Below are 72,089 nucleotides of genomic sequence, written 5' to 3'. Positions count from 1 at the left end.
TACAAAAAAGGATTTTGGTTGCAATAGAAATAACAAGGATAACATGGGTACTGCAGGGGCCACGAACGAGGTGGCGACCCTGAAGGAGGCCGTATCTGTGGCCGAACGCAATGCGGCCGCGGAACGAGCGGAGCGAGAGAAGCAGGAGGCGGGGGTGGCGGAGGTGCGTCAAGAGCTCCAGGCTCTCATGGAAAAGCATGAGAGTTTGGAGCGCGACTCGAAGACTCGAGAGTCCGAGCTTGCCTCGGCTCTTGAAAGTGCCGAAGCCGCTAAGGCCGAGGCCCGTAAGGCCCTCCAGGAGGTAGAGGATTTGAAGAAAATAGCGGCGGGTAAGGCATTTTTCATGCAAAGCAAGCATGTGAATGTAAATTACCTGTTACTTACCCGAATTCGGAGCTCTCCAGGGGCGTTTGCAGATCTTCCTCGCAGTGTGTCTGATGCCGCCGCATTCTACCGTGGCGAGGAGGGGAGCTCAACTGAGAAGGTCTTCTGGTCTCATACTCTGAGGCCGGACATTCGGTGCCCCCTAGCGACCAGCTGAAGCAGCTGGTCGAGCTCCACAAGGTAGCCGAGCAGGCCATGAAGGGCCTCATAGTCCGGCTGTGGCCTGGAGAGGCCATGCCTGGGAGCTACTTCGGCCTCGTGCAGCGGCTGGTGGATGCGTGCCCCTGGGTGGAGGTCATCAAGCGCTCCGCCTGCATTGAAGGTGCCCGTCGGGCCCTTGCCCGCGCAAAGGTGCATTTGGGCAGGCTGGATGCGGAGAGGCTTATCACTGACGCGCCGCCAGCGGGCGAGGAGTATCGTACGCCCGAGATGTACTACAAGACTGTCCTGAAGGGTGCCCGCAAGATTGCGGATGAGTGCCCCAGAGATGTAATTATTGAGTAAACTCGCAATGTGTTATCCTGTGCACTGAAAACTTTGTTCATATGCGCTAAGCAACGCTTATTGATTTAAAATATTACCTTCTGTGCAGCCGTTTATTAAATCTGAGAGATGGCAAGTCGTCGGCTTCAGCCCCCATGCCACAAGTGTTGGGGTGTTCATGATAAACTTGAGCACTCTTGTTCCCATCTTTGGGTCCATCTAGGGAGGCGCTCAACACAACGAACAAGGCAACCGGACTTATAATGCTTGAACACTCTCACTTAGCCATAGAATTCTATAATTTTAAATTTCAGCGAAGCCCCTAGTATTCGGAAGACCGAGTTCGGGGCGCTATCCACGCCTGGGCCGGACACATCCGGTTCCTCGCTCAAAGCGGCATAAGTCTTTAGGGACTCGAAAAGACCTCTCGAACAGCGACCAGTCTCTCGCCTTATCATGACAGTTAGTTTTAGCTTTCTCCACTGAGGCGCTCGCCCAGCTCAATCGGGGCGCAATCGCAGTGGTTCTCCCAGTGCTACCTTAGCCGACAGAACAGAACGTAAGGTACCAAAACATGGGAGCCGGGCAAACCCAACTATTGACCCAAGACATGATTCGGAGCCGATGCATATAATGCTATAAGTTCGGGGTGCCGCACTTGTGAAAGTGTTCGGACTTATCACACCATAATGCGGGGAACACAAGCCCCTGGTGTATTCGGCCGTACCAAAATGTACGGGTGCAAGATGTCATTAATTAACATATATATATATATAAAGGTAATGCAATTATAGGCAAAAGGTGCTGCATTGTTTATTCAAGAAATTCTGCTATGAGTGCAGAACGATACAAATAGTGCGGTAAGCAAGGGATTGGACTAATTAAACATGTCCCCCTCCAGGGGTAGGCTACGAACAGGTGTATTTAACAAATTTAATGCTCATAATGGAGACCACCTGAGTGTTCGTCGTAGCCTTTGTCCCTTCCTGGCTGTTGCATCGTGAGTTCGGCAGATCTACTGCCGGACAGGGCCTCTGGTGAGCGGAGTCCCGTGGAAAAAATAAAAAAGAAAAAAAAAGAGTGACACACTTTTGAGCCCCTGGTGTGGTTAAGCTGCACTCTGGGCCTGTCGTGGTCGTGCCCCTCCCCCTATGCCCATGGTATCTCTAGGGCGTAATGATGTACGCGAAGAGCTGGTCTTGCAATCATGCAAGGGCTGGGGTTGGGGCCGCATTGCTACGCGTGCTCGGAACGTGCCAGGTGGTCCCGATTGATGTTACTTCGGGCGCGTTTGGCTATGTCCGGTCGTTTAGCGGCCGGACTCGAAAATTGCCTTAAAAGGCTACTCTGTACTTCTGCCGTGAGAGCCGCTGTATGTTCCTCCGTTCGGAGGGAGCGTTCAGTATTTCCGTTGACCGTGATGACTCCACGAGGGCCTGGAATCTTGAGCTTGAGGAATGCATAATGCGGTACCGCGTTGAATTTTGCAAACGCGGTTCGTCCGAGCAGAGCGTGATAGCCGCTGCGGAACGGGACTATGTCGAAGATTAACTCCTCGCTTCGGAAATTATCTGGGGATCCGAAGACCACTTCCAGTGTGACTGAGCCTGTACAATTGGCCTCAACACCTGGTATGACGCCTTTAAAGGTCGTTTTTGTAGGTTTAATCCTTGAGGGGTCTATGCCCATCTTGCACACTGTATCCTGGTAAAGCAGGTTCAGGCTGCTGCCGCCGTCCATCAGGACTCTAGTGAGGTGAAATCCATCGACGATTGGGTCTAAAACCAATGCGGCGAATCCACCATGCCGGATACTGGTAGGGTGGTCCCTTCGATCGAAAGTGATCGGGCAAGAGGACCATGGGTTGAACTTTGGGGCGACTGGCTCCATCGCATATACGTCCCTAAGTGCACGCTTCCGCTCTCTTTTGGGTATATGGGTTGCGTATATCATGTTTACCGTCCGCACTTGTGGGGGAAAACCCTTCTGTCCTCTACTGTTCGGCGGCCGAGTCTCTTCCTCGTCGTCGCTGTGCAGCCCCTTGTCATTGTTTTCGGCAATTAACTTGCCTGCCTGCTTGAATACCCAACAATCTCTGTTGGTGTGATTAGCTGGTTTTTCGGGGGTGCCATGTATCTGGCAAGAGCGGTCGAGTATTTGGTCCAAATTGGACGGACCCGGGGTAGTTCTTTTGAATGGCTTCTTCCGCTGACCGGGTTTAGAGCCTCTGAATCCGGCGTTGACTGCCGTATCCTCATTGCTATCGCCGTTAACACGGTGTTTGTTTTTGTTTCGACGCAACCTGCCATTGTTGTCCTTAGTATCCGGACTGCCAGCGTTTTTGCTGAGGTTGTTGCTACGAGCTAGCCAGCTGTCCTCTCCCGCACAGAAGCGGGTCATGAGTGATGTGAGGGCTGCCATGGATTTCGGCTTCTCCTGTCCTAGGTGCCGGGCCAGCCACTCATCGCGGATGTTATGTTTGAAGGCTGCGAGGGTCTCTGCATCCGGACAGTCGACGATTTGGTTTTTCTTTGTTAAGAACCGTGTCCAGAACTGTCTGGCGATTCGTCTGGCTGTTGAATTATGTGGCTTAGGTCATCGGCGTCTGGTGGTTGCACATATGTGCCCTGGAAGTTGTCGAGGAATGCGGCTTCCAGGTCCTCCCAACACCCAATTGACTCTGCGGGCAAGCTGTTAAGCCAATGCCGAGCTGGTCCTTTAAGCTTGAGTGGGAGATACTAGATGGCGTGGAGATCGTCGCCGCGTGCCATATGGATGTGAAGGAGATAATCTTCGATCCAAACCGCGGGGTCTGTTGTGCCATCGTAGGATTCAATGTTCACGGGTTTAAACCCTTCAGGGATTTGATGATCCATTACTTCGTCAGTGAAGCATAGTGGGTGTGCGGCGCCTCTGTATTGAGCAATATCACGACGTAGCTCAAGGGAGCGTTGTCTACTGTGTTCGGCCCAGCCGGAGTTGCTGTATCCGGCGTGACGGTAGTCGTCGTGGGTCGTGGGGCGCCCACGTGATCCGTAGATAGATCTGGATTGTCTTGCCTTGTCCTCCAATATGTCCCGCAAGTCCGGCGCATTCCCTCGTGGCTTCGTACTTTTCAAGCGGTGCCGGGGTACAGTCCTGATGAAGGGCCTAGATGCCTCTCTGTCACGACCACGGGGTGGTCGGTCTGTCGTATTGTGCGCTGGTGATGAAGGTTTGTATGATTCCTCCTCTAGTCAGGGGAGCAACTTGCGTTTTGGGTAGCTCTTGGAGGGGCGTTCGAGTTCATACTCTTCGGCCGCGATAAGGAGCGGTGCCAGCAGGTCTTGATCAGCTTGAAGTTGTTGTTGCTTTTTCTTTAGGCTATTTGCCGTGGCGATAAGCCTGCATTTAAAACGCTCTTGTTCGACGGGATCCTCTGGCACGACGAATTCGTTGTCGTCAAGGCTTGCCTCGTCTCCGGAGGGAGGCATGTAGTCCTCATCCTCCTCGTCTGCCGCTCTCTCTCGAGGGCTGGCTTCCCCGTCCTCCTGTGCTGAATCTTGCTGGAGGGGGTTGTCTTCGGCACTCTCTGGGGTGTTATTATCTCCGGTGCCGGAATCTCCATTCTTACTGTGGCGGAATTTAGAGCGGCACCGCTGACATCGGCGCTTGGGCTGTTTCTTAGGAGAATCCGCCTCCACTGCTTCTTCGCCGTCCCCATCCTTTGGGGTATCCACCATGTATATGTCGTATGATGAGGTGGTCTTCCAGTGCCCTGTAGGCGCTGGTTCTTGATCGTCTCCAGCATCGTCGTCCATACCGTCGATGTCTTCGGAGTCATAGTCTAGCATGTCGGTTAGGTCGTCGACAGTGGCTACAAAGTGGGTGGTGGGTGGGCTTTGAATTTCTTCGTCGTCCGCATCCCAACCATCCTGACTGCAGTCCGGCCAGGGCTCTCCTGATAGCGAGAGATGCTTTAGCGAATTTAGGATGTCGCCAAAGGGTGAGTGCTGAAAGATGTCCGCGGCGGTGAACTCCATGATCGGCGCCCAATCGGATTCAATTAGCAGGGGCGCAGGAGGTTCGGAGTCCGGCAAGGAGTCCGGCGCCTTGGAGTCACGAGCTTTATAAGGGACAAGGTCGGTATGTGGCTCCATCGCCGTAGAAGTTGCAGCTACCAAGGCGGTGTCCAGCCACCTGTCCTCGATCTGCGCGGTCTGCTCCGAACTATGGGTTAGAGCGGACTCGTGTGCGGCCTCCAGGGCACTGTTCGGTGGCAGAGCTAAATCATGCCCATCATGGCAGCGCGGCACGCTCGGCTGTGGCTCGAATCTGTCAAAGATCAAGTCTCCGCGGATGTCGGCCGTGAAGTTTAGGCTCCCAAACCTGACCTGATGGCCAGGGGCGTAGCTTTCGATCTGCTCCAGATGGCCAAGTGAATTGGCCCGCAGCACAAAGCCGCCGAATACGAAGATCTGTCCGGGGAGAAAAGTCTCACCCTGGAAGGCATTGTTGTTGATTGAAGAAGCCATCAAGCCTATCGGTGACGACACAGAGGAACTCTCAATGAAAGCACCAATGTCGGTGTCAAAACCGGCGGATCTTGGGTAGGGGGTCCCGAACTGTGCATCTAGGCGGATGGTAACAGGAGACAAGGGACACGATGTTTTTACCTAGGTTCGGGCCCTTTCGATGGAGGTAAAACCCTACTCCTGCTTGATTGATATTGATGATATGGGTAGTACAAGAGTGGATCTACCACGAGATCAAGGAGGCTAAACCCTAGAAGCTAGCCTATGGTATGATTGTTGTAATGGTTGTGTTGTCCTACGGACTAAAACCCTCCGGTTTATATAGACACCGGAGAGGGATAGGGTTACACAGAGTCGGTTACAATGGTAGGAGATCTACATATCCGTATCGCCAAGCTTGCCTTCCACACCAAGGAAAGTCCCATCCGGACACGGGACGGAGTCTTCAATCTTGTATCTTCGTAGTCTTGGAGTCCGGCTGACGATGATAGTGCGGCTGTCCGGACACCCCCTAGTCCAGGACTCCCTCAGGGGAGAAACATCATAAGATCCAACTATAATAGCAAAGCTCGCGATACATCAAGATCGTATCACCTCAAGAACATGAGAGAGAGAGAGATCAAACACATAGCTACTTGTACATACCCTCATCCCCGAGGGTCAACTACTCCCTCGTCATGGAGAGCATAGGGATTATGAAGAGGGCCACCGGTAATGGATCCCCCCTCCGGCAGGGTGCAGGAACAGGGTACCGATTGGTTTTTGGTGGCTACAGAGGCTTGCGGCGGCGGAACTCCCGATCTATGGTGCTCCTCGATGTTTTTAGGGTATATGGATATATATATATAGGCGAAAGAAGTCGGTTAGGGGAGCCATGAGGGGCCCACGAGGGTGGGGGCACGCCCCCTTGCCTCGTGGCTTCCTCGTTGCTTCCCCGACGTCTACTCCAAGTATCCTGGATTGCTTCCGTTCCAAAAATAACTCTCCCGAAGGTTTCATTCTGTTTGGACTCCGTTTGATATTCCTTTTCTGCGAAACACTTAAATAGGCAAAAAACAACAATTTGGGCTAGGCCTCCGGTTAATAGGTTAGTCCCAAAAATAATATAAAAGTGTTTAGTAAAGCCCATAAACATCCAAAACAGGTAATATAATAGCATGGAACAATCAAAAATTATAGATACGTTGGAGACATATCATGACGTCGATGGCGCACTTCTCAAATACGCCACCACTCATACTGCTTCGCGCACGGCTGAGAGGTTGACAGTGGGCCCCATTGGTCAGGTCGGAGGGAGACGAGGAGATAAATAGAGGCGGGTGGCGCGTTGGCGGCGCGTTCTCCGGTGAGGAATGCCCAGCGGCTAGATCTGAAGGGATAGGAAGATAGAGGAGGTCGCGGCACACCTGCCCGTACCCGTAGCGTGGCTAGGGGTGGCCGGATGGGGTCAGAACGGAGCTCTCCAGCGGCGGCAGAAAACAGAGGTCGCCGGAGTTGAAGACGACGGTGTCGTGGGGCTTCACTAGGGGCTCCAACGTGGTCAGGAAGCACCAGTGAGCCACCAACAAGCCACCTGAGGAGTTGGTTGAGCTCGGGAGGCAGTGGAGTGAGATGGAGGGGCTTTGGGGGATCGCCGGCGAACTCGGGTCGAGGCGTCAGCTAGATGCCTGCCCGGCCAGGCTTCGGCTTTCCTATGAGCTCGTGGGGGTTGTGGAGGTGTGCGGCAATGCTTAAGGAGTCGGGAGGGGGCCGTATATATAGGCGAGCGAGAGGAGGGGATCGGGCTCCGCCATGAAGCTTCTGGACACGACGCTCGGCGACGAGCGGCGTTAGCGAGAGGGGGAGAAGGCGACGTTATACATCTCCAACGTATCTATAATTTTTGATTGTTCCATGCTATTATATTACATGTTTTTGATGTTTATGGGCTTTACTATACACTTCTATATCATTTTTGGGACTAACCTATTAACCGGAGGCCCAACCCAAATTGTTGTTTTTTTTCCTATTTCAGTGTTCCGCAGAAAAGGAATATCAAACGGAATGAAACCTTCGGGAGAGTTATTTTTGGAACAAACACAATCCAGGAGACTTGGAGTGGATGTCAAGAAGTAAACAAGGCGGCCATGAGGGTCCAGGGCGCGCCCTAGGGGGGTGGGCGTGCCCCCACCCTTGTGGGCCCCTTGTGGCTCCCCTGACCGACTTCCTTCGCTTATATATACTTATGTACCCTGAAAACATCCAGGAGCACCACGAAACCCTATTTCCACCGTTACAACCTTCTGTACCCGTGAGATCCCATCTTGGAGCCTTTTCCGGCGCTCCGCCAGAGGGGGAATCGATCACGGAGGGCTTCTACATCAACACCATAGCCTCTCCGATGAGTTGTGAGTAGTTTACCACAGACCTTCGGGTCCATAGTTATTAGCTAGATGGCTTCTTCTCTCTCTTTGAATCTCAATACAAAGTTCTGCTCGATCTTCTTGGAGATCTGTTTGATGTAACTCTTTTTGCGGTGTGTTTGTCGAGATCCGATGAATTGTGGGTTTATGATCAAGTTTATCTATGAGAAATATTTGAATCACATCTGAATTCTTTTATGTATGATTGGTTATCTTTGCAAGTCTCTTCGAATTATCAGTTTGGTTTGGCCTACTAGATTGATCTTTCTTGCAATGGGAGAAGCACTTAGCTTTGGGTTCAATATTGCAGTGTCCTTTCCCAGTGACATCAGGGGCAGCAAGGCACGTAATGTATTGTTGCCATCAAGGATAAAAAGATGGGGTTTATATCATATTGCTTGAGTTTATCCCTCTACATCATGTCATCTTGCCTAATGCGTTACTCTGTTCTTATGAACATAATACTCTAGATGCATGCTGGATAGCGGTCGATGTGTGGGGTAATAGTAGTAGATGCAGAATCGTTTCGATCTACTTGTCACGGACGTGATGCCTATATACATGATCATGCCTAGATATTCTCATAACTATGCACTTTTCTATCAATTGCTCGATAGTAATTTGTTCACCCACCGTAATACTTATGCTATCTTGATAGAAGCCACTAGTGAAACCTATGGCCCCTGGGTCTATTTTCCATCATATAAGTTTCCGATCTACTTTTTGCAATCTTTACTTTTCAATCTATATCATAAAAATACCAAAAATATTTATCTTATTATTATCTCTATTAGATCTCACTTTTGCAAGTGGCCGTGAAGGGATTGACAACCCCTTTATCGCGTTGGTTGCGAGGTTCTTATTTGTTTGTGTAGGTACGAGGGACTTGCGTGTAGCCTCCTACTGGATTGATACCTTGGTTCTCAAAAACTGAGGGAAATACTTATGCTACTTTGCTACATCACCCTGTCCTCTTCAAGGGAAAACCAACACAGTGCTCAAGAGGTAGCACGACACAGCTTACGCGAGCACTATGGGAGGGCGGAGATGAGTACAGGAGCCAGGAAGGCGACAAGAACAGTGGCAGGGGCGCACTATTAGCTTGGCCGTGTCGTGCCCGTGCTCGCTGCCGCGAGCTCTGGCATCGGCGAGCACCAGGGTGGAGTTAAGGGGGACGAGACGAGGATGGTGGCGAGGTTTGGCAAGGTGCGGTGGTCGGGGAAGCGAGCACACGCTGAACAGAAGCACGGGCGCATCATAAAGCACGTTGGCTGCATGCCAGCACCCCTGGACGAAGGCGGTCACCGCGTGAACTATGACATCAGGCCGTGCTAAGCTCAAACTTCATGTCTGGCCTGTAGTCCTTAGTGGTTTGAGTGGTTCCAACGATTTGAGTTGAACCCAGGAGCTGTGAGTGCGTGGTTTATTTCTTGGTAAGTTTCTGGACAGTAACTTGTGAGGTTAACTGAGAATGATTCGGTAAGAGTTAAGGGCTGGGCTTTGGGGTTTAGCATTCTCTTAGGAAGGTAATGAAGCTCAGAAAAGATCAGCCTCATTGGATCAAGGAAAAATATACTTGCCGCGTAAAGTGGCTATTCTGTCCAGAATAGAGATGATTTTCTATAGAAAAAATATTCCAAAAAGTTATGCAATATTTTTGCTCAGGGAGGTGCCCTAGGGTTCAAAGAATATTTCTGAATTTTCTCAGGATTTTAGGAGCAATAAAAATGAGGGTTGCTTTGGAACATACTTCTCTAAAATGATTTTCAGAGAAGAAAATGAATATTTTTCTTTTATGAAAAATATTCCTTGGGTCATTTTTGGAATTTTTCAGAGAAAGAAAGTTGAGTTAGGGGTGAATGGGTCACTTGGGTGAAAATCAAGGGTAGGCCCAAGTGCTCAAGTCCATTTGAATTGATTCAAAACTCCAAATCCAAAGCAAAGGCAAAAGAAAGTCAAGAAAAAGAGAGAAGGCAAATCCAGCCTATCACAAAGTCCCCCACTTAGGATGAATCTCGTCCTCGAGATTCGGTTGCTTGGGAAAATAATTCTGGATAGGTTGTCCTTAAAAATTCCTCTTTTTCCCAGGTTGCTTCTTCCTCGGTGTGATGCTCCCACTGAACCTTATAAAACTTGATTGCCTTACTGTGTGTGACCCTTTCTGCCTCATCCAAACTTGATTGCTTGGGAAAATATGGCTGTCTCCAGTTTGGGGCCAGTTTAATGGAGTGCAGCACTTACGACCGAACAAAGCTTCATACGGTGACATCTTCAGACTTGTTTGGAAACTGTTGTTGTAGGAGAATTCCGCATATGGCAGACAATCTTCCCACTTGGGTCCATGGGCTAAAGCACATGCTCGAAGCATGTCTTCAAGGATTTGATTTACCCGCTCAGTCTGACTGTCTGTCTGCAGGTGATAGGCTGTGCTATATTTGAGGGCGGTCCCCAAAGCTTGATGGAGTCGGGACCAGAAGGCGGATGTAAAGAGTGAACCGCGGTCTGAAGTGATTGTTCTTGGCACTCCATGCAGATTGACAATCCGGGACACATATAACTGTGCAAGTTGATCGGCTCGATATGTGGTGCGGATGGGAATAAAATGAGCCGCTTTAGTCAGCGTGTCCACTATGACCCGTACTGCATCATTGCCTCGGTGAGTCCGGGGTAGACCGGTGACAAAGTCCATGCGTACATCATCCCATTTCCATTGCGAGACGGGTAGAGGTTGGAGAAGTCCAGCGGGTTTCTGGTGTTCCACCTTTACTTTGTTGCAGATGTCACAACAAGCGACAAAATATGCGATGTCCTTTTTCATTCCATCCCACCAAAATATTTTTCGAAGGTCTTCGTACATTTTGGTACCTCCGAGGTGTATTGAATACGAGGATTCATGTGCTTCTGCAAAATCTTCTTTCTCAAGTCTTCTTGCTCAGGTACGCATATCCGTCCTTGAAACCCAAGTGTACCTTGTGCGTCCTTAGAGAAATCCCGAGTCTTGCCTTCTTGCAGACGCCTGAGATGAGCTTGTAGAATTTTGTCGTCGGCCTAGGCCATGCGAATCTCATCCTCAAGAGTAGGAGTTACTTCCAAAATATTTGCAAGGCCGACGTTTACAATTACTAAGTTAAGATAAGAAATCTCTTGTTGGAGTTCAGGAGGCAAGGACTCCATCATGTCATTTAAACTGGCAGGCTTGCGACTAAGGGCATCAGCAACCATGTTAGCTTTTCCCGGATGGTAATTTATTCCCAGATCATAGTCCTTGACCAACTCTAGCCATCTTCGCTGTCGAAGGTTTAAGGCTGGATGAGTAAATATATATTTGAGACTCTTGTGCTCGGTAAATATCTGTCATCTTTTTCCAATGAGGTAATGTCTCCAAATTTAGAGAGTGCACAACAGCGACCAACTCCAAATCATGCATAGGATAATTCCCTTCATGGGGTCGTAGCTGGCAAGATGCGTAGGCTACCACCTTGCCATCTTGCATGAGTACGCATCCAATACGTTTTCTGGAGGCGTCACAATACACATCAAAGCTGCGGTAAATGTCTGGGAGAGTCAGTACCGGTGCTGATGTTAATCTAGTTTTTAGCTCGTTAAAGCTCTCCTCATAGTCCTCAGTCCATTCAAACTTCTTATCTTTCTTGAGGAGCTCTGTCATTGGCTTGACAATCTTGGAAAATCCTTCGATGAACCGGCGGTAATATCCGGCTAATCCAAGAAAACTCCAAATTTAGGATACAATCGTGGGTGCTGCCCAATCAAGCACGTCTTTCACTTTGCTGGGATCCACAGCTATGCCTTCTGCTGACAGAACATGTCCCAAAAATCCGACTTGTTTGAGCCAAAACTCACACTTGTTGAATTTTGCGTATAACTGATGGTCACGGAGTCTCTGTAAGACTGCTCGGAGGTGTTCCTTGTGCTCTTCGTTTCTTTTGGAGTATATGAGGATGTCATCAATGAAAACCACCACAAACTTATCCAAGAAATCCATGAATACCTTATTCATCATATGCATGAAAAAGCCAGGGGCATTTGTGAGACCGAAAGACATCACAGTATATTCATAGAGACCGTATCGGGTAGTGAACGCGGTCTTAGGGATATCTTCCTTCTTGATCTTGAGCTGATGGTATCCGGTCCTCAAATCAATCTTGGAAAATACTTTTGCCCCACTAAGTTGATCAAACAAATCATCAATCCTTGGCAGAGCGGGTATTTGTTCTTGATGGTGACATCGTTCAATCGACGGTAGTCCACACACATTCTGAGACTGCCATCTTTCTTGTCCACAAATATTGCGGGTGATCCCCATGGTGACGAGCTTGGGCGGATATATCCTTTCTAAAGCATCTCATCAAGTTGTTTCATTAATTCTAAGAGTTCTGACAAAGGCATTCGATAATACTTTTTGTATAATGGTGTTGTCCCGGGCACAAGATCAATTGCAAACTCAAGCTCTTGGTTTGGCGGCATTCCTGGTAATTCCTCGGGGAATACATCGGGAAATTCACTAACCACATGAATTAAATTCAATTCTTCAGCTACAGCAGTGAAGAGCAGTTCTCTTTTGGGTATACTTCTGCAGGCATAGAATTGCCCTTCCTGACTTGTCATGGTGACTTCTCGGGTCGCACAGTTGAAGCACACTTGATATTGGGTCAACCAGTTCATTCCCAAAATAACATCCAACTTGGCAGACTCGATGACTATCAAAGCAGTTGGAAAACGAACTCCCTTGATATCAATTTCCACATTTTGGCAGACCAGATTGCTTTTGAGCACGGATCTTGGGGATTGGACCATCATACTTTTTCCCAAAATCGACCAAGGAAATTTGTTTCGGGCAACGAAACTCCAAGAAATAAAAGAGTGGGAAGCCTCAGAGTCAAATAAAATTATTGCGGGTATGTTATTAAAAGGGAACATACCTGTGACGACTTCGGGGTTTTCCTGGGCTTCGTCTGCGGAGAGGTGATGAACTTGCCCTTGGACGGTCTTCTAGGCAGGGTATGGCTCCATGTGGTTGACTTGCGGCCAGAATGGGGCATTTGACTTCTTGGGACACTGTCTGGCATAATGTATGGTCTGTCCACAATTAAAGCAGGAGTTGTTGTGCTGACACTCTTCACGCACTGGACTGGTCATGACATTTTTGGCTTGGGTAGTGGTCTTGTTCACATTCTGCTGCCAATTTGGTTTGTACCCCACTTGAGTCTGCTGCTAGGTACGGGCCTTCTACACGGGTTGTCCGTCCTTCTTAGGCTCGAATTTACGCTTGTGGTCATTATTTGCGGGTCGGTTGTCATGCACATGCTTGTACTCCCTTTCTGCGATGAGGGCCTTGTTTACCAAAGTCTGAAAATTTGGAAAGTCGAGCATGCAAAGAGTACACCTGAGGTGTTGATTTAATCCTCCAAGGAACCTGTTGATCTTCCTTTCTTCTGTGGCCACATCGTAAAGAGAATAACAGGCCAGATGGTTGAATTTGTGCAAATATTCATTTACTGATAGATTGCCTTGAGTGAGACCGAGGAATTCATGTTGCTTGACCTTCATGATACCAACGGGAATATGGTACTTGCAGAATTGGTCCTTGAAATTATTCCAAGTAATTTCTTCACCCGCAGGCCACATAGCTTTAACATTATCCCACCATATAGCAGCGGCTCCTTCAAGATAGTGGGTAGCGAATGGAACCTTGTCAGCTTCTTCAGTACGAGAAATTTCAAGCTTCTTCTCAATAGTTTGTAACCAATTATCTGCTTCCAAAGGGTCAACCACTTGATTGAAACTGGGAGGCTTAGTCCGTTGAAAATCTGACAGCTTTGAGTGATGACCATTTTGATTTCCATTCTGCCCAACCATAGCTTGCACACTTTTTAATAGCTCAATCAGATCGTTGTTCCTTCTTTCTTCAAACATGCACATAATTTGTTCAGTGGAGGGTAAATTTGGCCGTGGAGGTGGTGGTTGCAGATACGACTCGAGGGAGTCTCCTGCCTGTCTTGCTGAGCGACGAACAGGGACATCCTCACAAGCCTGCGTGCTGCTGCCTCCCCACGTCATCCTACTATTTATTTTTCCTAATAAAAGCAACCGCGATGAGCAACATCCGAAAATGGGAAGAAAAGCCAGCGACAAACCCGAAAGAGCAAAACTAAAAATCGAGAAACACAACAAACAACAAAAAGTTCCAACATAGTTATACATAGACTCGTACAAGAAAGGTAGACATCATGATGGGTGCGACTACTCGCATACATGCAACGATACGACATGGCTCATACAGCTACATCCATACATCACATGACCCGGGGGCTCCTGTCGGTGTACAGAAGTAGGGGCTCTACTTTGCACCCCTTTACCTGTGCACGGGCAGTCAGAGCCGCGCCCACAACAACACTTAGCAGGGCAGAGAAGGGAAGCCAAAGCCACGAGACAATCAAGCAACGCCAAGGCAGAAACGCAAAGAGCAATAGGGCGAGGTGGCTCCCCCGGCAAGACCCTTGCCGGGGCGGCCTCCGCAGCCCCGGCAAGAGCCTTGCCGAGGCAACCTGCCCGACACCAACAAAGCGCGCCACCCTTGAGCACGAAGTTTCCAGCACCATCAACCACATTGGAACCAAGGCTCGGGAGGCGCCTCCATGGTGGCATGCAGATCTTTGTGAAGATCATTAACACACAATATCAGGCAAGGACCAGAAGACAAGGCCTCCGACAACATCCTTGCCGGGGACGACCGCAATGCCACGGCAAGACCCTTGCCGGGGCCCCCAGCAAGACCCTTGCCGAGGACATCAGCGAGGCCACAGCCAGGCCCGCGCACGTCAAGACCCCACCGCCGTTCCCATGCAGTTGCCAGCCCAGCCAGCCAGGCGGGCACCTGCGTGGCGACGTGCGGTCCCGAGGCCAACTCAGCAAGCACCTGCGTGGTGGCATGTAGATCTTCGTGAAGACACTGCCACCGCGCCACCTCAGCAGCCTGCTAGCCTACATGGCGCTGCCCGCCTCGCTGGCCTGGACGCGCGTTGAAGTAGGGCGAGGCGGCGATAAAGCAGGAGGACACCTCAGGGGCGCATTTAATGCGTCTTGTCCCGTAATGACAAGAGATAAACATAGCTATTGTACCCTTTACACCTCCTGTGTGCCACTGTGGCGCCTCCTTCAACTATAAAAGGAGGCCCGAAGCGTACGGGGGGGGGGGGGGGTGATTTGAATCTTTGGTCAGGTCACGCTCGATAACTACTTCAAGAACACTGATATACACATCAAAGCAGGACTAGGGTATTACGCGATCTTCGCGGCCCGAACCTGGGTAAACAACCTTTGTGCTGGCTTTTAGACCTACTCTTCTCACAACCCCGTGCCCGCCGACCATAGTAGGGATTCCGTTGATCCCATAGGTGTCGTTCTCACCGACAAACGGCCACCGTCGTGGGAAAACAAAAATGGTCCCAAACGGGGACATGTGCACATAACCAAACTCGGGCTCACAAGGCTTATGTCCGCCTACCTGATCAGGGTAGCGCGCGCCCATAACCTTCCCTCGTTGGAGGCACCGGCGAGAGGCATGACAATAGACCTAGTTAGGACCTTCCCATAAAGGCAAATGTGGTTGCACTGGTCAGCTCGATTTAGTGGCACCATGACTCAGCTAACAGTTGTTCAAGTTCATTATTGTCCAGTTAAACTTGAATACAATAAGCTAAGCCATATTAAAATAACATGATGCAACTACGATGCATGAACATGATATCATCATAAGCATGGAGGTGCACCATAATCATCGAGCATAACCACAATGAAGCATAAATCCGAATGAGCATGGCATACTGACGAGCATGAATAACACAAGCATAACTCTACCATAAGCATAGCAATGACAACTAGCATCATGAATAAACATCATGCAAGAACATAACAAGAATACTACCAAGTGAGCATGTAACCCACTAGGTGCAACAGAATAGACATAGCAACGGTACTGGATAACAGACTAAGCATGCATCCGAAGAACACCACTGCTACCAGCATATACTACTACTTATCAAGCATAACATGTGACAATGTTACTTGCAAGTATCACAAGGTAACAAGATGCATCGGACATAGCATGAAAGTGGACAAGAATGTACGAGCATAACCGAACAACGGCAGTAGTAGCAAACAAGCAGGCAAATAACGGCAAACTTATATTAAATATTCAAGTTGAAAACCATGGTTACTGCATGACTATCATGCAAGTGGCTGTGGTGGCTTGCCTGAGGTGACGGAGACTCCGGGAAGAAGTGCAGTGAAGCCGCCGAACAAAACGTCGGACGGTTCTCTCTCGAAGGGGGCTGATTAGAGGCAGGGGCAAAATGGTCATTTTCACTATGGGACCTCCTAGTGAAAATGCCACCAACATAAAGATCTCGATGAGACGAAGAAGTGAGCGTTGGTTTCACCTCAATCGGAGTTACGGTTGAAAAGTTGTGAGGTGATGAAGATCAGGGACCGATCTGTGAATAAACTTCAGCAAACAAGCCCCTGGTGGAAAAACAGAAAGCGCCTTCGGGATGTTTACGTTTTCTGAAAAAGAAAACGCACTTTCAGCTGAAGTAGAGGCAAATGCGTTTTCCAACATAGAAAATGTATTCTGGCAAAAAGAGGAAAGGTAATACGCTTTAAGTGGCGGAAAACATACTTTTCAAAGTACACTTCCACTTATTGGAGTGGATAAGGCTGTTAGCCACTTACGGGTGGGGTCGGCTGGGAGGGGGGGCCCGCTGGCAGGGGCAAGGCTGGCACTCGGGCTTCTTCTTCCACGCGCCTCTATTCCCTCGTGGAACAGAGTGGAGGCAGGGGAGAAGGGCGCCGGGGCCCGGCCAGCTCAGGCCGTCCCTGGCCGAGCGACGACCACGGCGGGTGCGGGTGGCCGAGCCGCACCCGTTCCCGAGCAGATCTTCCACCGGGGAGGGGAGGGGAGGCGGCGACGCGAGGAGGCATGAGGAGGCAGAGGCCGTCTCTGGTGGTGGCTTCTAGTGCTAGGGGCCGTCTCCGGCGATGCTCAGGGCATAGACAGGTGCGGGGCGGCCTGCCGCACCCATTCAGAGGGTCGGTCGGTGCCGGGGAGGAGTAGGGAGGCGGGGAGGGGCGGCGCCAGAGGAGGGCAGGGAGCTTCAGGCGGCGGGGGTTCCCGGCGATACAGGGCATCTCCGGCGAGGGCGAGTAGGTGGGACGGCTCAGCGGGACGAGGGGGAGAGGGTGGAGGCCTCGGGAGGGGAGAGAGGGCTCGAGGTGGCCGGGACAGAGAAGACCGGCGATGGCCGAGGCGAACTCCAGCGAAATGAGGAGGGGGCCGAGGACTCCGGTGGGCTAGGGAGGCAAATGAGGAGTGGATGAGCCGCAGGAGGGCTCGGGGCATGCTTATATAGCCAAGGGGAGGGCTCTAGATCATCACAAGCGAGCTCAACTAGTGCACTAATGGTGGAGAGAGGCTGGGCATGGCAGGGGCATGGAGCTAGCGACTCATTTATGGTGAACCACGACGTGTTAGTGACACAGGGAGATGCAGTCGATCACGGGGAAGCTCCAGGACATGGTTGGAGGTCGAGGCGACGAGGGAGACGACGAGCACAGGGCCAAGAACAAGCCAGAGCACGCAATTAGGCATGACATCAGGGTGACCACCACGTGCACTAGAGCAAACTCCGGGTTTTGGCCAGGCCGACCATGTTTAGTAGATAGAACATCGTGCTCTTAGTCAAAATGAGGAAATAAATCGGTCCAGGGGCAAAGAAGTGATTCACACCTAGCTCCAAAACATTGCAACAACAAGGTGTTTGTAACTTGCTGTGGCTCACACGTGTGGAGTTAGACTCTGATCTTTGGCACAACGTGATCAAACACTAAGGTGATCCTGATTACCAAAAATCAGCTTAAGAGTAGGAGTCTAGAAGGGGGTTGCTGTAGAAAGTGACCCACTGGTCAGAAATGAAGATTTGGATGATGCACTCACATAGTTGCATTAAATGTGCTGAAAATGGTTATGGCCCAATGATTTGAAGATATGCAGATGACCAAAATGGTTTGAGTCCATTTGGATGAACCAAAGTGGCACTTGCTTCACAAAGCTTTGATCTGACCAGAAGTTTGGAAAAATTCCACAGGGCAAATGGCTAAATGGATTGAGCCACGCCTTGGTGGAGATAGTTTATATGGGTAAGAGAATGTCATGGTAAATTGGCAGCTTAAATAAAGCAATATAAAATATAGTTGCTTCACAAACTGAAAATCTGACCAGAAACCATGATTTGGAGCTGCTCTCACATAGAAAGGTTACATGAGCTCAAGTTGGGTGGAGAGTGATGATTTGATCATATGAAGGATGTGGAAAGGTTGCATCTCATTTCTACATGCCTAGAATAAACTTCCTTCACAAAGTTTCTTTCTGGGCAGAAACTTTGTAAAATCTTAGAAATATAATTGCTAAGCAAATGAGGTTGAATTTTGGCACAGGGAAATGATATGGATAGTAAAAGGTGTCCAAGAAGTTGGGAGTCAATTGGGAAAAGATAAATAGTACTTGCTTCACAAAGTGCCATTTAGGGCAGAATAGGAAAAGAATTATTGGAGGATTATTTTCGAACATGGCAATGAAAAGTTTTGCCATGTTTGAGCAAGATATGACCCAAGCAATTTATGATAATTATTTGGGAATTTTTGGAGTGACATAAAGATGGGTTGCTTCACAACCTAGGGCAAAAAGGATAATTCCTTTAATGAAATGGGAATATTCCCAATAAAAGAATATTGGGATTTGGGATAGGATGGAAATGACATGAGTTAGGGATGGTTTTGGGTATGGCAAGCCACTACAAAACCTAGGAAGACATGATCTTCCCAAGTTTTGGAACCACATAGCCACAGAAAAGCAAATCAAATCAATAAATCCAAGAAAATCAAAGGAAAAAGAAAAGGGCAAAATCCAGGGTGTCACAAACCTCCCCCCTTAAAGAAATATCATCCTCGAGATTTGGTTGCTCATGGATAAATAAATTTTCTGACTTGAAGAAACCGGTTCCAACTCGGGTTTCTTTTATTCATTCCCATATAATATTCCTACTGAATTGGATCTGACTAACTGCCTTGATCTGGGGTGGTTTGCTTCACCGTATCTGACATTCTGACAGGACTTACCTCACATTCTCCTGTTCATACTGACTCAAATTTTCTTTCATATCTGCTGGCTTAGCTGAGGTTCGAAAGATTATCATTACCGACATATGTGTCCTTCTCGATACTGATCCTTGCTGGAGATGTTATTCTTGTATCGAGTACCGAGAATATTCCATGGAGTGGGGATCACATTTTCCGGTGTAAAAATGAATATCTTCTATCCAGGCATCCGATTGCTCAAATATATGCTTACCTTCTGGGTTTAAAATAGTGATAGGAATCTGACGAATTCTGCTATCTCATAGGAGTTTTCTGACTTATCTTGACTGGCCTTACTGTCTTTCATATGCAACTTGTACCAAAGGTTTAACTGTCGCTTGACGTAGCTGATAGAAAAATGCATCATCTCCTGATGATCATATTTGCAGATTTGACTAACGGTGATTTTGGCAAAGAATTCCATTCCCGGCAGACTATTATTTAATTGCTTCCCATATGCGAGAGATAACAATCCTCAATGTATGTGATCTCACATTGATCCTTCATTTTGCCGGTATATCCATGGGAATAATGGGTCGTGCGATGCTTCAGCACAGTTACTGAGGTCGATATATTTAACTATCCTTGGGTCGGACCTGACAGACTTGGGTATTCAATGCTGACAGTTTTGATCATATGCTGTTAACTGAGCTGGTTGCCTTGATGTGAGGTCCTTACCGCAATGAAGTAGACCTCTCAGGCGTATCTTCACGGGGTTCCATATGAAATAACACTGTCTTGGGCATACATAACATATTTTTCACATAAAAACCGGCATACCTGTATTTTTGGTCTTGCTACTTCATTATTATTTTCTTTGTCTGGATCCTTAACTAAAAGAGCGGGGCCTTATATATCCTTGATTATTTTCGCGGCCCTGAGTACTATCATATGCAATTATCTTGCAACCGTACCTTGGTCTTGTTCATAGCTCAAGTGTCGGGATATTTATTCGGGTCACGTGTGCTTATATAGATCTCAATACTATTGTTGATTATGCCAGACAGTGACATGATTAATAGCATCACCTTGTCGGGTGTGCGGGGCTGATCTCGAGAATTACTACCAAGATTATTGCCTCAATGTTGTCTTCCTTCAAGACTTGTCAATTCTTGCATCACCCACTGGTTTTCCTTCACTTGCATATCCAGTGAGTTTGTCGGATGCGTACCGTGAATTTTTCCTTGTGCGAGAGACTTGCATTGACATCATACTTATTGTATGAAGAAATATCTGATTCTAGAGATATACCTTTGTTTTGACTAATTCTTGCTTCTGACTTAACTGTTGCAGATCTGCCACTTGGAAACACCGCCATATGTTGACAATCCATTGTTTATTTCCTTGTGCCAGTGCCGTATTGAAGAAGACTGGGCATCTTGCTTTGGAATCCATCGGGGTATCGTGCTGCGGAAGACTGGATAGCTTGTGCTTGAAGGACTACTAGGGAGCCTAGCAGTAGCGTTGGTTTTTGGCCTATCAGTAGCGCAGGTAGGCGCGCTACTGATAAGGCGCTACAGCTAAAGCTTACCAGTAGCGCCGGCTGGCACGCGCTACTGATATATCTTCTTAGTAGTAGCGCTTTCCATGCCAATCGCTACTGCTAACTACTAGTAGCGCTTTCGAGAACAAATGCTACTACTATTATTTTCCATTTTTTTTGAATTTTAGGTCGTATTCATACACCTGTATACAATTTTTCATACAGTAGCATTTTAGAGATTGTTTTAACATCATAATGAGTTATTAAATCACTAGGTGAAAGAACTTTGGATTAGTTTCAAGTTCATGGATCCAAAGTAACCAATGGTCACTTTGGATCCATCCATTTGAAACTAATCCGCGGTTCTTTCACCTAATGACATAATAACTTATCATCATCATCATCATCATAATATCATTAACAACTTATCATCATACTACATTGTCATATAACTCCTCATAATCATCATTTTCGTCCATGATGAGACATCATATAACAACTTCGTCACTAGTTATAATAACAACTCCTCCTCATCATCATCATAGTACTCATAATCACTACTCCTACTCAGCATCACCGTCAAGTCTAAGACATTGTAGTCATATATAATCAACACTAACTAATTGTTCTTAATACTTAGGACCTACTCCTCTCTCCTAGCTAAAATACCATAAAACAGATAAACCGGTCCTTCACCATAATGGAGAATGGACATAAACCTACCTCCAACTTGTGGCTTGCGCACATTCATTTTGTCTCCAATTATTTGAGTGTGCGCATTCATCACTTTGCTCCATTCTTTGATTTTGAGCCTTCCATCATTTGAACAAATCGAGTATGCAGTATGGTAAACCTCCGAAGGAGTTGGTCCTAAGCTAACCATATGCATATCACCTTCGGTACATAGCATGTCAGGCACAACCTTCTTCGAGAGCCTCTGCTCAAAACCGAAATAGTAACATATATAGTTAGCAATGTAGTTTACTTAAGAATAATGTATGCAATGAAGTTACCATCATTAACAAAATCTTACCAAGTTTTTGACAATGAAGTTACCATCAAGCAATTTATGGACTAGTGGCACGTATCTAGTATAATTTGGGCTGATAGAGTGACTGGTTTTGAAGGCCTCAACATCTTCTATGAATGAGACAAGATAACCTTTCTCCTCACAATTAAGCTTGGAATCATAGCTGTAGTATGTGCTGTCTACTACCTTCCGAGTATTTCTTGAAGATAAGAAATAAGCTGACAATTATAAATACATAAGTTTAATACGGATGAACACCAAATATTTTTAAATTAACAACATAAATTACTGAACTTAACAAATTAGTTTGACAAACTCACATCTAGGTAAAACTGGAGGCATATCCACATCCACCCAGATGTTGATATTATCATCATCATCATAATCTTCGGGACAGATATCAAATCTTATTCGCATTCCCTCCTCAAATCCATATGCCTTGCAGGGAGCTTCCCAATTAGAGTAACCGAAATGGGAGCGATCGACCGCATTGTAGAACTTAACCAGAAACTCATAACCATGTTTAGTTCTTAAGTGAGCCCTCCTCGTCTCAGATTCTCAAAGTCATCTAAACCAAAACCAAGCTTCTCCAATACATATGGTCTAGCATGGCACGGGATGTACTAGTCGAATTGAAAAAAACCCATAAATTACACGTTGAACAAAAGAAGCACACGTGATGATATTTATTACGATGAAATGCTTGTCGTTGCGTACTATACAAACATCGAAGGTCTCTTCCAGCTTCACGGTGAAAAACCTATCATTTTGTAGGTGAGGAAACCTGTCGCACACACTACGGTCATCGTAGCAGTACCCGCACTCCAGGATCCCATCGTCATTAGACATCTCCTGTGTTCAAAATTCAAAGATTATAACTCGATGGCAAAACCCAAAAAATCCGGCATGACCTTTGCTAAAAAAGACATATCGAGCGCCTGAAATTTCCCGGAACGGAAATTAATCAACACTCCGGCAAAACATAGGCCATTTATCGATGGTCATTGCATTTCAATGGTTCAAAATATGAAAATATCTTATATGTAATCCTAACAGTAAATAAACTAGTTTTATTAACTACTTACTAAATAAACTAGTTTTATTAACTACTTACTAAATAAAGTAGTTTTATTAAGCACTTACTATAAATAAACTAGTTCTATTAAGCACTTACCCAATAAACTAGTTCTATTAAGTACCTAATATAAATAAACTAGTTATATTAATCACTTACTAAATAAACTATTTTCTATTAAACACTTGCTAAAAATTCTACTACCCTAGTTCTACCCTAAATTTTCTTACTTCTATTTTATTCAAAACACCTACGATTTGCAAGAACAGAGACAAGGGAGGGAGTGAGGAGAGAGGAGGGGGAGGGGGCGGCCGGAGGAGGAGGGGGAGGGGCCGGCCGAAGGAGAAGGAGGGAGGGGCGGTGGAAGGAGGGCTGCCAGCGGAGGAGGGAGGAGGGGGCGGCCGCAGGCGGAGGGAGGAGGGCACGGTGGGAGGAGGAGGGAGGAGGGCGCGGTGGGAGGAGGAGGGACGGAAGGAGGGAGTACCTCGATGGCAGACGGACAACGACGGCGGCGGCGACAGACAACGGCGGTTATCAGCGCGGGCGAGAGTGAGGGGGGAGAGTGAGTGAGCGAGAGGGGTCGGCCGCGCGCGTGGGGATAAGGTACGGTTAGTAGTAGCGTGGGTAGCAAAACGCGCTGCAGGTAAGGAGAATAGCAGTAGCGAAGCACTGGGATGAACGCTACTGCTAAGTTGGACTAGCAGCAACGCTTTGCTACTAAACGCGCTACTTCTAAGTTGTCTGTCAATGCAAAAATACATTGATCATCAATGATCTTTTTGTGTACAATCTGAATTGTCAATATGAGTCCGGAGAGGACTCATATTGCAGCCACAAATTCTACACATAGAATTCAGTGAAGACCAACTGGTTGTGATAGTTTGAGGAGTAACATATTTAAGGTGGTAAACACCCTCTTCACGGAGCGAGGTGGGACTAAACTTGTGGGCTGAACTTAGCAGTAGCGAGTTTCAAAGAAGTGCGCTGCTACTAACATCTGTAGCAGTAGAGCGGTCCATTATAGGGTGCTACTGCTATAACTAGGTGGACGATCAAGTCATGGCAATTAGAGCAGTAGTGCGATTTTGTGGGAACGCGCTACTGCTACTTTTCTTTCAGCAACACGTTTTCCTGGAGCGCGCTGCTGCTAAGTAGCAGTAGTATTTTGAAGATCGCTGCTGGTAATATTCTGTGTATAAGGTTTTCCCTAGTAGTGAAGCTTTCGGTGGATAACTTGTTGAGGAAGGCTGGGTACCGTACCTTATAAGCTTCCCCCCTTAAAGAATTACTAGGGAAGACTTGGTACCTTATGCCAGAAGCTTTTGCAATATCCAATTGATATGACTGAATATCTTGCACTGAAATCCATTCATACCTTTCAAATGCAGACTAGTGAATCGTGTCTTGTATGCTTCGCTAATAAATTGTTGAGAAGGACTGGCCTGTTTTTCTTTGTGAACGGATTATTTATATTCTTGTCATTCCGGCTGCTGATAATTTGTATGACAAGAATTGTTTGATCACCCTTCTTACTGAATTCATTGCATATTCGGACTGACTTCTGGGTGTTGCATGTTTCAAATCTAACTCAGGACAGAATCAGTCACTGTGTGTGAGTACCTCTGACTTGAAATGCACGGTTGGACTTGGATCCAATTTTTGTTCTCTTTCTGATTTAATCATTGCTGCAATAAAGATGTATCTCTGACTTGTACTTGCTACTGAGAGTCTGAGCAGAATGTAACTTGAATTCAGACCGGATGTCTGTAATACAATGCTGTCATCTAAAAATCTTATTGCTTTTAACTGAGTCCCTTGGTGTATATCTGTACTTCTCACGGCTTCTTTTGATACGGTGTCGGTTGATGAGCAATTTTTCAAAAGGGGGTAACACCGAGGATTAAAAACAAAGAAGCACGAGAAAACGATTGACTGCAGCAAAGCACACAACAAACAATCTAAAAATAACTGATCCAAACATGCACACACAAGCACACACAAGCAATGATACTACATCAGATGCACATGCACTACATGACTGACTACACCCTACGCTTGAGCGGACGCTCGGGAGCTGACGAAGAAGCTAAGGGAGTAGCGAGTGGAACTGCTGACCTCGAAACTCCAGACGGACGAGGCGGAGGGGTTGGAGAAGCTGGCGGAGACTGATGTAGAGAAGCACCAAGCAATCTCCTGGCTTGAATGGCGTCTCGGACTAACTCGGAAATAAGAAGACACTCGGCCTCATGTAGCGGGACATGGCGAGGATAGCCGGGTCATCTTGAGGGTCGAAAGACGGGAACTGGATCCATGTAGGATTCTCGGTGATGGTGGGATAATACCGATAGGCACGGTTCTCTTGCACTAGGCTCTCTTGATGACAAAGGCCGGTGATTGCTGCCATTGCAGCAAGCTGAATGACACGCTCGGGAGTAGCACCGTAACCACCATGGAAACTATAGGTGCACTTACCAACAGGAATCGGGGCTGACAAATGGACATGGGCAACATACTCTAGGATTCTTCCTCCGGCAGAAAACTGGAAAACTTGATAATGGGGTGGATCTCCGAGGGGATAAATGCTACGCCACATATATCCAAGGAGGGCGGTAAAGCTGAGAGGTGCAGGAGTGGGACTGAATGCAATAGGAACAACACCAGGAGCTCTGGGGAGGGCACTGAACTCATGGAAGTTGACCGCCATCTACGCACGAAATAGGGGTTAGGGGTAACCAAATAAGACTATATGTAGCAAACAAATGCAACTATCAAATGCAGCAAATAACGGCAATAACCAGACCCTATACTACCGTTTTCTAACGTTCCAGCGGACTAGGACGCTCTACAGCCAGACCTGCTCTGATACCAAGCCTGTGGCACCCCGGCTCAGAGAAACCGGAATGCACCCGTATTCCAGCCCAGAGATCAAGGCGAAGTCTTCTGGAATACGGCACTGCTTAGCATAGAACAAACCAGCTCTCTATTACAACATGAATATGAATACAAGATCTTCGATATTAGAATGAATAACACCGGCATGACGACAGTACGCCAACCACAGTTGCTCTATGCAAGCAGCATAACAACTCGAGGCAGCGGAACCTCTATTGGCAGCGGAACAACGAACGATGATGATGGACTCCAATCCACAGGGACTCCGGATGTAACGTGTATCCTAGCTCGCAAACACAGGAACCACACCAAACAAGCAAGCAATCCAAGCACGACCTGCAAACTGGCATGACATGCTAGGTCAGTACATTGAATGTATTTGCAATCTCACAATAACCAAAAGCAGTCAAGACAAACAACAACATGGCATTAGCAGGTTAAATCAATTATGAACATGATACTCATAGAACAACATGGCATGCACAACTACACATGATACAATTTTAGCATGGCGCGATCATATGAACATGATGATACTACATGCACCAGGTTAACATTCACATGCACCAACTTACTCTGCGCGGGTTACCTCGTAACCAAACAGTGATCATTCACGGATCACAAACGGAACCACACTTGGTTCAACGGGTTACCTCGTAAGAAACACATGGTTAAACTTAAAACATCGGTATCCACGATACCGCGATGATCCTCTCACGATCACAAATATCCAATATCTTTCTCATCATCGAACATGAGTTATTATTAATCAGGTTATCTTTATTGTTGGCTCATAGTGTGCCCGACTCCGAACTGAGCCCTTAGCCACGGACACGGCTATCGATAGATTTAACACACAATCTGCAGAGGTTAGCACACTGTACCCACACCACAGAACCCATGGCCTCGCACTCCCATACGTTTGGACCAACGATGTTTCGACAAAACCGATCTATTGCCCATGACACTCTCCTGGCCACTCCAACCAATACCCCCTTTTGGGTTCAGTCCTGGGTGGACCCGTGCCTACCAAAGGCATCAACGGCCACCGTCGTGGCAAAACAAAAATGGTCCCAAACGGGGACATGTGCACATAACCAAACTCGAGCTCACGAGGCTTATGTCCGCCTACCTGATCAGGGTAGCGCGCGCCCATAACCTTCCCTCGTTGGAGGCACCGACCAGAGGCATGACAATAGACCCAGTTAGGACCTTCCCATAAAGGCAAATGTGGTTGCACTAGTCAGCTCGATTCAGTGGCACCATGACTCAGCCAATAGCTGTTCAAGTTCATTGTTATCCGATTAAACTTGAATATAATAAGCTAAGCCATATTAAAGTAACATGATGCAACTACGATGCATGAACATGATATCATCATAAGCATGGAGGTGCAACATAATCATCGAGCATAACCACAATGAAGCATATATCCGAATGAGCATGTCATACTGACGAGCATGAATAACACAAGCATAACTCTACCATAAGCATAGCAATGACCACTAGCATCATGAATAAACATCATGCAAGAACATAACAAGAATACTACCAAGTGAGCATGTAACCCACTAAATGCAACAGAATAAACATAGCAACAGTACTGGATAACAGACTAAGCACGCATCCGAAGAACACCATTGCTACCAGCTTATACTACTACTTATCAAGCATAACATGTGACAATGTTACTAGCAAGTAGCACAAGATAACAAGATGCATCGGACATAACATGAAAGTGGACAGGAATCCACGAGCATAACCGAACAATAACAGTAGTAGCAAACAAGCAGGCAAATAACAGCAAACTAATAATAAATATTCAAGTTGAAAACCAAGGATACTGCATGACTATCATGCAAGTGGCTGTTGTGGCTTGCCTGGAGGTGATGGAGACTCCGGGAAGAAGTGCGGTGAAGCCACAGAATGAAACACCGAACGGTTCTCTCTCAAAGGGGGCTGATTAGAGGCAAGGGCAAAATGGTCATTTTCACTATGGGACCACCTAGTGAAAATGTTACCAATAGAAAGAGCTTGACGAGATGAAGAAGTGAGCGTTGGTTTCACCTCAATCAGAGTTACGATTGAAAGTTGTGAGGAGATGAAGATCAGGGACCAATCTGTGAATAAACTTCCGCAAACAGGCCCCTGGTGGGAAAAAAGCGCCTTCGGGCTGTTTACGTTTTCTGAAACAGAAAGCGCACTCTCTGCCAAAGTAGAGAGAAATACGCTTTCCAACACAGAAAACGTATTCTGGCAAAAGGAGGAAATGAAATACGTTTTCAATAGTAGAAAATGTACTTTTCAAAGTACGCTTCCACTTATTGGAGTGGATAAGGCTGTTAGCCACTCATGGGTGGGGTCGCCTAGGGAGGAGGGGCCTGCTGGCAGGGGCTAGGATGGTGCTCGGGCGTCTTCTTCCTCGCGCCTCTGTTTCCTCGTGGAACAGAGCGGAGGCAGGGAGAAGGGCGCGCGGTTGCAACCGCGATTGGTTTTATCACATCCTTCCCCACGTCGGTTTTGCATTGAAGCCTTCCTAAAACAACCATGCTGATTGATTCCCTTAACCTTATTATCCCACCTCTGATGTGCCCGCCGCCATAGTCTCCCCCGTCTCGCGAACGGCAGGAGGATGTACGCTCCTCGTTCATGATCTCTCGCCAGCGACACCCTAACTTCACCGTAGCGCGTGACACAGGGATTCGCCAATGCCGCCCGCAACTACTTTGCCCCTGGCGCCGAGGAGGGGGTTAGCAAGAGCTCATGTCCTCCCAGGGCTGCCGCCGCGGGGCTGGTCTTGTCAGGAGGACATGGCGTCGACGCTGCCGCCGGCGATGCCTCGTTCTTCTTGAGGTCGGTCAATCGTGAGGGACTCTTGATTTTTGAATATGTGTGTTTCTTGTTGTGCTGCAGCTTGCAAGTCGTTCAGGTGGGGTGTGCTGCAGCCTGCGAGATCCGAGGAGTGACAACACCGGTGATTCTGTTCACCGTGGCCCAAGTTTAAGCCAGATCTGCGACGGAGTCATGGCGCAGGAAACCTACCCCACAGGGAGGCTACGGAGGTGCGTTGCCGCCGGAGACGTCTTGGCGTCATCTCCAATGAGTCCCCTTTTGATGGATCCTGTGACGTTTCTATATCTGGTGTTGACTTTCCCTTCAATCAGATCCGTGGGAGGCTACTGCTGCCGCTTTCAGTGGCGCAGCGGATGACCGACCTAACCACCATTGTCCAACCTCCCCTCTGATGCATGCATCCCTAGCTCCCTCTATAGCAAGCATTATGTGTACACGTCTTGGTTGTTGCTGCTGTCCGGCATTCGTCCCTTCCCGACTATTGGCATGGCGCATTAGCATAAGAAAGAAAAACATGTTGATTTTGCTTAGTAAAAAAAACTTGGGAGTAACACAGTACGTGCGTCAAGAATGGGCTGCAAAAGTGGCAGATTAATGGAAACTAGAAGACGCCCGTGCGTTGCAACGGGGCCACATTAACTTTAAGAGTTGAATATTATGACATTGGCGACCTTTTTTACCATCAAATCCTCACACACACACACTCTCTCCCCCTCCCTCTTCCTCACTCTCTCTCCCCCTCTCTCTCTAACACACACACACACATAGCCTATTCTCCCCGCCAATAAGACTTACTCAATTGGCAATAATGTGTGGACTTGTGGTGAGCTTGACTGAACTAATGGATAGTGTGATATATTCCCCAATCATTTAACAATGAAATTTCAGAAATGGGAAGATTATGTAACACCTCAAGTCGTTAGCTACAGTGACCTCCCCCTAATGATGCCATGTCATCAGGCTTGCTAAGCCAAACTGCCACTTGATAAAAATCAAAGCCCAATTCAAATTTAAAATAAAGTCAAATAAATTATTTCGTCAAACAGTAAAACTAAAATGTTCACCATATTCTATAAATTCCACTGATCTTTGACATGTTGAGCCCAACATTATTTGACCCAAAAATTAAATCTTGTCAAATTAATAAGAGGTCCAACAGTAGTTAAAATAACCAATTAAATATAAACCTAATTTTATGTATTTCCTTTTGGCCCCAAACTTTTTGTTCCACCTAAAAATATTGTGCTCGAGTTGTGTGTATAGTTTCACAATTAACAAGATCCATTTAGTTGATATAAGAATAAATAGAAAACGGTGTTAAAAAGGAGAAACGGATTAGAATACATTAAAAAGCAAAAGGACGATGAAAAAGGGGATTCCCCTACCCCCCGGGCCTTGCCACCGAACCGGCCCAGTGGTCCAGTCCCCGCACGGTCGTCTTCTCCTGTTCCCCGAGCCCGTCGCTACAGAGCCGGGCTCCCGCCCGACCACCTCGCCGGCATCGAAGGGGAATGGATAAGGGTGACACCCTGCCTCCCCTGCCCCCATGGCCTCACTCCTCCTCGACGCCCCTACCAGATCCACTTCTCCTCCTCGCTCGCTCGATCCTGGTGATCTGGACGAAGTCAGATGCCACGGCCACCATGACCGACCCCGTCCACACGGCCACTGCCCTCCCTGCTGGCTAGGAGCTTGTCGAGGAGCTCCGAATGCCTCCGCTACTTCGTCTGCGCCAACGAGATCAAGTCCAGCACCCCCAGATCGACGTCGTTGCCGTCTTCCTCAACCTTCGGCCACCGCGACATTGCCGTTCGATCCGCGCCGCCCCGAGCTCCCCTGTCTTCCCCTAGGGTGCCATTGACACCGCCGTGATCTCCTCTTGCCTTTTCCCAGTTTCCCCTCTCGTTTGCTCTCGTTAGGTATTTCGCCGTGGCCGAGAACCGCCGTCTGCCATGGCCATTGCAGGGGTAGCCATTGAGCTCCTTGGATTGACCCCGTGGCACATGCCCGCTCCTATGCGCGCCCATGCCCGAGCCTTTAGCTCTTCTTCCACGCCCGCGGGGCCACTCCCTCTCTGGCTCCCCATGCCCACGCACGTGCCACACCGTGTCCGTCACACCTGTCGTTGTCATCACGCTCGCCACATCCATCGCACCACCATGCCCCGCGCGACGCACACCCTGGCCGCGTGTCACACTCTCGCTGGCTGCGCTCGCCCCGTCTGCTGTCGCCTATCCCTTCGCTCGCCCCACTGTCGTGCCCCTGCCTCACACCGCCTCCTGTCGCGGCCATCTTCTGCTGGCCGCCCCGTCAGCCACGCCGGCTGCATCTCTACCCTCCACCGTCGGCCACTCGCCTCGCCTACTGCGTGCTTCTTCCTGCTGCTATGCGCTGCTCTACCACTGGTACGCTGTTGCGCCATGCCCTCGACACCGCCGTGGACAAACATGGCGGAGGGATTGTCAATGGAGTACGAGGAGGAGGTGGCAGAGAAGGTGTGGAGAGGCAAGAGGTCTAGGGTGGCGTCAGCTGGCTGTGGTGGAGGTGATTATGCGAGAAGGAGCCAGAGCGGAAGGAGAGGTCACAATTAGAAAGAATCGCCAAAAAAATCATAACCCGGAGATATCATTCCAAAAAATTGCTAATATCGATGGAGGGGTGATTTTATTCAATAGGTGGAAAACATAGGAAATATTGGATGTTATCAAGGAAAGGTAAAGTTTTAGGAAAGTTAGGATTTTGAATCTATGCAAATGGGGTTTTATTGTTTGGTAACATGATATCAATACCTGCCCGTTTGTGATGTGTCTGATTAGGAAAGTTTGCAAATGTTAAGAAACTATTTATTGGGAGGAAAGTTTGTGACGTGTCTATTATTTGTTTCCTAAAACAAATTCACTAATGAGAGAAATAGATTGATTTAGATAAGTTAGGAAAGTTAGATTCAAATCTATTATTTGTTTCTTAAAAATTTGTTATTTGTTTCCTAAGAAAAATTGAACCAATAAAAGGAATCGATTGATATGAATAATTTAAGGAAGTTAGATCTGTGATTTGTTATACGTTAGGAAAGTCCTGGTTGTAATAAAGAGTGGAGAGAAAAATAAACCGATGGACCAGGATGGGAGGGGGTGGTGGGAGGAGAGACGAAAAAACCCAGCAAAAATAAACCGTGGAAACTATTCACCAACTGCTCCATTAGGAGTAGAGATGAAATATGTGTAACGCCTCGCAGATTTTGCTCCGAAGAAGAAATGATAAGTTCACCAAAGTTGACCAGTATTCAGTCCTAAGTACTAATAACATTACCTGCAAGTGCAAGCAAAGAGAACCGCCCATGCTTTGGCAAAAGGAAAGCAACACGATGCCAAAAGATTGTAGAATTACCATTGCATCACCCATCTTCTGAAACATACATGGTCTCTGTATCCTGCACTCCATTCCGTTCCTGGGAGTTTCTTTTATTTAAAACAAGAAGATCCAGTGATCAGATATCTTCGCCTATACATATTCTTTTCTCTGCAAGTGTTCTGCGCTCCTCGACTCGATTCCCCGGCGCTTCTAGAGGTACTGCAATTGCATGTTGCACATACATATATAATAGAAGCTTCATATTGCATGATGCCAAAAGCTCCTTCCATTACACCCATCTTCCAAAGAATTTCAATGTTCTGTACTTATGTTCCAATCTTCGCCACATGATATGCCCAAGTGATTTCTATCTCCATTTTTAGCAAGACGATTGACTGATATATCTTCATATCTGGGACTGGATTTTGCTAAAATAAAATTCCTTCCTCTGCGAGTCTTATAAAATATTAGTTCGGGCCTCCATGGCTATTCCATCTTCAACAGACTTATATAATTTAATTGCCTTGCTAGGTTATTTTCATAGCATTTGATGAGGGATTTAAACATCTTTCTTTTGTAGGGAGTGAACAAACCTGTAGTCAATAGTTTAGATGTGTCTATCATGATCTTCTGCTGGTATTAGTTTCAAATATCAAGCAGTTCAACATGTTTATATCTATACCCTTGGTTATCTATCACGTCGAGAGTATGTGTAACTTTTCTTGCGGATCCACTGATGATATGCTTGGGTGCCAGATCTTCATGAATTGGTCAGTGATTGTATGAATATGAATTTGTAGTCTGACTAAGTTCTTGTTGCTCAACTATATGTGACCATGTTGCAATTGTATTTGCATGTGACGTTGGTTTGGACAATACACTTTATTAGATTCCTTGATGGACCTTTTTGTACTGTATTTAATTTTGATTGTGATGGAGTGGGACTTAAACTTCAAAGTATATTTGCATGTTAGTGTACTAAAATCTTAACTGAAATTTTATATTCCCTCCGTCCCAAAATTCTTGTGTTAGATTTTTTTAGATACGGATATAGCTAATAATAAAACATGACTTGATACATCCATATTTAGACAAATCTAAGACAAGAATTTTGGGACGCAGGGAGTATATAACGAGCAAAAAACCTATGATCTCAAACATTCCACTGGTACAACCCATCTAAATTGATTTGTTCTCTCAATATGGAGTGTTAATATTCTCTATATGGGCTTGAAGGATACAAACATGGCAAGTCTGGTTGGTGGAGGAGGAGGATAACAAGAATGATTTAATAGTAAGAAAAGGAAGATAATACTGCTTGAGATGTGCATGGGGATTCTGAATATATATGTTTGATACTTCCCCGTCATGACAGAGATTAGTCGAGGTTTGTGGAGTCCTCATAATATGAAGTGTTCTGTTATTCTATTATTTCACCCTGGGCCCTGATGTCTACTATACAACCTTTTTCTTGTAGACGTTGTTGGGCCTCCAAGTGCAGAGGTTTGTAGGACAGTAGCAAATTTCCCTCAAGTGGATGACCTAAGGTTTATCAATTCGTGGGAGGCGTAGGATGAAGATGGTCTCTCTCAAGCAACCCTGCAACCAAATAACAAAGAGTCTCTTGTGTCCCCAACACAGCCAATACAATGGTAAATTGTATAGGTGCACTAGTTCGGTGAAGAGATAGTGATACAAGTGCAATATGGATGGTAGATATAGGTTTTTGTAATCTGAAATTATAAAAACAGCAAGGTAACTAATGATAAAAGTGAGCACAAACAGTATTGCAATGGTAGGAAACAAGGCATAGGGTTCATACTTTCACTAGTGCAAGTTCTCTCAACAATAATAACATACTTGGATCATATAACTATCCCTCAACATGCAACTAAGAGTCACTCCAAAGCCACTAATAGTAGAGAACAAACGAAGAGATTATGGTAGGGTACGAAACCACCTCAAAGTTATCCTTTCTGTTCTATCTATTCAAGAGTCCGTAGTAAAATAACATGAAGCTATTCTTTCCGTTCAATCTATCATAGAGTTCATACTAGAATAACACCTTAAGACACAAATCAACCAAAACCCTAATGTCACCTAGATACTCCATTGTCACCTCAAGTATCCATGGGCATGATTATATGATGTGCATCACACAATCTCAGATTCATCTATTCAACCAACACAAAGTACTTCAAAGAGTGCCCCAAAGTTTCTACTGGAGAGTCAAGACGAAAACGTGTGCCAACCCCTATGCATAGGTTCATGGGCGGAACCCGCAAGTTGATCACCAAAACATACATCAAGTGGATCACGTGAATATCCCATTGTCACCACAGATAAGCACGGCAAGACATACATAAAGTGTTCTCAAATCCTTAAAGACTCAATCCGATAAGATAACTTTAAGAGGAAAACTCAATTCATCACAAGAGAGTAGAGGGGGAGAAAACATCATAAGATTCAACTATAGTAGCAAAGCTCGCGATGCATCAAGATCGTGCCATAGAGAGAACACGAGAGAGAGAGAGAGAGATCAAACACATAGCTAATGGTACATACCCTCATCCCTGAGGGTGAACTACTCCCTCCTCGTCATGGAGATTGCCGGGATGATGAAGATGGCCACCGATGATGGGTTCCCCCTCCGCAGGGGGCCGGAACGGGCTCCCGAGAGGTTTTTGGTGGCTACAAAGGCTTGCGGCGGCGGAACTCCCGATCTATCTTCGTCTCTGATGTTTTTAGGGTATATGGGAATATATAGGCGAAATAAGTCGGTCGGGGGAGCCACGAGGGGCCCACGAGATAGGGCGCACGCCCAGGGGGTGGGTGCACCCTCCTATCTCCTGGCCTCCTCGAAGCTTTTCTGGCTTGTACTCCAAGTCTCTCGGATCATGTTCTTTCCAAAAATCACACTTCTGAAGGTTTCATTCCGTTTGGACTCCGTTTGATATTCCTTTTCTTCGAAATACTGAAACAGGTAATAAAACAACAATATGGGCTAGGCCCTCGGTTAGTAGGTTAGTCCCAAAATCTCTCCCTAATAATAAAGCACGGATCGGGTCTCCGGGTTCACCGTCACAATGCGTTTTCTTTTTGTGAATTTACGCTTTCAATTTGAATTTAAAATATATATGCGAGGTGGTACTAATTCAGGGAACACGCCGCAAAATTGGTTTGTCAATTTTTGGAACGCACAGGCGCGCTTCTGGGCTCGTCCGCCACCCTTTTCCCCCTTGGGCCTGAGCCCGCTGCAGTGTCCCTACTGGCCTTCACAACTCGTACGATCCACCAAGCTAGGACACAGTTGTATGTACGAGAGTGGATTCTTTCTTCTGTTAAATAATCCTAGCTTCCCCGAGTAAAAAACGTTTCGTTCCTGGTTTATTTATTTCCTACACTACTAGCTAGTTTGATGGGCCAACGCTCTGTCGCTTCCGCTCGCGCCAGATTGGGCCTCAGCCCATGCTAGAGAAAATCCCCATCCTAATCTGAGTCAATCTCTGAATCCCTCGATGCCTATCCTAATCTCTCTCATAAATAGGACACCTGAGAGATCTGCACTTACCGCTTTGCCTCGGCCGGCGCCGGACGCGGATGCCCTTCACCGATGTGATCTCCGATATCTTGAGAAACCAACACCGGATAGCTCGCGTGTGTGACTGCCCCCGTTTGTTCTTTCGTTCTCCCCGTACTAACCTCGGGCGGCGAGGGAAAGCGCATTGGTGGAGGGTTCACCGGCAGCTGGAAGCACGAAACCACGACAATGATGTGGCCATGTGGGCGTCTGAAGGCTGGGAAGGTGGCAAAGTGCGGTGGAGGTAGGGAGGTTGGGGAACCATGGCGATGACGAGGGCTAGGTGTCCGGGCGAGGTTTGGGGTGTGGGAGGTTTGAGATGGATCAAAGCGATTGGCCGAAGTTTGCTCTCATCTGCTACTCATCATCAGCACCTGCCCCGTTTTCACCAGCATATCCGTTGTGTCATATTCGTGGAAACGCTCGCATCTGTCTCCGCTAGCTTCTCGGCCGGCCGCCACCGATCAGATACGCGAGAGGCTCTCACCGCGAACTGGTCATAAGGGAGCAGGAGCAGGTGGTGTTGTACATACAGATACAGGGTGGAGAGGAGCGTTGGGAGCATCTAGGTCGAGAGCATGACTACGTTTCGAGCCACGGTGGGCAGGCAGACAAGCAGCTGGATGGATATGTGTCTTCCGGCCGGAAGGAATCAATTTATGCAGAGCTAGCTTGTGATCCGGCGGAATCAATCAGAAAGTGTGCACCTCTCCTCTACAATAATGTGGTAGGTAGAAAATTAGTTCGCCGATGCAGAAACTCTCCGTGATATGTTTCATCTGAAGCCACGATAGGAGCATAGGACCATCTAACGCAGAGCTAACAAATTGTCCACTGACGCGGAAACTTCAACAATGTAGTACAGTGTGTGTGCATTCACATTTCACAGTGTGTACTTGTGCTCATATATCAGCATGTGTAGACAAATACACAGCTGTGTAAAAAAATTTGTGAGTTTTTCCATGGAAGAGTGATTTCATGTTGTTGAGGTAAACTCAAATAAGTCTTAGATGGAAACTATGTATATGGAATAGAGAAAATGATGCAAGTTTATCTAGAGCTTAGGTATCTAATTCACTAAACTTAATTGTAAAACTGGGATTGAACTTACTATTTCCGCACTCCTTACGTTACATAATGGAGAATCAAGATATTTGTTTATATGTTGGATACAATTGTTTGTACAATCTTCGTGTGGTCCTTTTCTTTTGTCATATTATATTATGCAGACTTCCATGATACACAAATTGTCGTCGCTTCAAATGAACTACTCACTACTACTACTACTTAGATACTGAGCTCACCATCAAAATCAGAACTTGATGAGGTTCTGAATTAATTTAAGCTATAGTGGGCATGCCTTTTATGGTACATGCATCAAAATACTAATTAATGCTTATAGCTGAAAGGTAGAAGCTAAAAGGTAATAAATTTATCTCCTTTAAATGGATTGTGTTGTTTGTACTTAATGAACATAGTTCTAGATGTTCCCTAAAAGTGAAACCATAGGTGCATATTCTTCTTAAATCTGAAACATATGTGATCTTAAATTGCTTTGCATAATCTAGAATTTAGTTCTTGTCCTCAGTTTTTACTTTGCCATTTTTGTGAGAATAAGAGGTATTTTTTAACTATATACTCACATATATTTGAGATAAGCATGGGACTGTCAAAGTTGTCATGGAAAATGGTGGGTTACTCATTTGAGTAGTTCTTTTAAACCGGTATTAAGGATGGTGCATGCATCAAGTGTAGATGACACAAGGATGGTGCCCACCATCATTACAAATTCGTCAATACATGTGGCTGTAGGAAAGGGCTCACAAAAGTGGTGTGCTAAGTGTTATTAGCAAGCTCATCACCTTAGGTTTCATCACATTCGTCGTGAATAGGCGGAGAACTTGACCACCATCGACGATAATGACGAGGAAAAGCAGCAATGCTGATGGTGCATTAGGGACATGCGATGATTTATTTTCCTGTTGCAACGCACGGGCTCTTTTGCTAGTAATATAAAAGTGTATAATAAAGCCCGTAATCATTCGAAACAGATAATAAAATAGCACGAATGCTTCATAAATTATAGATACGTTGGAGATGCATCAGCATCCCCAAGCTTAATTCCTGCTCGTCCTCGAGTAGGTAAATGATAAAAGAAAGAATTTATGAAGTGTGAATGCTAGCAGGTGCACAAGTTTGATCAATGGTAGTTTCAGCCACCTTTTCTAGCATGATTATATGTCATAATAGTCGTTCATCTCATAAAACTTCTCATGAACAAGTAACAAGCAATTCACATGTTAAAGCATAGACCATAAACTTTCTTGAAAACTAGCAAACTTCATTCTCAGTCATCAAACAATTACAATTCATCCTATTTTCAGGAAGTGTCTATATATGTCAAAGCTTTGATTTAGCAAACTCCACATATTCAACTATCATATAGTCTTCTACAATTGCTAACACTCACGCAATACTAATGGTTATGGAGTTTCAATCGGACACGGAGAAAGATAGGGGCTTATAGTGTTGCCTCCCAACGTATTCACCTTTGGGTGATGTCAACAATAATAGTTCATGCTAACTTACATCCAATTGGATATATATATATATATATATATATATATATATATATATATATATATATATATATATTAGGATCTTTCCAACACGAGGTGCTTGCCAAAGGATAAAATGAAAAAGGGAAAGGTGAAGATCACCTTGACTCTTGCATAAACTAAAAGACATAAAGTAGAAGATAGGCCCTTCGCAGAGGGAAGCAGAGGTTGTCATGCGCTTTTATGGTTGGATGCACAAAATCTTAATGCAAAAGAACGTCACTTTATATTGCCACTTATATATGTTCCTTTATTATGCAGTCCATCACTTTTATTGCTTCCATAACAAGATCATATAAAGCTTATTTTCTTCACAATAATAGATCATACATATTTAGAGAGCAATTTTTATTGCTTGCACCGATGACAACTTACTTGAAGGATCTTACTCAATCCATAGGTAGGTATGGTGGACTCTCATGGCAAAACTGGGTTTAAGGATATTTGGAAGCACAAGTAGTATCTCTACTTGGTGCAAGGAATTTTGGCTAGCATGAGGGGGAAAGGCAAGCTCAACATGTTTGAATGATCCATGACAATATACTTTAACTAAGATGTGAGAAAACATAAACCATTACGTTGTCTTCCTTGTCCAACATCAACTCTTTAGCATGTCATACTTAATGAGTGCTCACAATTATAAAAGATGTCTAAGATAGTATATTTATATGTGAAATCTCTCTTCCTTCAATATTCTTTCATGAATTGTTCAAATGACCAATACAATGCTTGCTAACCTTCAATAAATTTACAACCTCTACTTCTTAGATGTGAAGTCATTACTCACCATGGGATAAGTAAATGAGACATATATAATTTCATATTTATGACATTCAACTCATTCAACCATTTACTTATAGGATATAAGTGAAGCACACGAGTAAATGACAAACTACTCCAAAAAGATATAAGTGGAGATCAATGAGTAGCTAAATAATTATGTAACTATGTAAAGACTCTCTCTCATTTAAGAATTTAAGATCTTGGTATTTTATTTAAACAGAAAGCAAAGCAAAACAAAATGAGATTGCAAGGATAGCACAACTCATGTGAAGAAGCAAAAACTTAGGCTCAACCGATACTAACCGATAGTTGTTGAAGAAAAAAGGTGGGATGCCTAACGGGGCATCCCCAAGCTTAGATGCTTGAGACTTCTTGAAATATTATCTTGGGGTGCCTTGAGCATCCCCAATCTTGAGCTTTTGTGTCTCCTTAATTCCTCTCATATCATGGTTTCTCTATTTCTCAAAAGCTTCATCCACAACAAAGTCAACAAGAACTCGTGAGATAGGTTAGTATAAACCAATGCAAAACCTTATCATTTTCTACTGTAACAAATCACTAAAATTATTATTCAACATTGCATACTAAATGCCTCTGCACATTTAATACTCCTATCCTCAAATAGAATCATTAAACAAGCAAACATATGCAAACAATGCAAACATAACAGCAATCTGCCAAAACAGTATAGTCTGTAAAGAATGCAAGATTCATCATACTTCCCTAACTCCAAAAATTATGAGAAAAATACTACGCTGTAGAAGATTTATCAGAGCTCATTATGCAAAAAGTTTCAACATTATATCATTCTCTGACTTTTCTAGGGAATTTTTGCAACAGCGGTAAACTTTCTGTTTTCAAACAGCAACATGTATACTAGCAAAATAAGCATGGTAAAGGCTATCCTTGACATTTTTATTGAAATATAGATGCAAAACATTATTAAATAACAGCAAGCAAATACTAACAAATAAAATGATGCTCCAAGAAAACACATATCATGTGGTGAATAAAAATATAGCTCCAAGTAAAGTTACCGATGAACGAAGACGAAAGAGGTGATGCCTTCCGGGGCATCCCCAAGCTTAGGATCTTGGTTGTCCTTGAATATTACCTTGGGGTGCCTTGGGCATCCCCAAGCTTAGTCTCTTGCCACTCCTTATTCCATAGTCCATCGAATCTTTACCCAAAACTTGAAAACTTCACAACAAAAACTCAACAGAAAACTCGTAAGCTCCGTTAGTATAAGAAAATAAACCACCACTTAGGTACTGTATGAACTCATTCTAAATTCATATTGGTGTAATATATACTGTATTCCAACTTATCTATGGTTCATACCCTCCGATACTACTCATAGATTCATCAAAATAAGCAAACAACACATAGAAAACAGAATCTGTCAAAAACAGAACAGTCTGTAGTAATCTGTACCAAATGTATACTTCTGGAACTCCAACAATCCTACCAAATTAGGAAGTCCTAATAAATTTGTGTACCAATACAGAGCAAAAATAATAAGATCAGAAACACGTTGCTGTGAATTATCAAAACTAATTTACTGGGTGCAAAAGTTTCTGATTTTCAGCAGGATCAACACAACTATCACCGTAAGCTATCCTGAAGGTCTTACTTGGCACTTTATTGAAACAAAAGCTATAAAACATGATTACTAAAGTAGCATAATCATGTGGACATACAAAAACAGTAAGGATAAATATTGGGTTGTCTCCCAACAAGCGCTTTTCTTTAATGCCTTTCTAGCTAGGCATGATGATGGCAATGATGCTCACATAAAAGATAAGAATTAAAACATAACGGGAGCATCATGAAGCATATGACTAGCACATTTAAGTATAACCCACTTCCTATGCATGGGATATTGTGAGCAAACAACTTATGGGAACAATAATCAACTAGCATAGGAAGGTAAAACAAGCATAACTTCAAGATTTTCAACACATAGAGAGGAAACTTGAAATTATTGCAATTCCTACAAGCATATGTTCCTCCCTCATAATTATTTTCAGTAGCATCATGAATGAATTCAAAAATATAACCAGAACCTAAATCATTCTTTTCATGATCTACTTGCATAGAAAATTTACTACTCTCCACATAAGCAAATTTCTTCTCATGAATAGTAGTGGGAGCAAACTCAACAAAATAATTATCATGTGAGGCATAATCCAATTGAAAACTAAAATCATGATGACAAGTTTCATGGTTATCATTATTCTTAATAGAATACAAGTGATCACAATAATCATCATAGATAGCAACTTTGTTCTCATAATCAATTGGAACCTCTTCCGAAATAGTGGATTCATCACTAAATAAAGTCATGACCTCTCCAAATCCACTTTCATAATTACCACAATAATATTGAACATCCTCCAAAATAGTGGGATCATTACTTCCTAAAGTTGACACTCTTCCAAACCCACTTTCATCAATGTAATCATCATAAATAGGAGGAATGCTTTCATCATAATAAATATTCTCATCAAAACTTGGGGGACTAAAAATATCATATTCATCAAACATAGCTTCCCCAAGCTTGTGGCTTTGCATATCATTAGCATCATGGATATTCAAGGAATTCACACTAACGACATTTCAATCATGATCATCACACAAAGATATAGTACAAAATATTTTAATGCATTCTTCTTCCAGCACTCTAGCACAATTTTCCTTTCCATCATTCTCACGAAAGATATTAAAAAGATGAAGCGTATGAGGCAAACTTAAAACCATTTTTTGTAATTTTCTTTTATAAACTAAACTAGTGATAAAACAAGAAACAAAAAGATTCGATTGCAAGATCTAAAGATATACCTTCAAGCACTCACCTCCCCGGCAACGGCGCCAGAAAAGAGCTTGATGTCTACTACACAACCTTCTTCTTGTAGACGTTGTTGGGCCTCCAAGTGCAGAGGTTTGTAGGACAGTAGCAAATTTCCCTCAAGTGGATGACCTAAGGTTTATCAATCCGTGGGAGGCGTAGGATGAAGATGGTCTCTCTCAAGCAACCCTGCAACCAAATAACAAAGAGTCTCTTGTGTCCCTAACACAGCCAATACAATGGTAAATTGTATAGGTGCACTAGTTCGGCGAAGAGATAGTGATACAAGTGCAATATGGATGGTAGATATAGGTTTTTGTAATCTGAAATTATTAAAACAGCAAGGTAATTAATGATAGAAGTGGGCACAAACAGTATTGCAATGGTAGGAAACAAGGCATAGGGTTCATACTTTCACTAGTGCAAGTTCTCTCAACAATAATAGCATACTTGGATCATATAACTATCCCTCAACATGCAACAAAGAGTCACTCCAAAGCCACTAATAGCGGAGAACAAACGAAGAGATTATGGTAGGGTATGAAACCACCTCAAAGTTATCCTTTCTGTTCTATCTATTCAAGAGTCCGTAGTAAAATAACATGAAGCTATTCTTTCCGTTCAATCTATCATAGAGTTCATACTAGAATAACACCTTAAGACACAAATCAACCAAAACCCTAATGTCACCTAGATACTCCATTGTCACCTCAAGTATCCATGGGCATGATTATACGATGTGCATCACACAATCTCAGATTCATCTATTCAACCAACACAAAGTACTTCAAAGAGTGCCCCAAAGTTTCTACCGGAGAGTCAAGACGAAAATGTGTGCCAACCCCTATGCATAGGTTCATGGGCGGAACCCGCAAGTTGATCACCAAAACATACATCAAGTGGATCACGTGAATATCCCATTGCCACCACAGATAAGCACGGCAAGACATACATAAAGTGTTCTCAAATCCTTAAAGACTCAATCCGATAAGATAACTTTAAGAGGAAAACTCAATTCATCACAAGAGAGTAGAGGGGGAGAAAACATCATAAGATTCAACTATAGTAGCAAAGCTCGCGATGCATCAAGATCGTGCCATAGAGAGAACACGAGAGAGAGAGAGAGAGAGAGAGATAGATAGATAGAGAGAGAGAGATCAAACACATAGGTACTGGTACATACCCTCAGCCCCGAGGGTGAACTACTCCCTCCTCGTCATGGAGAGCGCCGGGATGATGAAGATGGCCACCGGTGATGGGTTCCCCCTCCGGCAAGGGGCCGGAACGGGCTCCCGAGAGGTTTTTTGTGGCTACAGAGGCTTGCGGCGGCGGAACTCCCAATCGATCTTCGTCTCTGATGTTTTTAGGGTATATGGGAATATATATAGGCGAAAGAAGTCGGTCGGGGGAGCCACGAGGGGCCCACGAGATAGGGGGGCGTGCCCTCCTATCTCCTGGCCTCCTCGAAGCTTCTCTGGCTTGTACTCCAAGTCTCCCAGGTCATGTTCGTTCCAAAAATCACGCTCCCGAAGGTTTCATTCCGTTTGAACTGCGTTTGATATTCCTTTTCTTTGAAATACTGAAACAGGCAATAAAACAACAATATGGGCTGAGCCTCCGGTTAGTAGGTTAGTCCAAAAAGTAATATAAAAGTGTATAATAAAGCCCGTAATCATTCAAAACAGATAATAAAATAGCATGAATGCTTCATAAATTATAGATACGTTGGAGACGTATCAGGCCCTATTGCAACGCATGGGCAATTACCTATGGAATAAAAAAGCCCTCGAGTTGGTCACCGATTCACCAGAGAAAACACTCATATTCATCGATCTGTTACTACGAATTTTACCCCTGACAATACCCCCTCCTCTGGCCTTCCTTTCACTCCCCCTCTTGCGCCGCATGCACTACCCCTCCCCCACCTCGACCTCGTCGCGGACGCCGCGATGCCGGAGGACGTCGAAATGAACGACTTTGCCCAGCCCGCCCTCGCTGCCGCTCCTTTGGCCACCGACGCGCCCGCGCCCGCTCTCTCCACCCTGCAGCGTGAGAAGCCCATCCCTCTCGCCCCCAATCCCCCCGTCCCCAAAATCCTAGCTCAGCTTCCGGCGCCGTGGGCGCTCAGCGAGCGGTAGCTCACGTGTGTTTGCCTTGCCGTGCCTGCAGATTTGAAGGAGATCACGTCCGTGGTCGAGGCGGGGTCGCTGATCAAGGAGATCCGTCAGATCTCCCATGTCGTTCGCCTCACCATTGCCCTCCGCCGCCGCCTCGCCGCCACCGACGTCGCGACCTTCCTCGCCTTCGCGCTGCCCCCTTCCTCTGAGGCCTTCACCCGCCTCTCCCAGCTCCTCCCCAAGGTATATTTTCTGCCTGCAACTTTAGAGCTCTCGTGATTTGGAATAAACATGCAATTATGCCTGAATCTGATGACAACGTCAAGGACGTGCGCATCTAATGCTATGTTTGTTAATCTACATGTGTCACATGTGTCTTGGCTGCCTGAAAGGATCGATATAGCTGACTAGAGGGGGGGTGAATAGGCAACTAACAATTTTTAGCTTTTCTTTACCAAATTAAGCTTTGTATCAAAGTAGGTTGTCTAGATATGCAACTTGGTGAGAAACCTATATGATGCAACAACAACAAGCACACAAGCAAGCAAGGGATACAACACAATAAGAGCTTGCACAAGTAAAGGTGAGAGATAACCAAGAGTGGATCCGATGGAGACGAGGGTGTGTTACCGAAGTTCCTTCCCTTTGAGAGGAAGTACATCTCCGTTGGAGTTGTGTGGAGGCACAATGCTACCCAAGAAGCCACTATGGCCACCGTATTATCCTCACGCCCTCACACAATGTGAGATGCCGTCATTCCACTATTGGTGCCCTTGGAGGCGACGACCGAACCTTTACAAACATGGTTGGGGCAATCTCCACAACTTAATTGGAGGCTCCCAACAACACCACGAAGCTTCACCACAATGGAATATGCCTCCGCGGTGACCTCAACTGTCTAGGGTGCTCAAACATCCAAGAGTAACAAGATCCACAAGGGATTAGTGGGGAGAATCAAATATCTCTTGGTGGAAGTGTAGATCGGGGCCTTCTCAACCAATCCCTAGAAAATCAACAAGTTTGATTGGCTAGGGAGAGAGATCGGGCGAAAATGGAGCTTTGAGCAACAATGGAGCTTGGGGAGGGAAGAGGTAGTCAACTTGGGGAAGAAGACCCCCCTTATATTGTGAGAGGAAAGATCCAACCGTTACCCACTAACTCAGCCCAAGACATGCGGTACTACCGTACCGACTTGCGGTACTACCGCTCCCGTGGCAGAGACCAGACGAGGCCCTATTGCATTAAAGCAACGAGCGGTAGAACCGCCAGAGCTGTACTACCGCGCGTCCTTGCGGTACTACCGCAAGGCAGGGTTTGACTAGGCTAGGAAGGCACTGACTAATAAAATTACATATGTGGCTACTTCCGCTGAGTTTCGGTCTGTGCAAAAATCCGGCACGGTACTACCGCATGCAGGGAGCGGTACTACCGCATAGGGCGCGGATGTAAAAAATTACTTCCGCGCCTACTTCTGCGCACGTCAGTGTGCTGGGTTGGAGGCTATGGTACTACCACTCCTGAGGAGCGGTACTACTGCATAGCGCGGTACTATCACTTCCCTGGCCGGTACTACCATGCGCCGCTGCGGTACTACTGCTCCCTTGAGCAGTACTACCGCATGCCACAGCATAATAGCACTTGGAATCCTTCATTTTGTAAAGACACGGATGAACGGTCGGTGCTCTAAAAGAAGCAACGGAAAGGTGGTGCAAAGGAACAGACATGTATGTGTTGATTCCTCCCTAACCTTTTCGAAGAGGACCCCCTCTTAATAGTATGGCTTTCCTACAACTCAAATCCACCAAAAAGAAACATAGAGAAGCGCCGTCTTCACTAGGCTCCGAGGGGCACCGAATCGTCTTTTGCCTAGACATGAGATATCTGAAATGCTCAATGCACACGATTAGTACGCAAATGCATTGTCATCAATCACCAAAACCACATAGGGAGAAATATGCCCTTACAATCTCCCCCCATTTTGGTGGATTGATGACAATACGGGATTTGCACATAAGGATATAAAAATGGACATAAGCAAACTCAACATCTATAAAATATAGACAGGCTCCCCCTAGATGTGTGCACTCTATGGATATGCTTTGCACTGCACAGCACACATGCTAGGATCAACACTCCCCTTATATTTTATAGACAAGGCATTCCTTGCAACAGTATAAATGACACTAAGCATGGAGGCAAGGTAAAGTATATGAGCATAAAGCAAAGGGAACAAGATAGCATAAGCTCACAAACTACTAAGCATAATAGGCAATAAGATAAGCTTGAGTGCATATGCCTCACACCATATGATAGTCTCCGGGTCTCACACGAACACAAAGCAACAATCCAAAGCAACGAACAAAGGTCCAACAAAACGAAAACAAAGAGACACGACTCACAAATCCTACACTCTCCCTCCCTTTGGCATCGAGACACCAAAAAGGCAGGGAGGACACCTACAGCACAGGTGATGGCTCCCTCTGCAGTGATCACCGAACAATCTCCTCATCGGTCTCGATAGCAGGAATGGAATCCTCCTCTGACTCGGTCCACTGATAGCCCTACTTCATCATCCATTCAGCCTCAGGAGTGATTTTCTTCTCTGACCCGCTCGACACGTGCTCGCCAAACGTCCTCAAGATCCTCTTGTCATGTTGGCAAATCTCCTTCTGCGCAACATGGGTCTTGTACTGCCCCTTGGCCTGCATGCAGAACAGAGCCTTCATCTTTGCCTTCAGCCTCTTAGCCCAAGAGGGCTCAGTAGAGGGAGGAGCGTACCCCGCCGAATTGTCCTCAGCCTCCTCCGCCTCAACCTCATCCTCATCAACATTCATCCTAGTAGCCTCAACCTCAGCCTCAGCCTGGGTAGTGGTATTGGCCCACTTGTTCTTCTGATGTAGCTTGATAGGATCGTGGCGAACCCAGTTTGGAGCAGAAAAGTCTTCATCCGGAAAGAGCTTCTCCCAAGTCTTCGAGATCAAGAGGTACAAGTTTGGACCATAGATGGAACTTTGCGACTGTAGACCGCAAACCAGAACTCAACCCACTTGATATGAGAGACGTCCAGTGGTTGGGTAACTTGACGACGCGCCTCCTCACAAAGAAGCATCATACCCAATAAGCATGCACCTTATCCTTGTCATCAATGCGTGGAAAGAGAGTGTTGCGAAAGATCTGGTACATGACATCAAGGAAAGGGTTGAGTACCCAAGACTACGTGCCATTGGCTAACTTCTTGTTGACGTCAAGGAACGGTTGAAGCTTGTTCTTGTTGGCGGACTTTGGGTTGCCGTGAGGGCGAACACCAACGGGCACATTGAGCCCCTCATCACGAACATGCAACGTCTCCATGAATTCCTTCCACTTAGTAGACATCCTCTTCCCATTGGTCATCCAAGTCATAGTCTGCTCCTCATCCGTGTGGAAGTGGACGGAAGCAAGGAACTGAGCCACGATCTCTGGGTCAAAGTCCATGTGGAACATGATAAACTCTTCAATACCAAACTGGTCCACCAAGTCCAACGCCTCACCAAAGTATGCCCGGTCCTTCCTCAGATGATTCATATCAATCCATTGCATTGGAACATAGATGTTGTGCTTGGACTTGATCACATCGATGTAGATGAGATTCTGCTGCTTGGTCCAGAACAACTCATTCCCTCTAACATTCTCACGAGGGTTCACATAGGGGTTAATCCTCCTTCAAGTGATGAACTCGGCTTGAGGCATCTCGTCCATGCCAATAGTTGGCTCCTTGAACTTGTTAGCGGTCTTCTTGACGTTGCATTGTGGGGCATTGGAGCCCTCATGTGCTTCTTGATTGCGAAGCCGCTTGGAGCTTCTGCCGCGGCTGGAATTCGAGTGACGGACATTGGAGCCACCACCTAAGACACACAACACAAAACACACAAGAAGAACGAGAAGGGTCATTGCAAAGACCAAGGCCAAAACAAATGAAACATGTAGAAATAAGATTGGGTAGTCACAACAAGGTAGTTCATATGTCAACGGTAGTACCGCACCATGAGGCGGACGTAAAAATTTACAGCTGCTCTAGCCGTGGTAGTACTGTGTCGGGATGGCACGGTAGTATCGCGCCTAGGGCGGAAGTAAATTTTTACTTCCGCGCACCGGGTGGTAGTACCGCTCCATCGAAGTGGTAGTACCATTCGGGAAAGATCTCGCCAGAGCGGTAGTACCTCACGAGAGGAGCGGTAGTACCGCATGGATTTGAAATTGGCAGGAGAGGATCTAGGCACATCCGGAAATTTAGATCGGTACTAACGTTGATCAAAATTACAGTGTTGCAACATACCAAATTGTTGGATTTAGGGTTCCGGCAGACCCCTGAGGTTCGAACACTAGGGTGCGCGTGGAGATTTCGCCGTCTACCTACCTGTTTCTCGCCGCCTCGCTGAGATCTAAACTACCAAAGGAACATCACAAGAGACACAAAGTTTATACTGGTTCAGGCCACCATTGTGGTGTAATACCCTACTCCAGTGTGTGGTGTGGTGGATTGCCTCTTGGGCTGATGATGAATGATACAAGGAAGAACAGCCTCGCGAGGGTCTGTTCTTGACTGGGGCGATGAACTGCTAGGAGGAGTTCAGTCGCTCTATCTACTGGTTTCTTGGCTAGGATTCAGATGCCTCTATCTTTGCGTGTCTTCCAGATGCTAGATGCCTCTACCCTGGGGGTGGCTAGTCCTATTTATAGGCAAAGGCCCTGGGCCTCTTCCCAAATATTGAGCGGGAAGGGTGCCAACAATTGGCCATTTTGAAGGGGAACATCTGGTACACTTATCCTGACTAAAGTTGGTCCTCGCCTGTCAAAGGCTCTAGTGGTGACACCTGCTTGGGCTCTACAATGACTTCCTTCCTGCCGTTGGGCTGGTCTTGGTTTTGTTGCACCGAAATGGATGCCTTTGCTTGATACTCTCGCCTGCGCTTGCTCCCTTTGCACCAAAGAGGAAAGGAGGACACTGCGCGGGCTGGCGCCCGACTGGCGCCCTTGGTCGTCATGACTTGCATCATGGGCACCTCGCGAGGTACCCCGCCTTGATCTCTCCGCCTCCTCGCGAGATAGCCTGATGAGGCCGTGCTTGAGGAAGCTCCTTGTCATCCGCCCTGCGAGGCTTGGCCCCTCGCGAGGGTCTTGAGCTTGTGTTGATGAAGATAGGCCGTGCTGGGCCCCCTTTTGAGCCACGCCGCGGGCCGCAGGCAGGCAAGTCTGGGGACCCCCGTTCCCAGAACGCCGATAGAGCCCCCGGGCCCAAGGCGCGCCCGGACTTGGCCGAGCGGAGTGGCGAAAGGGCAAGTGCGAAGCGCCGCGGGCCCTAACAGCCTGCGGCCTTGGGCGCCGCGTGGCGGTTGATTGGACGTGGGCGCCTTAGCAACCGTGCGAGTTGATAAAGGAGCGGCATCTGTCTTTGCCTCCTTTGCTTTCTTCGGTTGCTGCTCAGATCCCCTTTCTTGCGCCTCCTTCCTACCTCCGAAATCTTCAGATCTACTCCGTCTGCGTGCCCTAGAAAGACATGGCGCCTTGCCAGGCCCCGGCCGGAGCTTGGTATTCGTCCGCCCTGGACTCGCCGAATGTGTCAGAGGCAAGCCTTTCCCGGGTGCGCCAGATGGCGGCAGCGCAGGGCATCGATGGGGCGAAGGTGTTCAAGGCCGGCTCTGCCGTCCCTGAGGGCCAAGGGAGCACCTTCTATCCGCTCTTTGTGAGCGCCATTGTTGCCGGTCTGGTGCCTCCCTTTTCTGAGTTCTTCCTCTCCGTCCCCCGCCATTACAAGCTACAAGCTCTGCATCTCCACCCCAACTCTGTCCTTCTTCTGGCAATCTTCACCTATTATTGTGAGGCTCACGTAGGGGTGAAGCCCTCAGTGGCCTTGTTGTGCCACTACTTCTCCCTCCGGACCTTTCGTGGTCCCGTCTCTACGTGCGCGAGCTTCGTCACGTATGGTAGCTCCATCGCCATTTCGAACCCCGGGAAGAGTATTGAGGGCTTCAAGAGCAAGTGGGTCTTGGTAGATGCTGGGTGCATCGACCCTCGGCCGGTCTTGCCCACGGGGCACCCCTCGAGCTCCGACGACTGGTCTCGAGTGGAGCTTGTGGACCCCCGCGCGAGGATGGTGTTGGAGAAGATGGACGCGGATCTGAGGCCGCCCAGCATTGCGGCGGCGAAGCTGACTGGTGCATTGCTGCTGAGGGAATTCCTGGAGCACCAGCTGGCTCCGCTTCGTCAGTACTCACTTCCGATGTGGAGGCCTCGCTCGAGCCCCGTGTGTCGTGGTTCTAAGTCTGATAGTAGAGTGGGGGGTAGGTATGGAGAGGCAAGGTCCTAGCTATGGAGAAGCTGTAAACACAAGCGATGTACGAGTTCAGGCCCTTCTCGGAGGAAGTAAAAGCCCTACGTCTCGGAGCCCTGAGGCGGTCGAGTGGATTATGAGTATAGGTGTTACAAGAGTCCGAACCCTTCTGCCTGTGGAGGAGGGTGGCTTATATAGAGTGCGCCAGGACCCCAGCCAGCCCACGTAATGGAGGGTGTAAAGTATATTAAGTCTGGGGCGTTACTGGTAACGCCCCACATAAAGTGCCTTAACTATCATTAAGTCTATTCAATTACAGGCCGTTGCAAATGCAGAGTGCCTTCTGACCTTCTGGTGGTCGAGTGTATCTTCATGGTCGAGTGAGTCTCCATGGTCGAGTCCTTCTAGTCAGTCGAGTGAGTCCTTCTTCGTTGGTCGACTGGAAGGTGATTTCTTCTATGGGTGCCCTTGGGTAGGACATCTAGGTCAGGCCTATGACCCTACCCTAGGTACATGAATCCATCATTAGCCCCCGAATGGATTGAGGCTTGAATGAGGAAGGAGTTGACGTTGTTTCCGATTGACTTTTGTATACTGGCTATGCGTCGTTCTGGATTAATACCTTCTTTGTTGATAACGAGCAACTTTTCTTCAGTCGGTTCGATCCATTCTTGTTTTTCGTCGAGTGACTTTTCAGATCTCACCGGTTCCCGAGCGACGGATCACAGGAGATCTCGCGTCTGACAGACTGATCTGCCGTTCGCGGATTCCACGGGATACAAAATTTGGGGAAGCGCGCGAAGCGGGGCGGACCGTGGCGTTCGGAAAGGATAGGACATAGACGCCTCGATCTCCGTGCCGCTTTTTCCGCCACGTATCATGTCAATGCGACTGTTTCGGGATATGATTAGGTGACCAGGTCCACCTGTCATCCACTCGGAAGGGACGTTATAAATGCGACTAGCGAGGGTTTCTGAACAGCGCTCCATTCTTTCTCCTCTGCTCTCCTCATCTCCGCCCAACGCACCCGCTTTCGCCTCCGCAAAGCTCTCCTTCGCGCACCTCACCGGCAGCCATGGTCAAGGAGAAGACGGCGGCGCTGGAGTGCGCAAAGAAGGCATCGGCGGCGGAGAAGGCGCCGATGGCGGAGAAGGCGAAGGGGAGATCCACCAGCCGCAGGGGGTCTTCGTCGAGATCCCGCCTGCCGAAGGGCTGGGTCCAGGGAGATTGGATCCAGTCGACCATCAGGGAGAAAGATCTCCTTGACATGGCCGACGACGGGCTAATCCCCCATGGCGCTGCAAGACTTCCAGGAAAAGAGTGGCAACCTCAGCCGGAAGAGGGTGAGTGTGTGCTCCTGGCCACTCACATTGATCGAGGATTTTCTCTGCCACCGAGCATTTTCTTTCGTGGTTTTTTGAACTTCTTTGGAGCCCAACTCCACCACTTTACTCCGAACTCTATCGCGTATCTTGCTGCATTCGTATCCATGTGCGAGAGCTTCCTGGGCTGTCGACCGCACTGGGGCTTGTTCAAGCACATCTTCACGTGTCGTTCTCAGACCGTGAAGAAGGCGAGTCCAGGCGATGAGAAAACCCAAGTTGTCCAAATGTGCGGGGGCCTGGGAATTTAAGTGAGGAACAAGAGCACCTTCCCAGCTATGACGTTTCCCGAGTCGGTCAGGGGTTGGCAGTCGACCTGGTTCTACTGCCAGAATGAGCTGACGCCGGGGCAGTCGAGTGGACTCCCTCCATTCACCATGAGCCGAGTGAACAAGCTCTCCTCTCTGAAGGTGGTTTCGAAGGAGAGAGCCGATGTGAAGATGTTGATGGATCGCGTGGTGCAGTTGGTTCGGGATGGCGTGACTGGCATGGACCTTCTGGAGGTTTTCCTTCGGCGGTGTATCCAGCCTCTTCAGTTCTGGAGCCATGGCATGTGGTTGTACTGCGGGACTGAAGACGAGACCCGAGTCCACCCGGAAGCAGTCGACGACGCCACGGTGGAAAGATGGATGGCCGCGGTCACTGGGAACAAGGATAACCCCCGTGGATCCAGGAGGATCCCTCCACTCGACCATCACACCGTTCCAGATAAGGTATATTTGCTCTGCTTTCCATTGTATATTTGTCGAATTTGTTTCTGTATGCTCTGCAACTTGGTCGATTGATCTCTGTCTTGATGTCTTCCAGGCCCTTACCGAGCTGTATTCAATGCCCAATGGAGCTCAGGCTCCGACTGAGGAGGGAGAAGCCAGCGGGGGCGAGAGCCAGGATGAGTGGGATTCAGACGCTGCCGAAGATGACAACGATGACGACGACGATGATGAGGACGAAGAAGAGGAGGAGGAGGAGGTTGCACCACCGCGCTCGGAAAGGCGGTCGAAACTTGTCCATGACCTCGCGACTGAACGCGGTAAGGGGGTGGCGACTGCCTCGCAGTCGACCAAACGCCCTCGGACCGCTTCTCCGGTGCCGAGTGAAAGGGCGCCGAAGCAGTCGAAGGTGGCTCCGTCTAAACCCACCAAGCTCCTGCCAAAGATGAAGGTGTCCATCCCCACCATATCCGGATAAACATGTTACTTGAGTTCTCTTGTTTTGTATAAGCTTTATCTCTGGTTGATACTTGAGTTAGTCGACTGATTCTTTGGAACTTCAGTGCTGCAACTTCTGAGACCTCAGGCAAGGCTGACGACCATGAGATGGAGGACGCAACAACTTCAAATCCTAGTACTATACTCTCAATTCTGTCCTTAGTCGACTGACTCATGATTTCTAACTTTGATTCTTTTTCTGAAGCTCCACCCCATGACATTATCACCCTTCCTGAAGATGATGATGATGAGGATGAAGAACCGCTGAGGCACAGGATGAGCAGGAAGGCGTCTACTGGTACGGCAACCCAGGATGCGACGGCGCCCGAGACTGTGGTCACGGAGGGGGAGAACCCCACTCGACACACCGTGTCTTTCGCGGTGCCGTTGACGAGTGCTCATCCCACTTCGTCGAGTGCTGCACAACCTTCGCTCTTCACAACACATCACGTCCCAGAGGACCAAGCCAGCGCTGCTAAGGAGGCGATACGCCAAGCGGGGATCATGATGGAGCAAGTGAAGATCGTCCGGGATGCAAGCCAAGCAGCTTATGACGCTAGCTCCGCTCTTCAAAGCAATGTCCAGGTCAGTCGACCACCGCCTGTTCTGTTAGGATATGCTATCAAAACTTTTTCTTTCTGAAATCCATAGCAATCACCCAGTGGGTGTGTCGAGAAAAAACTCTGTGTTAGTGGGGGCACGCTGAGTGCACCCGCTGGGTGTAGTCCCCAAGGCTAAGGTCGACTGCTGGCAGTCGGCCTTAGGCTTTATAAGTAAAGGCTTTTCGTCATTCGACTGGATCGAATGGTTTTCTGAAACCAGTGGGGGCACGCTGAGTGCACCCACTGGGTGTAGTCCCCGAGACTGTGGTCGATTGCTTGCCGTCGACTACAGTCTGAAGAGCACATCTTTTTTTTTGGGTCGACTGGTCGACTCTGTCTTGAACAGAATTAGTGGGGGCACGCTGAGTGCACCCACTGGGTGTAGTCCCCGAGACTACGGTCGAATGCTTGCATTCGACTGTAGTCTTAGAAACGTATGATTTTTCCCTATCCACTCGGAAGTGAATCATTTTTGATATTTTGTCGATTGGTTCTTCGTAGAAATCCTGCGACCTTGCGGCTCGCTATACCGAACTGGAGCAGAAGCACATTCAACTCGAGCTGGATCTGAAGCTGGTGCAGGAGAATCTGACGAAGGCGAAGGAGGAGACCAAAGGTATGTTCGGTGAGACCTCGACGACTCCTTTTTCCTTCCATTTGTTTCAAAATCTGACTTTGCTGTAACTTGCAGGCAAGGTGAGGGAGGCCCAGAAGAAGAAGGACCTTGAGCTAGCTGAGAAGACCAAGCTTGCTGACGAGAAGTTAGCTTCAGTCACCAAGCTTGAATAGGAAAATCACAATCTGAAAACTGCTCTGGCGATTGCCTCCAAGGATGTTGACCGACTGAAAACTGATAAGACTACCTTGACCGAGAGGATCAACCAGTTGATTGGGAAGAAGAATGACCTGGAAGGCTTCCTGGGTGGTCTTGCCAAGAAATTGTTCCTTATGCTCGAAGGTAATCCTTTACACTCGACCAACATTTTCAACTGTGATGCTTCCATTCGACCATTGTCTTGATTCGGCGTTTTGTCCTTGCAGAATTCTGCCGAAACTTTGAAGAAGAGACTAGCCAGTTGGAGCCGAACCTTGACCCTGTCAATTCTCCGGTGAATGATGAAGTTGCCATGGATGTCTTCCAACTGGAGTCCCGCGTTGCAGCTGTCGTGGACTATCTTGCAAGGCTGAAGGCCGCCACTTCTCGCATCGACTCGACGCTTTGGCCCGGGGCGACACTGCAGAATGACCTCGAGTCGTTGATGGCTCGACTAAACGCGGTCCCCGACCGTGTGCAAGAGTGGAAGAAGTCCTCGGCTCGGTGTGGCGCAGATGTTGCCCTGTGTCTGGCCCGAGTCCACTGCAAGGACGCGCGAGAAGAGAAGCTGGCGGCTCTCCGAGTGGCCAACACCAAGAAACACGACTTCAGGTCCTTCATGGAAACTTTCATTGCAGCTGCTACCCGGATCGCAGACAGGATCGACCTCGACGAGTTCGTTGCTCCTTCCAGCCCTCCATAGGAGGGGTAAAAAACTTTCTTTAAGCCCGACACTTTAAATTTGCCTCGGTATGCCGAGTGGAATTGTAACCGATAAACCTTAACAGGCTTAGTGCCTGAGCACTCTCGGTTCCTTTAGGTATCGACCTAAACTTTGATTTGATGTTTGGATATGATTGCTCTTGGTTCGAATTGTCCTTTGCAGGTTCACAGCAAAATGCCTACTGCAGTCGACTTATTCCTTAGGCGAGCACTGGGCTGCAGCTAAGCCTCCGAGTGAGAGGTTTGCTCTTCACTCGGTAGGATTTTTTATAACTTAGGCGAGCGCTGGGCTGCAGCTAAGCCTCCGAGTGAGAGGTTTGCTCTTCACTCGGTAGGATTTTTTATAACTTAGGCGAGCGCTGGGCTGCAGCTAAGCCCCCGAGTAAGAGGTTCGCTCTTCACTCGGTAGGATTTTTTATAACTTAGGCGAGCGCTGGGCTGCAGCTAAGCCCCCGAGTGAGAGGTTGGCTCTTCACTCGGTAGGATTTTTTATAACTTAGGCGAGCGCTGGGCTGCAGCTAAGCCCCCGAGTGAGAGGTTTGCTCTTCACTCGGTAGGATTTTTTTATAACTTAGGCGAGCGCTGGGCTGCAGCTAAGCCCCCGAGTGAGAGGTTGGCTCTTCACTCGGTAGGATTTTTTATAACTTAGGCGAGCGCTGGGCTGTAGCTAAGCCCCCGAGTGAGAGGTTGGCTCTTCACTCGGTAGGATTTTTTATAACTTAGGCGAGCGCTGGGCTGCAGCTAAGCCCCCGAGTGAGAGGTTTGCTCTTCACTCGGTAGGATTTTTTTATAACTTAGGCGAGCGCTGGGCTGCAGCTAAGCCCCCGAGTGAGAGGTTTGCTCTTCACACGGTAGGATTTTCACGTTGTATTTGTGGCGAAGCTCGGAGGAGAGGGTCGCAGTCGACCTGCACCTCGTCCTCCTTGGAAGCGTATGTTGTACTTAGGCGAGTACTTGGACTGCAGCTAAGCCCCCGGGTGAGAGGTTTGCTCTTCACTCGGTAGGATTTTTTATAACTTAAGCGAGCACTGGGCTGCAGCTAAGCCCCCGAGTGAGAGGTTTGCTCTTCACTCGGTAGGATTTTTATAACTTAGGCGAGCACTGGGCTGCAGCTAAGCCCCCGAGTGAGAGGTTTGCTCTTCACTCGGTAGGATTTTTTATACCTTAGGCGAGCACTGGGCTGCAGCTAAGCCCCCGAGTGAGAGGTTTGCTCTTCACTCGGTAGGATTTTTTATAACTTAGGCGAGCACTGGGCTGCAGCTAAGCCCCCGAGTTAGAGGTTTGCTCTTCACTCGGTAGGATTTTTATAACTTAGGCGAGCACTGGGCTGCAGCTAAGCCCCCGAGTGAGACGTTTGCTCTTCACTCGGTAGGATTTTTTGTACCTTAGGCGAGCACTGGGCTGCAGCTAAGCCCCCGAGTGGAAGTTTGGCTTACCACTCGGTAGGATTTTTATAACTTAGGCGAGCACTGGGCTGCAGCTAAGCCCCCGAGTGGAAGTCTGGCTTACCACTCGGTAGGATTTTTATAACTTAGGCGAAACGGATTCGTGGCTAAGCCTCCGAGTGGAAGTCTGGCTTACCACTCGGTAGGATTTATACAAACTTAGGCGAAACGGATTCGCGACTAAGCCACCCACTGGGGGAAAAAGTGACAAAAATTATGAAGGAATTATGGCACTATTATTTTGAAATCCATGAACTACAGAAGTATTTTATTACAACTCATCCGAATGGAAAACTTTAAGTGTAAAACGGGCAGAGCAGATCCGCATTCCAAGCTCGGGGCTCTTCGATATTGTGTTCGACGTTGTAGAGACGATACGCCCCGTTGTGGAGAACTTTGGTGATGATGAAGGGTCCTTCCCAAGAAGGAGCGAGCTTATGCTGTTTCTGCTGATCCACTCGGAGAACTAGATCTCCTTCTTGGAAGGCTCGACACCTCACATTCCTGGCGTGAAAGCGACGCAAGTCCTGTTGATAGATGGTCGATTGGATCAGAGCCATCTCCCTTTCTTCCTCTAGAAGGTCGAGTGCGTCCTGACGCGCTTGCTCAGCTTCTGCTTCGCTGTAGAGTTCAACTCGAGGAGCATTGTGAAGAAGATCACTTGGCAAAACTGCTTCAGCCCCATAGACCAAAAAGAATGGAGTTCTTCCGGTCGACCGATTGGGTGTGGTCCGCAAACCCCAAAGCACCGAAGGGAGTTCGTCAACCCATGCTCGAGCCATGAACCGTGCATAGGCGGGCCTCCCCAAAATGGCGTGGTACGCGCTCTGAAAATCCACAACCTCAAAGGTCAACTTTTCCTTGCGAAAATGCTTTGAGTCGCCAAAAACCACGTCCAGAGCTATTTGGCCGAGTGAGTTGGCTTTCTTCCCTAGTATGACTCCGTGGAAACTCATGTTGCTGGTGCTCAGTCGGGACATCGGGATGCCCATTCCTTTCAGTGTGTCTGCATACAACAAGTTCAGCCCACTACCACCGCCCATCAGCACTTTCGTCAGTCGAGTGCCTTCGACAACTGGATCGACCACCAAAGCTTGCCTCCCAGGGGTGGCAATATGAGTCGGGTGATCAGATTGGTCGAATGTGATGGGTGTTTGGGACCATTTCAGATAACTTGGTTTTGCTGGGGCAACCATATTCACCTCACGGTTAATGACTTTCAGTCGACTCTTGCTTTCCACATCCGCGAAGATCATCAGAGTGGAGTTGATATGCGGATATTCTTCCTCACTGTCCTCTTTGTCTCCGTCCTTGTCTGACTCCTTCTCCTTGTCCTTAGACTGTTTTCCCTGAAACTGCTGGATCAGGAGTCGACACTGGCGAGTGGTGTGCTTTGGGTAAATGATGTTGCCCTCTTCATCTTTCTTCGTGTGGATGTGGCATGGCATATCCATCACGTCGTTTCCTTCTTTATCCTTTACTTTCTTAGGATTCCAGGATCCTTTTGGCTTCCCTTTGAACTTTCCCTGAGTCACGGCCAGGGCCTCTCCAGGAGCTGCTGGCTCGGCTTTCCGCTTCTGTTTCCGACTGGAATTTCCCTTCTCCGACTGACTTGGTTTATACTTGCCGCTTCGGAGTCGGTCCTCTTCCTCGCCATTGGCGTACTTGGTAGCAATCTCCATCATTCGACTCAGGGACATGTCCCCGGTTTGACCAAACTTCAAACTCAATTCCCTGTTCTTGACGCCATCTTTGAAAGCGCAAACTGCTTGATGATCAGACACATTTTCCACAGTATGGTGTAGAGTGATCCACCTCTGAATGTACTCTCTGAGAGTCTCATTGGTCTTCTGCACACAAACTTGCAGCTCTGTCAAACCAGCTGGTCGCTTGCAGGTTCCTTGAAAAGTTCTGACGAACACTCGGAACAAATCTTCCCAAGTGTAAATACTGCTAGGAGGTAACTGATTCAACCACGCTCTGGCTGAACCTTCCAGCATGAGGGGCAAATGCTTCATGGCCACCTCGTCATTCCCACCACCAATCTGAACAGCCACTCGGTAGTCCTCAAGCCAAGTTTCAGGCTTGGACTCCCTAGTGAATTTGCTGACTCCTGTCGCCAACCTGAAATTGGGGGGAATCACTGCGGCTCTGATAGCCCTACTAAAACACTCTGGACCAGAAACATGCACTCGACTGCTCGTGGGTGCATCTCTCTCGGGTCCACCTCGATGGGCTCTGTTCCGGTCGACCAAGCCTTGCACGATAATGGATCGCGCATCGAAGCCTGGTTCCCTGGGGTCAACTGGAACTCTTCGCCCCGCACTGAACTGACGCCTGTCATCCTGTCGCCGAGGAGCGTAGGACCCTTCCCTCGGAGGGGAAATGGGCACTCGACGCCTGTCATCTCGGTCGTGTCGGTCTCCATACTGATCTCGCTGGTTGTCGCGCCCTTCCCGCCGCGGAGGCGATCTGGGACTGTGAGCCGACTGAACCGTATTCGCAGCGACGGATCGACTGTGAATTCTGTTGCGTGACTGCGACACGGCTGATTTCTGGTCCCCTGCTGCTCGGAGCAAATCTCTGATCTGCATCAAGCCTCTCCCAGCTTCCGACTGTGAAGGCTGGATGGACTCTGCTATACGGGTTGCAGCTGCTAAATTCTGAATTGGCGTGCGGTATACCTGAGTCGGCGGGAAGAGTCGACGTCGACTGGCTTCGGGAACTCGCCGCCGCGCGCGCTTGTCGAGTGCTCGCTGAAGGTTCTCCAGACGAGCGCGTTCAGCCACATTGGCCAAACGTGCCTCCTCCAAGGCGCGAGCCTCGGGGGTTTCTCCCGCAATGGGAGTATGCAGGGCATCCATGTTCCTGCGGCGAAGCTCTTCTCTCTGCAGAGAGTTGAGTGTCTCGGGCTGGTACTCTTCGTGGTCCTGTGCGGGGCTACCTCCACCGCCCGCTCCGCCACCATGGGCGAAGCCGGGAGGACTGCGGGGCCCGTCGACCATGAGAATTTCCGCTGCTGGATCACTGCTATCGCATTTGGATGCAGTCTCTACGGCGCCAGTCGACAGATCGAACAGGCCGTAGAGGGATTCGCCGGGCTCGATTGCCGCAACTTGTGCGATGGCCGTCTGGCGAGCCACCACGTGCTTCACCCATCGCTGAAGCCTCGACCGACCAGAGCGCTTGCGCTGGTGGGAAACCGGACGGGTGACCGATAAAGGAGTCGACCGATAGGGAGCCGACGGTTGCCGCAGCAGAACGCCACGGACGCATGCGCGAAAATGCGTCGCACCGCAGACGGGGAGCGCATCGACGTCGAGTGGAGCCTCCTGGAGCCACGTGGAGTCGTCGGCAACAAAGGTGAGAGCGCCAAGACGGATCTCGCGTCCCTCGACTAAAACTCCAGCAGTCATCATGATGAAAGTACTCGAAAATACCGCAACTTCTCCACAAAATCGCTAAAACACCTGCCCCACGGTGGGCGCCAACTGTCGTGGTTCTAAGTCTGACAGTAGAGTGGGGGGTAGGTATGGAGAGGCAAGGTCCTAGCTATGGAGAAGCTGTAAACACAAGCGATGTACGAGTTCAGGCCCTTCTCGGAGGAAGTAAAAGCCCTACGTCTCGGAGCCCTGAGGCGGTCGAGCGGATTATGAGTATAGGTGTTACAAGAGTCCGAACCCTTCTGCCTATGGAGGGGGGTGGCTTATATAGAGTGCGCCAGGATCCCAGCCAGCCCACGTAATGGAGGGTGTAAAGTATATTAAGTCTAGGGCGTTACTGGTAACGCACCACATAAAGTGCCTTAACTATCATTAAGTCTATTCAATTACAGGCCGTTGCAAATGCAGAGTGCCTTCTGACCTTCTGGTGGTCGAGTGTATCTTCATGGTCGAGTGCGTCTCCATGGTCGAGTCCTTCTAGTCAGTCGAGTGAGTCCTTCTTCGTTGGTCGACTGGAAGGTGATTTCTTCTACGGGTGCCCTTGGGTAGGACATCTAGGTCTGGCCTATGACCCTACCCTAGGTACATGAATCCATCACCGCGGTCTTGGCCGGCGAGGATCTGGCTGCGGTTCTCCAGTCTTTGGTCGGGGGCGACGTGGCGAGGTTGGAGGGCGCTCCTACGCCCCTGTTCCTCTGCGAGGACTGGGAGCGGGTGGTGGAGTCCATGCCTGTCTTCAACGGGGACAGGCTTGTGCCCGTGGAGGCTCCCGAGGACCCGGTGGACGTGTCCTCCGGCACTCCAGCAAAGAGAAGGAAGAAGGGGAGCGGGAAAAAGGGCCTGACTCCGAGGCGACTGATGGAGAGTCGAGGGCTCCCCCCCTTTGGTGCAGGTCCCGCGCTCTCCGCCTCTCTCTGAGTGACGACGACGAGGATGATGACGAGCAGGGCGGCGGGAGCCTGACCCGATCCCGAAGAAGGACAGGACCGGGCTGATCCCTCGCGGGTCTGCCCCGGCCCCGAGGCGGTCCGCAGACACGCCTCCTGCTCCCGAGCTCCTTGAGGCTGATCCTTGCAGCCGGCTCTCGGGCTTCAAGTACGGCCGGAGGCTGCTCGAGCTCGCGAGCGATGACCTGTAAGTGCTTGATACCTGTCTTATTTCTTGTTCTGTTGCTGAGGCTTGACGTTCGTATCTCCCGGCTAGGCTGGCGCCCGCGGCAAAAAAGCCGAAGGGAGCTCCTGAGGTTCCATCTGTGGCAGCGCCTCTGCCCGCGAAAGAAGGTGACCATGACGCACGAGCCTCTCCTGCCCGGGCGTCCTTGCGAGGCCTGGCTGAGCCGGCTGGGGCGAGCTTAGCCCCCATGGCCCAGGCGACTCCCGAGGTGCCCTTGCCTGATGTCGCCACCACAGCCGTTGGGGCGCAACAGGCTCCACCTCAGGATACTGTGGTCACGCTGCCGTCTTCTCCTCCTACTCCACCGACTGCTGTTTCCCCGAATCCTCCTACTGTTCTGGATCGTGTTGCTGCTGAACTGGACCGTCTGCGGTAGGATCTTCTGAGCGCTGACCCTCGTTTAGTGGCCGAGCGCTTGGAGCTAGCTTCTGGCTGGATTCGCTCCGACACTTCGATTCGGGCGGCGCTGGTCCAGGCCTCAACGGCTTGCGACGAGGAGAAGCAGGCCATCCTTGGGGCGAAGGCTGCTCATGATGCCGCCTTGGGGCAGGCGGCTAATGTCCAAGGTCACTGCAAGGCACTGGAGAGCGAGCTGAAGGGCCTGCAGGACCAGCTCGCCGAGGAGACCCGCCTTCGCCAAGAGCAGGAGGAAAGCATGAAGGCTTGCGAGGCGGCCGTCAAAGAACGGGACGCCAAGCTCAAGAAGCGCCGTGACCGCCTAGGCGTGCTGGAGCAAGAGTTGGAGGCAAGGAAGGTCGAGCTGGACGCCAAGGCACGGGTTCTTGCCGAGGATCGCGTGGCCTTCGCGGAGATGGAGGAGAAGGCTCGCATCTCACTGAAGACGCTTTACGACAGTGGCCTGGAGAGCCCGCTGGCCGGCGACAAGGACGGCCCCGCCAAGCTACTTCCCTTCCTGGTTCGTGCTCTTGAAGATGTCACCCTTGGCCTTGGCCTACGGCTGAGGCCGAGGCGCGTGTCTTGTCTTCTGCAGCGCTGACACGAGTCCTTACCCACATCTATCTTGGCGACCCCAACGTAGACCTCGACAGCCTGCTGGAGCCAGCGAGCGGCGAGCTTGCCGCTGCCGCTGCTGAGGCCGTGAAGGGCCGCGCGGAGGCTCTGCTGGGGAAGTTCCGGGCCTTTAGCACCAGGCCGAAGCGGGGCGCTGCCGGCCCTGCAGCTCCACAAGGCGAACCCGCTCCGCGCAGCTCCACCGCCGGCAAGTGATTCCGTCGCGGCTCCCGTTCTGCTTTTAATTCCTACACACGTACCATGCCTCGGGGAGGCGCTAAAACTTGCGTTTGGTATTGTGATAACAGTATGGACTGTAATATTTGCTTTTGAAATTTGCGCTATTCCTTCCTACTTGCTTGTGTTCTACGCCGGCAGAGCCCGGCCCCGCGCATACCTCAGCCACCGTTAGCCCCGACCGGAAACCAGGACGGGACCAAGGAGTGAGGGGCTACGTGACAAGTTAGGCTCCTGAGTCGCGAAGCTCAGGAGTCCCCCTTGGCGCTCGAACAGCAAGTAGGGAGGCGAGATGTGGGGGTGACTCCTTAGGGAGGTGAGATGCGGGTGGATCTACCGTTATACGTCTGCAGAGCCCGGCCCTGCGCATACCTCAACCACCGTTAGCCTTTCGTAACTAAGGAGTGAGGGGCTACGTGACCAGTTAGGCTCCTGAGTCGCGATGCTCAGGAGTCCCCCTTGACGCTCAAACGGCCTTCATACCTTGGCTCCACTCGGGGAGGGACGTGCGACGAACGAGGCCCGGGGGGCCTGGCTGGGTGGCATGCGTCTGGGCGTTACCCAGGCGCAGCCCCCGTGCCCAGCCCCCTCGCGCGGCACTCCCGAGGGGAGGCGTTGCGATGAGGCTAGACACTGAGCTCTGGCCTCCCTGAGGTTGATGCGGCCCGGGGGCCACCCTCAGTTGTTTATCACCAGCGCAGAGCATAGCGCTTCCGTATGTGTACGGGCATAGCCGCTCCTTGGAAGTGTCGTCAACCAGCACGGAGCATGGTGCTTCCACTGGCGCGTGGGAGGGGGCTCCCCTCCGGGAGGAGCCCCCGGGGCGTGTATAGCCCCGCCCTGACACGTGGCTGGCACGGTAGGGCCTGACGAGGTGTATCTGGGCACCCGTGAGCCAGCGCGGGACTCACGGGGCCCTACCTCAAGGCGGGTTGCGCCTGGCACTAGGCCTTATCTTGGGGTGTGTTCCTGCAAATTTGGCTAGATGCCGAAGCTCTACGTCCTCGGGTCCCGGCCCTCGAGCTGGTCTCAGCCGTCGCTGGTATGCCAGGTCGCGATGCCGTGGACAAGGCCAGAGGGTGAGGGCTGGAGAGCTGGTAGGAGCCCTGAGTCGCGATGCTCAGGTACCCCCCCTTTAACGCGCAAGCTTGGTTAGATGTCGGAGCTCTACGTCCTCGGCTCCCGGCTCTCGAGCTGGTCTCAGCCGTCGCTGGTATGCCAGGCGCGATGCCGTGGACAAGACCAGAGGGTGAGGGCTGGAGAGCCGGTAGGAGCCCTGAGTCACGATGCTCAGGTACCCCCCTTTAACGTGCAAGCTTCCGACATCCAGGAAGAAAAGGTGCCACGAGCAGGCACCAAATAACAAGCATGATGGGTCAAAAGCATAGCCCTAAGATAAACGCAAGAAGGGTACACGCTGCTGGGTCTGACCCGAACGACTTGGGGATAATGCAGCCCGAGGGGCGCCCCCAACAAGGTAAGCTAAGAACACGAGCAAAAGGGATACACGCTGCAGGGACGGACTCACGCGCCCTAGGAATGATGCAGCCCTGAGGGCGCTCCCAGCTGGAAATGAAACTTGAAAGATGTCACCTGATGATGTTGAAGATGAAGGGGTGTTGGTGTAGCAGAGTCGGCGGGCTACGGGAGCCGGTCCTCACGAGCCCCCAGGCTCTGGGGCCTCGGGAGGCTCCGGAGGCACTAGTGGCTCCTCGCGGACCATCTCCATCTCCGCCAGGGCTACGGAATGCCTGACCTCTTGAGCTTCCAGGATGCCCCTCATGAGGCGCTGGTACGTGGCAGCCGCGTTCGGCTAGCCATAAGGCATTCGAACGTAGCTGTGGGGTGGACCTTCGCAGCGCCCCACCTGCGAGGGCCAGAGGCGCTCCTGAGATGCGGCTCGGTTGAGCCCTGGTATGTCGATTCAGACGCGCGGCCCACCATCCTCGCCTGGATGGGGGGCCACAGCGGGTAAGCGGCGGCTGCCTCTCATGACTCTTGACTCCTGTAGCTCCTGAATGACCTTGCTGACGAACTCCTGAGGGTTTGGCCCTCCTTGCCTTGCTCCTTCTCGAGGGAAACGTGCTTCGAAACACGCCTCCAAGTGGTGCCCAAGCGCCTCCCTCATGACCTTGGCGAGGTCGGCGGCCCTCCAGGGAAGAGCCCCCGAGCCCTGCCTGAGGAGGGCGTCGGGCGCGCTTTCCTATGCGATGGAAGGAGGTTCCCCCTGAGCAGGCGCGAGCCCTGAAGGGCCTGCCTCCTGAAGGGCCGGGCCGGACGATGTCTTCTTCTTCTTGGGGGCGGTCTCGGGAAGCCTCCTGCTTCCGCGATCCGGGTCTTCCAGTGACGCGGCCTGAAAGGCTCGTTCCAGGGAACACACCGCGTCTCTCTCTTCGCAGGGCACCATGATGACTCCACCACTCCCTGGCATCTTGAGGACGTTGTAGCCATGGTGGGTTACAACCATGAACTTGGCCAGCGCTGGGTACCCGAGGATGGTGTTGTACAGCAGGCGAATGTGGGCGACGTCGAAGTCGATGAGCTCGGTGCGGTAGTTGTCGCGCGCCCCGAAGGTGATAGGGAGGCGGACCTGCCCAATCGGGACCGTGGAGCCGTCAGTGACTCCGGAGAAAGGCTTGGTTGGCTGAAGCTGATTGTAGGGCACCTGGAGATTGTTGAATGTTTCCACGGACAGGACGTTGAGCCCTGCCCCACCATCGATGAGGGTCCTGGTGACTAGCACGTTGCTGATGATTGGGGAACAGAGCATTGGGAGGACTCCAGCGGTGGCCGCGCACTTGAGATGGTCTGCTGAGCTGAACGTGATGGTGCACGCCGACCACCTGAGGGAGCGCGTGGCCTCGAGCTTGGGGAGGACTGCATTTACTTCACGGGCGAACTGCTTGAAGATGCATTGAGAGGCTGGGGCTTGAGCTCCGCCCAGGATGCAGGAGATCGCACGTGGCTCCTGGAAGCCCCCAGCCCCCTCGTCCTGATGACGGTCCTCATTTCTCCTTGGCTGCGGCGGCAGTGGAGGGAGGCCTGCGTTGCCTTGTGGGCGGTCCTCGCGAGGCTGATCCCTCCAGGCTCCCTCGCAAGGCGGGTCCTGCCAGCGATCCTCGCGAGGTTGGTCGCGCCACCCTTGGCGAGGGCCGCGGTCTTCCCAGCGTCCTGCGTTCCTTCCTCCTCCTCGGCCGTAGCCCCGGTCGCTGCGGTCGGGATGTCGGCCGGTCCTTCCTTCTCGCATGGCTCGGAGCTCTTGGCATTCGTTGGTGTTGTGGGTGTGGAGGTCGTGGTACACGCAGTACCGGCTGCCCTTGGAAGATTCGGGCTGGTCTCTGCCCCGCTTGGTGTCTGGTTCTGCCGCGAGCACGGCAGCCCCCTTGCGCTTCACATCCTTGGCCTTAGGTTTCTTCTCTTCTGGGTCTGCGGCAGACAGCTCGAGGAGGGAGAGACGCCCTTCCTCAGCCCTGGCGCACTTGGTCGCCAAGTTGAACAGCTCCAAGGAAGTGCACAAGTCTTCATGCATCGCCAGCTCCTCCTTCATCTTGACGTCGCGCACGCCGTCGGAGAAGGCTGAGATGATGGCCTCCTCGGTTACCTTGGGAATCTTGAGGTGCGCGTTGTTAAAGTGTTGGATGTACTTCTGCAGGGTTTCCCCTGGTTGCTACTTGATACGGCGCATGTTGCTCACCGCGGGTGGCCGGTCGCGTGTACCTTGGGAGTTGGCGATGAAGCGGGTGCGCATCTCTTCCTAGGAGAAGATCGTGCCTGGAGCCAGGTTCAGGAGCCAGGTGCGGGCCCCATCCTTGAGCGCCATGGGGAACCAGTTCGCCATGACCTTCTCGTCTCCGTTGGCGGCGTTGATGCCCAGCTCGTAGAGCTGGAGGATCTCTGCGGGGTCAGCCGTACCGTCGTAGCGAGGAGGCAGGTCTGGCTTGAACTTGCCGGGCCACGCGACGCTGCGCAGCTCGGTGGTGAAGGCACGGCAGCCCGCCGTGGCCACAGAAGGCCTTGGGTGACAAAGAGCTTGGTCCTGCGGGTCCCCATGCGCTGCAGCTGGGAGCAGTGCAGGGTCTTGACATGCTGGAGCAGGGGCGTGGTCGCGACGAGCCGGAGCGGGGAGCGGTCGGGCAGCTTCTCGCGGGCGAGGGACTTCTTGGCAGCTCTGCTCTTGCCGCGCTGGCGCCTGATGGAGCGGGTTCCGCCCAGGGCCACACGCCTTGGGGCCAGGGTGCCTTCTTGAGGAGGAGGCGGCTGAGGCGCCCCCGGAGCTTCGTCGCCCGCGCAGGGCGGGGCGCGGTGCAGCGAGAAGGACGGCGCGGGGAGCCCCCTGCGGCGGGGACGAGCTCGGCGACTCGGTCGAGCCATTCTTCGTAGACGTCATCAATGGGATGGTAGCGCAGGAGCTCGTTTGCCGCGATGAGCGCAGCTCGAGCCTCCATGGCCGCGCGGGGTGCGCGGGATGAAGAACCAGCTAGGGTGAGCGAGGGTGTAGCAGTGCGGCCGTCACGCCTCATGGATGGATGCTGGGACGATGCTTGCTGTTTGTTCCCCGCCGGGCCGGTGGCGGCATTGACGGCAGGTGACGGGGAACGACGTAGACGCCCGCCGACGGGAGCCGTCTGGGCGACATGGGAAGCGACGACAGCTCGGTGCTCGGCGCAGGCCCGACGAGCGTCAGACATGGATGCGATAGTCGGAGAAGAACAGGGCGACGAAAGACGAATTTCGGCGCACCCCCTACCTGGCGCGCCAAATGTCGGATTTAGGGTTCTGGCAAACCCCCGAGGTTTGAACACTGGGGTGCGCGCGGAGATTTCGCCCTCTACCTACCTGTTCCTCGCTGCCTCACTGAGATCTAAACTACCAAAGGAATAGCACAAGAGACACAGAGTTTATACTGGTTCAGGCCACCATTGTGGTGTAATACCCTACTCCAGTGTGTGGTGTGGTGGATTGCCTCTTGGGCTGATGATGAACGATACAAGGAAGAACAGCCTCGCGAGGGTCTGTTCTTGACTGGGGCGATGAACGGCTAGGAGGAGTTCAGTCGCTCTATCTACTAGTTTCTTGGCTAGGATTCAGATGCCTCTATCTTTGCGTGTCTTCCAGATGCTAGATGCCTCTACCCTAGGGGTGGCTAGTCCTATTTATAGGCAAAGACCCTGGGCCTCTTCCCAAATATTGAGCGGGAAGGGCGCCAACAGTTTGCCATTTTGAAGGGGAACATCTGGTACACTTATCCTGACTAAAGTTGGTCCTCGCCTGTCAAAGGCTCTGGTGGTGACACCTGCTTGGGCTCTACAATGACTTCCTTCCTGCCGTTGGGCTGGTCTTGGTCTTGTTGCACCGAAATGGATGCCTTTGCTTGATACTCTCTCCTGCGCTTGCTCCCTTTGCACCAAAGAGGAAAGGAGGACACTGCGCGGGCTGGCGCCTGACTGGCGCCCTTGGTCGTCATGGCTTGCGTCATGGGCACCTTGTGAGGTTCCCCGCCTTGATCTCTCCGGCTCCTTGCGAGCTAGCCTGATGAGGTCGCGCTTGAGGAAGCTCCTTGTCGTCCGCCCCGCGAGGCTTGGCCCCTCGTGAGGGTCTTGAGCTTGTGTTGATGAAGATGGGCCATGCTGGGCCCCCTTTTGAGCCATGCCGCGGGCCGCAGGCAGGCAAGTCTGGGGACCCCCGTTCCCAGAACGCCGACACGAATAGCATATCTACATCACTAGCACTCTCCTACACTCTCCTATTGCAACGATTTAGCCAAAAATCTCAAGAACTACACATGCATCTCCCAAAACCTAGAAGCAAAACGACGAGGCAAAGAGAGAAGGACTAAGGGATATACCGGTTTCCATGGCAAGAGGGCGAGGTGGGGATCGATCCCACTTGTCGGAATGCGAGGAGAGCGGCCGGAGACGGAGATCCGGCGAGGTGCTCCGGCGCCTTTCTTGGGCAGTAGAGAGAGAGGCAAAGTGGGAGAAAAGAGAGGAATGGGTATGGGGGAGTTGGAATTCCCCCTGCCCACTCTTAACCCCTAGTCGCTCGCGACGGCGCGGTAGTACCGCGGGTCATCGTGGTAGTATCGCCCGGGCGGAAGTACCGCACACAGGGCAGTAGTACTGCTCTTCCAGCGGTAGTAAAAAAATTACCGCCGCGATGGAAGCGGTAGTACCGTGCCTGGGATGCAGTTGTGCACGCACAGGGCAACCCATCTCTTGCGGTAGTACCGTGCCTTGCCACGGTAGTACTGTAAACCCAAGAAAGTGCAAGCTTCAACAAAAGCAGAAAAACACGACCTTTTTAAAGCAACCTTCTAGCATCCGGGCACGCAAACAAGCACACACACCAGGCAACTCAAACACAAACACAGCTCAAAAGGAGGCACAAGACAACGAGGACCAAACATGAAACAAAACCTCTCAAGAAGGAGAGGGCGGTGGCCGGAGCCACCTATGTTTGAGACAATTGGTATGGCACCATGAAGAGTTATCCTTGGTCCCATGACCAAAACTCGTCTTTGAAGCACAAGTACCATAAAAAATGGCTAATGTGAAAGAGTTGATCAATTTATGCATAATGGAGGGAGGGAGAGTTCATTGAGAGAACAACACTCCCCCTATGTCCATGCCTACACCTAAACAAGATATCAAGATTAGTATGGTGGGTTGTGCAAGGGTTGAAGCCACATTGCTCGAATCAATGATATTTAGCTCATGCCTTAACTCGCGAAATCTTGTTTCATCCAAGGGCTTCATGAAAATATCTGCAAGGTTATCATGAGTGTTGACATATTTGAGCTGGATCTCCCCTCGCCTAATGTGATCCGAAATGAAGTGATACCGAATATCAATATGCTTCGTCTTGAAGTGTTGCACCGGGTTGAGAGAGATCTTGATGGCACTTTCATTGTCACACCAAAGAGGCACTTTGTCACAAATGACAACGTAATCCTTTAAAGTTTGGCTCATCCATGGAAGTTGAGCAAAACAACTACCGGCGGACACATACTTTGCTTTGGTGGACGAGAGAGACACACAACTTTGCTTCTTAGAAGACCAACTCACCAAAGAGCATTCAAGAAATTGGCACCCTCCGGAGGTTGACTTCCTATCCACTTTATCTCCTTCCCAATCCGAGTCCGAATAGCCCAAAAGGTTGAAGTTAGCTCCTCTTGGGTACCATAAGCCAAAGTTTGGGGTATGAGCCAAATATCGAAAGATTCACTTGACCGGCACATAGTGGCTTTCCTTAGGTGTGGCTTGAAACCGTGCACAAATTCCCACACTCAACATGATATCCGGTCTAGATGCGCAAAGGTAAAGCAAGGAGCCAATCATGGAACGATATACCTTTTGATCCACCGCTTTACCATTGGGATCTATGTCAAGTTGGCATTTGACGGGCATTGGAGTGGGAGCCGGCTTGACATCACTTAGCTTAAATCTCTTGAGCATGTCTTGAGTGTATTTGGCTTGGTTGATGAAGGTTCCTTCTCTTCTTTGCTTGATTTCAAATCCGAGAAAGAACTTCAACTCTCCCATCATGGACATCTTGAACTTCGAGGTTATGAGAGCGGCAAATTCCTCATTGAAAGTTTTGTTAGGGGAACCAAAGATAATATCATCAACATATATTTGGCATACAAACAACTCCCCTTTGACCTTCTTAGTAAAAAGAGTGGGGTCGATTTTCCCAATTTCAAACCCACGATCTTGCAACAACTCGGTAAGGTGCTCGTACCACGCACGTGGGGCTTGTTTAAGGCCATAGAGTGTCTTATCGAGTTGGTACACATGATTGGGGAACTCGGGATCCTCAAACCCCGGGGGTTGTTTGACATACACCAACTCATTAATAGGACCATTAAGAAAAGCACTCTTCACATCCATTTGTTGCAACTTGAAGTTATGATGATAAGCATAAGCAATCAACAAAGAATAGATTCAAGGTGAGCAACGGGAGCAAAGGTTTCACCGTTGTCGATACCCTCGAGTTGGGAGTAGCCTTGTGCTACCAAACGAGCCTTGTTGCAAACGATAATTCCATGAGCATCTTGCTTGTGCTTGAATATCCACTTGGTTCCAATGACATTATGGTTCCCCGTTGGCCTTGGAACCAATCTCCACACCTTGTTGTGCTTGAAGTTGCTGAGTTCTTCATGCATGGCATTGAGCCAATCCGGATCCTCGAGCGCCTCATAGACCTTTTGGGGTTCAACACAAGAAACAAACGTGTGATGTTCACAATAGTTTGCTAATTGTCTACAAGTGCTTACCCCCTTTCTCAAACTTCCAAGCACATTCTTCATAAGATGATCTTTGGTAGTGAGCTTGGAAGAAATCTTGGTGGCACGACGCTCCAATTCCTCCTCAAGAGATAGTTGAGGAGCGGTAACTTGATCATCTTGAGCATAATCTTGAGCTTGTTCTTGATCTTGAGCTTGCTCTTGATCTTGAACTTGCTCGGGTGAGAGAACTTGACCTTGGGCATCACTTGGTGGTTCACCACCATATTGAGATTGATCTTGCCCTTGATCTTTTTCACTTGGTTGAGGGCCTTCACTTTGTTCTTCGGAAGCGTGTGGGTCCTTGTTTAGTGATGGCTCCACTTGAGTGGAACTTTGTCCTTCTCCTTCGGCCACAAGGGGTTCCTCAATGGTAGGATATGACCAACACCCATTCTTCTTATGGCTTGGGGAGGAATTTCATCAACTACATCACAAGTACCACTTTGCTCCACTTGGAAGCCGTTATTCTCGTCAAACTCCACATTACACGTCTCCTCAATGAGTTCCGTGGACTTGTTGAGGACACGGTAAGCATGAGAGTTTGTAGCATAACCAACAAATATGCCCTCATGAGCTCTAGCCTCAAATTTAGACAAATGAACACCTTTCTTGAGAATTAAACACTTACAACCAAACACCCGGAAGTACTTGAGGTTGGGCTTGTTACCAGTAAGAATCTCATACGAAGTCTTGTTCAAGCCTTTGCGGAGATAGAGCCGATTGGATGCATGGCAAGCGGTGTTGATGGCTTCGGCCCAAAAGTTGTAGGGAGAATTGAACTCTACCATCATGGTCCTTGCCGCGTCCATCAACGTCCGGTTCTTCCTCTCCGCTACACCATTTTGTTGAGGGGTGTATGGTGCGGAATATTGATGCTTGATCCCCTCATCACTAAGAAACTCATCCAAGGTGTAGTTCTTGAACTCGGTGCCATTGTCAGTTCTTATTGTCAAGATCTTTGCATTGTGTTGATGTTGAGCTTCATTTGAAAAGTCGATGACGGTTTGTTGAGTCTCACTCTTCCTCTTGAAAAAATATACCCATGTGTATTTTGAATAATCATCCACAATCACCAAGCAATACTTTATACCCCCAAGACTATCAAAGGATGGAGGTCCAAAGAGATCCAAGTGAAGGAACTCCAAGGGCCTCTTCGAGTAGGTGATAGTAGTGGGAGGGTGAGCCTTCTCATGTAGCTTTCCTTTGATACAAGCACTGCAAGCACGATCTTTGGCAAAACTAACATTTGTTTGTCCACGGACATGGTCCCTCTTGAGAAGACTTTGCAAAGATCTCATATTAACGTGGGCTAAACGGCGATGCCAAAGTCATCCCATGTCAACTTTAGCCATTAGGCATGTCATGGTCTTAGTGGGTCGCTCCGAAAAGTTAATCACACAAAGACCGTTCTCGACATGCCCAACAAAGGCTACTTTAAGAGTTTTGCTCCACAAGAGGGACACGGTACCAATATCAAAGAAAGTGGCAAAGCCCATGAGTGCAAGTTGACGAAGGGAAAGTAAATTGTATGGAAGGGACTCAACAAGCATGACTTTCTCGATCGTGAGATCATGAGAAATGATAACCTTGCTAAGACCCAATACATTAGAAGACGAGGCATCACCCCATTCGACATTGGTGGGCATAGATGAGACCTTGTGCACGTCCACCACCAAGTCCTTGCTTCCAGTCATATGATTTGTGGCTCCACTATCGAGCAACCATGACCCCCCACCGGATGCAAACACCTACAAGAGATCAATGCTTGGTTTCAGGTACCCATTTTGTAATGGGTCCTTTGATGTTAGTAACAAGGGTCTTAGGAACCCA

Source organism: Triticum aestivum, chromosome 7B (genome assembly GCF_018294505.1).
Source record: "Triticum aestivum cultivar Chinese Spring chromosome 7B, IWGSC CS RefSeq v2.1, whole genome shotgun sequence".
Classification (NCBI taxonomy): Eukaryota; Viridiplantae; Streptophyta; class Magnoliopsida; order Poales; family Poaceae; genus Triticum; species Triticum aestivum.
Note: the sequence above shows the minus strand (reverse complement) of the source record.